General features: G+C 42.2%; 2 protein-coding genes and 2 long non-coding RNA genes across 7 annotated transcripts; 1 reads left to right on the top strand and 3 right to left on the bottom strand.

The window, feature by feature from the left end:
• Positions 1-2,720: 2,720 nt before the first annotated feature.
• Positions 2,721-12,472, top strand: LOC123729318 (uncharacterized). The gene is made up of 3 exons (XR_006761092.2): positions 2,721-2,919; positions 6,218-6,343; positions 11,789-12,472. It is a non-coding gene; the product is annotated as an uncharacterized LOC123729318 (long non-coding RNA).
• Positions 12,473-32,878: 20,406 nt separating this feature from the next.
• On the bottom strand, positions 32,879-42,231 carry LOC106580153 (aquaporin-3). Its single transcript, XM_014160893.3, has 6 exons — positions 42,043-42,231; positions 34,541-34,667; positions 34,217-34,354; positions 33,923-34,038; positions 33,599-33,816; positions 32,879-33,315 (listed from the first exon to the last, which is right to left on the bottom strand). Exons 1-6 carry the CDS (start codon positions 42,148-42,150, stop codon positions 33,126-33,128), a joined length of 897 nt encoding a protein of 298 aa, XP_014016368.1. The 5' UTR covers positions 42,151-42,231; the 3' UTR covers positions 32,879-33,125.
• Positions 42,232-46,242: 4,011 nt separating this feature from the next.
• On the bottom strand, positions 46,243-48,705 carry LOC106580240 (uncharacterized). Of its 2 annotated transcripts, XR_014381805.1 has the most exons (3): positions 47,296-48,705; positions 46,708-47,093; positions 46,243-46,636 (listed from the first exon to the last, which is right to left on the bottom strand). It is a non-coding gene; the product is annotated as an uncharacterized LOC106580240 (long non-coding RNA). The 2 variants fall into 2 exon arrangements; XR_014381804.1 differs by having other exon boundaries at positions 46,243-47,093.
• A 3,372-nt stretch (positions 48,706-52,077) lies between these two features.
• Positions 52,078-59,506, bottom strand: LOC123729327 (transposable element Tcb1 transposase). Of its 3 annotated transcripts, none has more exons than XM_082966188.1 (8): positions 59,319-59,506; positions 54,785-57,914; positions 54,525-54,690; positions 54,194-54,312; positions 53,393-53,985; positions 53,071-53,217; positions 52,760-52,845; positions 52,078-52,571 (listed from the first exon to the last, which is right to left on the bottom strand). In XM_082966188.1, the coding sequence occupies exon 2, from the start codon at positions 56,990-56,992 to the stop codon at positions 55,967-55,969; it is 1,026 nt and encodes a 341-aa protein (XP_082822314.1). In that variant the 5' UTR covers positions 56,993-57,914; positions 59,319-59,506; the 3' UTR covers positions 52,078-52,571; positions 52,760-52,845; positions 53,071-53,217; positions 53,393-53,985; positions 54,194-54,312; positions 54,525-54,690; positions 54,785-55,966. The 3 variants fall into 3 exon arrangements, with proteins under 3 accessions (XP_082822314.1, XP_082822315.1, XP_082822313.1); XM_082966189.1 differs by having other exon boundaries at positions 54,194-54,690; positions 54,785-54,953; positions 57,854-57,914; positions 59,319-59,477; XM_082966187.1 differs by having other exon boundaries at positions 54,194-54,690.
• Positions 59,507-72,089: the final 12,583 nt, after the last annotated feature.

Below are 72,089 nucleotides of genomic sequence, written 5' to 3'. Positions count from 1 at the left end.
TAGCAATAATCAGTCTTCTATTGTAGCTGCAGGTTTGTAATGTCATTGTTATCTAACCCACATAGCCTTAACTGCACAGCTAAACTGCCTGAGACTTGTCTTTGAATAATAATGCATCAATCCAAATCAGCCATTATGTGACGGCGGCAAATGAGAACAATAATCAGTGAAACTTGATGGATATATTGCATCTGTATGGCTTTAATATAATGATTATTATTGCTATTGGCCAAGTAAGGTGATTGTTCAGATCCAGCCTTCATCATCTGCACTGTTCAATAAATACCACCTATTTTTGGGCCTGATCCTCTGACTCCATCTTAACTGTTGCTGATCCAAGCCCAACTAACTATTGTACACCTACCTAATATTGCACACTGCCCTTACACATTCTCACTGAGCTCAGCTTTCACTTATTTCTGATTTAGGTATTATAAAGGAGTGCTATAGAAGCTGATACTCTGGGTAAAGTAGGCTAGCCTATGTGGGAGGGGTGCGAAAATAAAATCTGGGCCTGCCTGATAACAGTCTATCTAAATGATTTGCAGGGACGGATGCTGCCTCACACCTATGGCCTTCATGGCAGCTTGTGCCAAGTGGGCAATATGAGATTTTAGTTGGACTCTTGGTTAGATTTTATTTGGGTTAGTTCTATACGACCATACCTTACCTAGACCAGTGCTTGCTCCATACAGTAGCCCGAATGAATATAGAAAATCATCTTAGATTCTATATTCATTCGGCTACTGTATGGAGCAAGCACTGGTCTAGGTAAGGTATGGTCGTATAGAACTAACCCAAATAAAATCTAACCAAGAGTCTAACTAAAATCTCATATTGCACAGTATACTGGGTAACAGTACGGTCATTTAACACTAGGGGGCAGTAGAGTACCAGTCTTAACAAGATTCAACATGTACAGTCCCAAAACAATAATATTACTATATTTATGAGCAGGCTACACAGCGGAATTGCCTTTAGAAAAGTTTGAGTGAACTGTAATGCAGTCAAAAATGCCTTCAGTAAAATAGTTTAACTTGAGTTACGATGTAATTAATGAACATGATACATTTTCCAAAGGTGACTGTATACAGTGCTTTCAGAAAGTATTCACAATACCTTTTACTTTTTCCACATTTAGTTGTGTAACAGCCTGAATCTAAAATGGTTTAAATTGAGATTTTTTTCACTGGCCTACACACAATACCCCATAACGCCAAAGTGTAATTGTGTTTTTCAAAAGTTGACTAATTAAGTAAAAATTAAAAGCTGAAATGTCTCGAGTCAATAAGTATTCAACCCCTTTGTTATGGTAAGCCTAAATAAGTTCAGGTGTAAATATTTGCTTAACAAGTCACAAAATAAGTTGCATGGACTCACTCTGTGTGCAATAAAAGGATTTAACATGATTTTTGAATGACAACCTCATCTCTGTACCTCACACATACAATTATCTGTGAGGTCCCCCAGTCGAGCAGTGAATTTAAAACACAGATTCAAGTATAAAGACCAGGGAGGTTTTCCAATGCCTCGCAAAGAATGGCATCTATTGGTAGATAGGTAAAAAAAAAAGCAGACATTGAATATCTCTTTGAGCATGGTGGTTATTAATTACTCTTTGGACGCTGTAATAAAACACCCAGTCAGTCACTACAAAGATACAGGTGTCCTTCCTAACTCAGTTGCCGGAGAGGAAGGAAACCACAGGGATTTCACCACGAGGCCAATGGTGACTTTAAAAAAGTTGCAGAGTATAATGGCTGTGATAGGAGAAAACTGAGGATGGATCAACAACATTGTAGTTACTCCACAATACTAACATAATTGACAGAGTGAAAAGAATGAAGCCTGTAGAGAATAAAAATATTCCAAAACACGCTTAATATTTGTAACAAGGCACTAAAATAATACTGCAAAAAAATGTAGCAAAGCAATTCGCTTTTTGTCCTGAATACAAAGTGTTATGTTTGGGGAAAATCCAATGCAACACATTACAGAGTACCAGTCTCCATATTTTCAATCATAGTGGTGGCTGCATCATGTTATGGGTATGCTTGTCATCATTTATGGACTGGGAAGTTTTTCAGAATAAAAAATAAACAGAATGGAGCTAAGCACGGGCAACATGCTAGAGGATAACCTGGTTCAGTCTGCTTTCCAACCAGACACTGTGTCACGTCCTGACCAGTTAAGGGTTAGTTGTTGTTGGAGTTTGGTCAGGATGTGGCAGAGGGTATTTGTTTTATATGGTTCGGGGTGGTGGTGTAGGTAGTAGGTCGTTTTATTTATGTATTCCGGGGGTTTTGGGCACTGCTCTGTGTTTATGTATTTCTATGTTTAGTTAGTTGTGGGTATAGGTTCTAGGTTCGTTTTCTATGTATAGTTAATTGGGATGGGACTCCCAATTGAAGGCAGGTGTGTTGAGTTGCATTTTATTGGGAGTCCTATATAATAGGGTGTGTTTGTCTTTGTGTTTGTGGGTAGTTGTTTTTGCACTGCGTTTTGTGTGCCTGCAAAACTGTTGCTGTCGTGTTTATTGTTGGTTTTCCTGTGGATGCTTTACTTGAGTTTATTAAAAAACTATGAGTATCCACATACCCGCTGCGCCTTGGTCTTCTCTCCACTACGACAGCTGTGACACACTGGGAGATGAATTCAAACTTTCAGCAGGACAAATACCTAAAACACAAGTTAATTATACACTGGAGTTGCTTACCAAGATGACATTGAAGGTTCCTGAGCGGCCTAGTTACAGTTTTGACTTAAATCGTCTTGAAAATCCATGGCATGGCTTGAAAAGCAACTAGACAGAGTTTTAAGAATTTTTAAAAGAATAATGTGTAAATATTGTACAATCCAGGTGTGCAAAGATCTTAGAGACCTACCCAGAAAGACTCACAGCTGTAATCACTGCCAAAGGTAATTCTAACTTGACTCGGGGGTGTGAATACTTATGTTAATGTGATATCTGTATTTCATTTTCAATCAATATGCAAACATTTCCAAAAACATATTTTCACTTTGTCATTATGGGGTATTGCGTGTATATGGGTGACAAAAATTCTATCCATTTTTTATTCAGGCTGTAACAACTAAATGTTGAATAAATCAAGGCGTATGAATACTTTCTGAAGGCACTGTATGTAAGAGTGGTTGAGTGAGTGGGAGTAAGTGTAGGTGCAAAAGTCTCTTGAAAAGCAGGTGTGAAGAGTCAGTGAACAATCAATCAAGTCATGTCAGATCAGATCAGTGATTATTTCTTTATATATAGCCTATGACATTTCATCATCATGGATCTAATTAGGCCTATATTTATACAGAACAAAATTATAAACATATCATGCAATCATTTGAAAGATTTTACTTATTTAAAGTTCATATAACGAAATCAGTCAATTTAAATAATATGAATTAGACCCTAATCTATTGATTTCACATGACTGGGCACCGGCACAGCCATGGCATTGGCCCACCCACTGGGGAGCCAGGCCCAGCCAACCAAAATGAGTTTTGCCCGAGAAAAGGACTTTATTACAGACAGAAATACTCCTCAATTTCATCAGCTGTCCGGGTGACTTGTCTCAGATGATCCCGCAGGTGAAGAAGCTAGATGTGGAGGTTCTGGCCTGGCTTCATTACACGTGGTCTGCGGTTGTTAGGCCAGTTGGACATACAGCCCAAATCTCTAAAACAACATTGGTAGAGAAATCAACATTACATGATCTGCCAACAGCTCTGGGGGAGATTCCTGCAGTCAGCATGCCCATTGCTCTATCCCTCAAAACTTGAGACATCTGTGGCATTGTGTTGTGTGACTGCACCTTTTAGAGTGGCCTTTTATTGTCCCCAGCACAAGGTGCACCTGTGTAATGATCATGCTGTTTAATCATCTTCTTGATATACCACACGTGGATGGATTATCTTGGCAAAGGATAAATGCTCACTAACAGGGATGTAAACAAATGTGTGCACAGAATGTGCGAAAAATAAGGTTTTTGTGCGTATGGAACATTAATGGGATCTTTTATTTCAGCTCATGAAACATGGGACCTTTACATGTTGCATAATTTTTTTGCTTCAGTATATATAGATCAATGATTATTTTGAAAAAGGGAGAATCCCCCCATGAATACATTCAAACAGGCAGGAGGGATCCTCTTGAGTTGCCTCTGATTCCACAGACACATTTGCGTAAGATCCCTGCGTCATTCCTCCCGCAGTGGTTGGATAGGCTTATACTTTACTTGCCCAATAGAGTACTATTAGCCTACAGGTTGGGGTTTTCAATCTAGTCCCGCTAAAGATACTGCAAAATAGCGTTGTTGTAGCAAATTTGGGGAGCAGCTTGACATGGGAAACATACACACGCATAGCCCCTGATCTCCAGGATCCCAAGATAGCCTATGATCGTTAGGAGGATAGTTGTCATAGGGGGGATATACTATTCTCAGTAAAGCACTATGGTTAAAGTAATTCATTAATAGTTGTCATTATTCACAGATTTTTTGTTCCCTCATATTCTGAACATCCATATGCAGTAAGATTCTCTAACCTAATGTATGGCAGCTTTGCCGTCTCTATTCAGCTACTACATTACACTCGTTGCCACTCCTGTCATTTGTCAAAGACAGGAGTGGCAAGGAGCGGATTGTTAGCTAAAAGACTGGTACCCAGTGTATGTGGGCTATGCAAGGTGTTTGCCTACGCTACGCAGCAAAACATTGTAATGAATTCGGAGGGCAGACTGACAGGGATTCAACCTCAGGTCTCTTCAGAGTTAGTGAGAGTGCCAAGATAGTTTTTTTGTTTGCTCATAACGTACCATGGCCGTTGGAAGAGTGTTTGCCTGTAGTCGAAGTTGCCAGGGGGAAACTGTGTGTGTGTGTGTGTGTGCAATGAAACCTGTTTGAACAAGTTATTAGATTGATAAGCGTGCATGCGTGCCCAGTGACGCCTGTTTGAACGAGTGTATTAGATCATTAGATTGATGGCCGTTTGTTTTGTACCTACTTTTTACCTCCGACACACATACACACTCACACAACCCATTTGTCTCCACCTTCAGAAAGTAATCACACCCCTTGACCTTTTCCACATTTTGTTGTGTTACAGCCTGAATTTAAAATGGATTAAATTGAGATGTGTCACTGGCCTACACACAATATCCCATAATGTCAAAGTGGAATTCAATGTTTTTTTTTACAAATTAATTAAAAATGAAAAGCTGAAGTGTCTTGAGTTAATAAATATTCAACCCATGTTATGGCAAGCCTAAATCAGTTCAGTTGTAAAAAAACTATTTATATATATATATATATTCTCAAAAATGTACTTCAACTTTATTCTCGAAATATATATATTTTTTAAAGTACTATCCATGTGAAAAAAAATCCAAGTACTACCACCCATCACCGTTTATTTATTTTTTCCTCTTCACTTGGCCCTAATACTTTTCCACAGAAAAGTAGCTTTTTGGACCTAATGCCAAAACATTTAGGAGATAGAGGGGCTTAAAGTTGAGCCATTTTCCGTACCCCACCATACCATGAGATAGCCATGTCATCATCACTGGAAAATATAAAAGGTTGTGTTTGTTATCATTTAAAAGCTTACGAACAGGGGTTGTCAAACTATTACATCATTTAACATCAATTATCAAATCATTCATAATTTTTTTGCACATGATTTTTTGCATATGTTGTAGTTTAGGCCCTATTTTGCATAACGGAGGTGTTTGTGTTGTGCCTGCCATCAGTTAAGACACAACCAACACAGCATGCTCTTAAATGCAGGGTGGCTGTCATTTCAGTCATAGACATAAGGACTGGGGAGTTTTTCAGGATATTGTTCAGTATATTTTCATAGGGTCTGTGACAAAGGAAGGTGGGGCTGTAACAATGGTGAGTTGTGCTTCTACACCTGCATTGCTTGCTGTTTGGTGTTTTAGGCTGGGTTTCTGTACAGCACTTTGATATATCAGCTGATGTAAGAAGGGCTATATAAATACATTTGATTTGATTTGAGCGTCAGGATAATTACATGCCATGTTTCAGGCTGAACACATTGGCATTCTGAAAGTAATCGTGAAATGACAAATAGTTGACAAATAGATGATCCACTTCTCAAATACAGCCAATGATGGCAACGAGAGGTGTATTCTAAGGTGAGCGTGGCTTGAGCCTTGCTACTCTAATGCTGATGTGTTTCTCCCCTCCAGTTCCAGGGGATGGTGTGGCTGCCCCTAACACTACTGAAATGGACCCTGGGACAGAGCCCTCTCACCTGTCTCAAAGCGCCACGGACCCTGAGGACCCCTCAATGACATTCTTCACCGTGGACTATGGTGAGTTGGGAAATGTTACATTCCCAGCAAGAAAACCAAAAATGGCACTCAAACAGAAGCGGGAACTAACAAAGTCACTGACCAACAACCAAACGAAACAGGTGGGGTTTTAGGAGGGGTTCTGAAAGATACTCATGGGGGTGTCCACTTAAAGTTGACTAGAAAAAACAAGTGGAACCTAAAAGGTACCCACTATGAGCGCCCACAAAATTTGCCCAAGAAGAGGCAAACAAACGAAAAACCCTCACCAAGCTTAAAGACAGGAAGCGAACTAAAAAAGTGGCACAAAACAAAATCAGACAAAGGAAGGTTTTGACCCTCCACATCTCTCAAGACAACTGGAGTACTGGGCCAGCCACTGTTAAATATCACCTGGACCAGCACAGATGAATCACCTTCCCACAAATGAGATGGAAAACCAGCACAGGTAAAACACATACTGACTGATGAGGTGACACCAATCGGTGCGCCCTACGTGCTAAAGTGCTATACGTGTTGAAGTCCAACCTCAAAACATAAATGGAAAAAACAAAGCCTTTCCGGAAGGGTGTGGAAGGAAAACTATAACTCCCTGTTGAGACCATTTCACATGAAATAAAATCTTGAAAGTCAGATGTAACGTTTATGGGTTTGCATTGAGTATACCTTCAAATAAAAACAAAAGCAAACCAAGGAGCAATCTGCCCAGATTGGCTGTGGGGCATTCTACTATGTTACTTATCCACCATAGGGTGGCTCTAGAGAAGAGAATCACAGAGTTCGAACGACCTTTACACGAGGGTCCAGAGGTTTGCTAGAGTTGAAAAATGTTTGTTGAGTCTGAACTGTTGATTTTCTGAGAGTTTGTCCATCAGTGTGTGTGTTGTATAGAGTTTGGCTAGAAAGTGACCGTGCTGGTGCTGAGCTCCCTGGCTCTGGCGCTGGGGACTGTCATACTCATCCTCAACATCCACCACAACAGGTGAGAACCTGCACACTACTGTCTACTCCCCTGTACCACTACTGGTCCACTAACAAGGGGCCTAATGGAAATGTAGCTTGTCAGTAATACTATCCATAAACAGACATATTGGATCCAGTATTAGGCCTACTACATTCTGAATTCCATTCAGAATTGTCTAAGTTCCCCCTGAATGTGAATTATGCTCCAAAGATTGTTGATGACCCTGTAGTTAGTAAGATTTTTTTCTCAAATGACTTAAATAACCCAGAACTACAACTGCATCACAAACTACTTTTTAAGACTACTATAACCACAACTGCCCACACTCAGTTGCAAAATTACAAATGAGAACTAGATGGTAATTTTCCATGAAGAAAAAACAGTGTGACTTGTGTCTGTGTGTGTGTGTAACTACAAACACATGGTTTCCATCTCCCAGGAAGAAGAAGGTTGTGTGTGTGCTGAAGTTTTACACTCCTACGGGGGTGATGAGTCAGCCGGGTTCCCCTTTGCCTAGCGAGAGAGCCCCGCTAACGCAGCATCCCATGCAGCCGGCCCGCTCTCAATCCCTACATTGCGGAGAGATCCTGGTCGAGTGGAAGAACGGTACCCTCACCCCGCTGTTCGACCACAACTGTTACCTGGCTGACAGAAGGACAACTGTGTCCGTGTGTGTGTCTTTGTGCCCGTGTGAAAGAAAAGAGAAACAAAGGGAATCTGAGAATCTATTGTGGAATCTGAGAGGTGCACAGTGAGCGCACACATTTCAATGCATTGCATTTCAATATTCGATTCCACAAGAAGTTTATTGATGTGAGTCGGCATGGTGGTCATGTTACATGCTCAACACACACACCTCATGGAATGTCTGGAAAGCACTGAGTTCCCTCAGAAGTATCTGGCCAAACTGAGATGAAAGGTAGCAAAGAAGTCCTGCCAGAAGATATAGCTGGGCCTGGTTGAAGTATCGTTACGTTATATTACAAACCTCAGATGAACTGGACAAACAGCCTTTCCCTCTAACTGATACCCTTTTCAATATACAGTGCATTCTCAAAAGTATTCAGACCTCTTCACTTTTTACACGCTGTTACATTATAGCCTTGTTAAATAAATATTTTTCCTCATCGATCTACACCCAATACCCCATAATGACAACAGGTTTTTAGAAATGTTTGCAAATGTATTCAAAATAAAATAAAAAAATAAATAACTTTACGTAAGTATTCAGACCGGTTGCTACGAGACTCGAAATTGAGCTCAGGTTGCATCCTGTTTCCATTGATCATCCTTGAGATGTTTCTACAACTTGATTGGAGTCCATCTGTGATAAATTAAATTGATTGGACATGATTTGGAAAGGCACACACCTGTCTATATAAGGTCCAAGCCATGAGGTCAAAGGAATTGTCCATAAAGCTCCGAGACAGGATTGTGTCAAGGCACAGATCTGGGGAAGGGTACCAAAACATATCTGCATCATTGAAGGGCCCCAAGAACACAGTGGCCTCCATGAGCAATCGGGGCAGAAGGGCCTTGGTTAGGGATGTGACCCGATGGTCACTCTGATATGGCTCCAGAGTTCCTCTGTGGAGATGGGGGAATCTTCCAGAAGGACAACCATCTCTGCAGCACTCCACCAATCAGGCCTTTATGGTAGAGTGGCAAGACAGAAGCCACTCCTCAGTAAAAGGTATATGACAACCTGCTTGGAGTTTGACAAAAGCCACCTAAAGACTCTCAGACCATGAGAAACAGGGTTCTCGGGTCTGATGAAACTAAGATTGAACTCTTTGGCCTGAAAGCCAAGTGTCACGTCTGGAAGAAACCTGGCACCATCCCTACGGTGAAGCATGGTGGTGGCAGCGTCATGCTGTGGGGATGTTTTTCAGCGGCAGGGACTGGGAGACTAGTCAGGATAGAGGAAAAGATTAACGAAGCAAAGTATAGAGAGATCCTGCTTCGGAGTGCTCAGGACCTCAGACTGTGGCTTGGAAGGTTCACCTTCCAGCAGGACAACAACCCTAAGCACACATCCAAGACAACGCAGGAGTGGCTTCGGGACAAGTCTCTGAATGTCCTTGAGTGGCCAAACCAGAGCCCGGACTTGAACCCGATCTAACATCTCTGGAGAGACCTGAAAATAGCTGTGCAGCGATGCTCCCCATCCAACCTGACAGAGCTTGAGAGGATCTGCAGAGTGTATTTGGGTGAAACTCCCCAAATACAGGTGTGCTAAGCTTGTAGTGTCATACCCAAGAAGACTCGAAGGCTGTAATTGCTGTCAAAGGTGCTTCAACAAATTACTGAGTAAAGAGTCTGAATACTTACGTAAATGTAATATTTCCGGGTTTTTTTTTATACATTTGCTAACATTTCTAAAAACCTGTTTTTTCTTTGTCATTATGGGGTATTGTGTGTAGATTGATTGACAAAATGTGGAAAAAGTCAAAGGGTCTGAATACTTTCCATTGCACTGTATAAGACGTCGCTACAGTAACAGGTCGATAGCAACAATTAATAACCTTTCGGACAGTTAAAAAAAGTGGAGCTTCTGAAGCGTGGAATTGATGCTAAGTGAGCGGGTCATGTTTCGGGAGGGCGCATGACTCGATCTTCGTCTATCTCAATCCCGTTTGGGAGTTGCAGCGATGAGAGAAACATGCCACCCACTGAAGATATGGAGATGAAAATGGTTCCATTATTCGTTATTTTGCCTTTGTTTTCCCAATCTCAGTCTTTTTTTCTTTTAAGGCACAGAAGACGTGCATTCTTTAATACAAAGAGAACACAACTTTTTTTACTTATCTATTTTTTACTTTAATTTATACTTTTTCTTAAACAGCATTGTTGGTTAAGGGCATAAAAGTAAGCCTTACACTGTAAGGTCTACACATGTTGTATTCGGTTCATGTGACAAATAGCATTTGATTTCATACCTACAAGCTGAATTAGAGGAGGATGATAAATATGACTACATTAACCTGTGGTCTGACATTAGAAAGGTAATTTGAATACCTCGCATCCCAGTTTCGCCCCCTACATTGAAAAGCAGAACACCAGATGGAGAAATGCCTTTGGCTATTAGAAACACATAGCCGTTGTGTTGTGGTGGCTCGCAACTACTTGCGAATACCGGACCGTGGCAAATCTCTTTGGCATTGGCATATCAGCATTAGGTGGTCTAGTGCTCGAAGTCTGTAGGGTGGTAAATTATATTATGTACAAAACATACATCAATGGCCTCCCGAGTAGTGCAGCGGTCTAAGGCACTACATCCCAGTGTTGTGACCGGGAGTCCCATAAGGGCGGCGCACAATTGGCCCAGCATCATCCGAGTTAGGGGAGGGTTTGGCCGGGGGGGCTTTACTTGGCCCATTGCGCTCTAGCGACTCCTTGTGGCGGGCCGGGCACCTGCAGGCTGATTTCGGTCGTCAGGTCAACAGTATTTCAGGTTAAGTGAGCGGGTCATGTTTCGGGAGGGCGCATGACTCGATCTTCGTCTATCTCAAGCCCGTTTGGGAGTTGCAGCGATGAGACAAGATCGTAATCACGAAACTGGGGAGAAAAAGGGGGTACATTTAAAATATAAACATACATCAAATTGCCAACGGGTATCCAACTTGATAGAACCATAGTAGGATTCCAGAGAAGAGGCTTTCCTATGTGTGCCGGTACTATAGATGGCAAACACATACCAATTATTGCCCCTAAAGAAAACCCGGCTGATTATTACAACAAAAACGATGGCACTCAATCGTACTCACGCATATTGGTAAGCAACTATTATTCACTTGATACATAATAGGCCTGTCAGAATGTGATTACTGGTAATGTTAACAACCATATCAATCACACTCATTCATATTGAGTCACATTGGCAAAATGTCAATAGTCATATAGCAATCAAATTGCTTGAAAATAATGAAAGATTAATATATATGTTAAAAGATTTTGCAAGGCTAGCCTATGTTACAATGATACAACTGTAATTGTATACAATATATCACTTTCAAAGATACCTATGTTGGATGGCCTGGCAAGACCCATGATGCAACAGTGCTTCTTAACTCTGACTTGTACATTTTGGCAGAGGAACTTCGCCACAGTTACCTTTTCCCACAGGAGGTAGGGGATTATTACTGGGCTTTGTGCTTGCTGTGTAAGTTTGAAGTTTTAAGGTCACGTGCACAAGTACAATGCCACGTGCACAAGTAGTAGCCTAATTAGACTGCTGGTCTCTGATCCCACGTATCATCTTCTGCCTTTGCGCCCTTGAGCAAGACATTTAACCCATCATATCTAGGGGTGTTGGAAAAGGCAGAAGAAAAATTCCCGTTCTCACCAATGGACAGTATAGTATGCATTTTAATCTATTGACATAGTCAAAGAGCAGGGGAGGACTGGTAGCCTACCTGAAAATAACTTGTCACTAAGCAAAATTCATGGGGTAGCCAGCTTGATTATTACATTTTTTGTTTTGTTTCATGTGTTACTTATAGAAATCACAGATTGTTGGTGGGACTGAGGTTCACATGGTCATCATTGGCGATCCAGCTTGCCCACTGAAAAGGTGGCTTACCAAAGGATTCCCATCTAACAAATCGGAGAAGGACTTCAACCACGTGTGGTTGTAGAAAATTATTTTGGTTAGCTCAAAGGCAGGTGGCGACGCGTCATGAAGCAGGTAGATAGGAATGTTGCTCTGGTCTCTGAAATTGTTCACGCATGTTGTGTCTTCCAAAACATTTGTGAGATCCATGGGACGGATACCTTAATCCCTGAGTCTGTGGTCAGTCACATAACAAGAGATGCCAGTAAACACAGATGCTGGACATGCTCCACCCACCCTCTGCCTGCCCACACTGTAATAGTTTCCTTTTAATTATTTTAATTTTAAATGAACTGTCTTGTGTCTTGAACTACTCCAGGATTAAATATTCACATTGTCTCCTTTCATTCAGATAGTTGTATTAAATCTAGAAATATCTTGTAACATTAAACATTTTTAAAAAACAATTAATCAATTGACTAGTTGAACAGTAGAAGATTTACTTAAGTTGTAGCTATAAATTGAAGCTACTCGTACATGTCATGTTTTTATTGTTATTTTCAGACAGATTAAAAAATCTAGTTATATCTTGTAACATTAAACATTAAACATTAACAAAAAAAATATGAATCAATTGAACAGCAGTATAATTACTATTTAAGTACTAGTACATGTATTCCATGTTGTGTTTGATAAGTAATGAAAATACAGTTGTGCCGCCTCTTCCTCGCTCCCTGTGTGGTCATTTGGATGTGGAAATGGGTGGGTATGGGTGTTGGCAGAGTGAAGCGAGGGCCCTGGGGAGGTAAATGCCCCTTGTACATACAATTGAATTCGGAAGTTTACATACACATAGGTTGGAATAATTAAAACTTGTTTTTCAACCACTCCACAAATTTCTTGTTAACAAATTATAGTTTTGGCAAGTCGGTTAGGACATCTACTTTGTGCGTGACACAAGTCATTTTTGCAACAATTGTTTACAGACAGATTATTTCACTTATAATTCACGGTGTCACAATTCCAGTGGGTCAGAAGTTTACATACACTAAGTTGACTGTGCCTTTAAACAGCTTTGAAAATTCCCGAAAATTATGTCATGGCTTCAGAAGCTTCTGATAGGCTAATTGACATAATTTGAGTCAATTGGAGGTGTACCTGTGGATGCATTTCAAGGCCTATCTTCAAACTCAGTAACTCTTTGCTTGACATCATCGGAAAAATCTAAAGAAATCAGCCAAGACCTCCACAAGTCTGGTTCATCCTTGGGAGCAATTTCCAAATGCCTGAAGATACCACGTTCATCTGTACAAACAATAGTACACAAGTATAAACACCATGGGACCACGCATCCGTCATACCTCTCAGGAAGGAGACGCATTCTGTCTCCTAGAGATGAACGTACTTTGGTGTGAAAACTGCAAATCAATCTCAGGACAACAGCAAAGGACCTTGTGAAGATGCTGGAGGAAACAGGTACCAAAGTATCTATATCCACAGTAAAACGAGTCCTATATCGACATAACCTGAAAAGCCGCTCAGTAAGGAAGAAGACATTGCTCCAAAACCACCATAAGAAAGCCCAACTACGGTTTGCAACTGCACATCGGGACAAAGATTGTACTTTTTGGAGAAATTTCCTCTGGTCTGATGAAACAAAAATAGAACTGTTTGGCCATAATGACCATCGTTATGTTTGGAGGAAAAAGGGGGATGCTTGCAAGGCGAAGAACCCCATCCCAACCGTGAAGCAGGGGGTGGCAGCATCATGTTGTGGGGGTGCTTTGCTGCAGGAGGGACTGGTGCACTTCATAAAATAGATGGCATCATGAGGGGGGAAATTATGTGGATATATTGAAGCAACATCTCAAGACATCAGTCAGGAAGTTAAAGCTTGATCGCATTTTGGTCTTCCAAATGGACAATGACCCCAAGCATACTTCCAAAGTTGTGGCAAAATGGCTTAAGGACAACAAAGCCAAGGTATTGGAGTGGCAATCACAAAGCAATGACCTCAATCCTATAGAAAATGTGTGCGCAGAACTGAAAAAGCGTGTGCGAGCAAGGAGGCCTACAAACCTGACTCAGTTACACCAGCTCTGTCAGGAGGAACGGGCCAAAATTCACCCAACTTATTGTGGGAAGCTTGTGGAAGGCTACCCAGAACGTTTGACCCAAGTTAAACAATTTAAAGGCAATGCTACCAAATACTAATTAAGTGTATGTAAACTTCTGACCCACTGGGAATGTGATGAAAGAAATAAAAGCTGAAACAAAGCATTCTCTCTACTATTATTCTGACATTTCACATTCTTAAAATAATGTGGTGATCCTAACTGACCTAAGACGGGGCATTTTTACTAGGATTAAATGTCAGGAATTGTGAAAAACTGAGTTTAAATGTATTTGGCTAAGGTGTATGTAAACTTCTGACTTCAACTGTAGGTGGTTGAAGTTGTGCTGGTCGTTGAAAGATCCCTTTCAGCATCTCTAGCACCATGTTTGTTTGCATGGTGCCCATCTGCATTAGCATCTCCCTCTGTGAATACGGTAAGTCATTGTTATGTTTCTCTCCCATGGTTTTTGCTTAGCGTCCCTCATCAACTTTTCCTCAAAGAAGCGCCTCTCTGACTCCTCCAAGTGCATTGTGACCATGGACCACACCTCCCTCACTGCCATCTGGAGCTTCTTCTTTCTGGGGCCACCTGGGGAAAAAAATAAAGAAATGCATTAGTGGTTTACAAGACATAGACTCTCCATACTCAACTGGTGGACAGCGGACCCAGAACGAGATCAATACGTAACCCTTTCTGGAGGGGTCCGTATTGACTTGGTTGGGGGGGGGGGGGGGGTACCCATGTATTTCCATGGAAATATAACGTTTATTTGGAAAGTAATAAATATATAGATATTTTAAAAGCATTCATGATTTGCGTGAATGTAATATACTAACTATTACTCTTGTTAAAAATATGAAATGGTTTTACATTTGGTGAAGAGCACATTATGACTTGTTTAGGACTCGAAACTCAAAGTTAAAGACTTGAGACTTGACATGATACTTGATGGTCTTGACTTGAGACTTGACTCGGACTTGCCTGTCTTGACTTGGGACTTGACTTGGGACGTGAGTGCTAAGACTTGAGACTTACTTGTGACTTGTTAAACAATGACTTGGTCCCACCTCTGGTATCTAGCTAGGTATCTTTCATATAAACAAAATTCTGTCATCAGTTGTGAAGACAACATGGGATTCCCTATAGCTAACGTTAGTCTAGCTAATACCAAACGAGTGGGTCATGTCAACCAGGCTAGGGATTACCCTGCATTTAACGTCAACCTGGGACTACCTGCATCGTCATGATAGAGTTGGAGGGAATCCCCTGGGAGATTAGGGTAGTACAGTAACTAGCAAGCTACAGTATCTTCATTATTGTGTTAAATGTAGGGGATCCTATGTTTACTTTGATATAGACTTCCGGTTTGGAGCGAGCAGTCGCACTACGCTTCGCTCCACAGGTAATATTACACTTCACTACATTACAACGGCTTGATTTGTTTGATCTGAGCAATTCTTCTTAGCTAGCTACATAGCCGTCTTTGTATCAAAGATAATTGTGTAGTTTAGAGTAATTAGAGTAAATATCGAGGCTAGCTATCTTCGTCATCCTAACGTAGTCAACACTGCGAGCTGCTAGCTAGCTAGTCATCACTGCTAGCTAGCCAACTTCTACCGACTAGCAGCACTGCAGAAACTATTACATTACAACGTAACGACTTGATTAGTGTGGTGTTAGTGTTAGTTAGCCAGCTACATAGTTGTCTTTGCTGTCTCTGTATCTAAGATAATTGTGTAGTTTGAGTAATTATCGAGGTGAGCTAGCCAGCCGCGACGCGGCGCCAGACTTAGTCAATACACCTAGTCATCATTAACCCACTGCTAGCTAGCCAACCGTTACCGACTAGCAGCGCTGTAGATACTAATACTTTACAACGGAACGATTTGACTAGTGCAGTGTTAGCTAGCTAGCTACTTAGTTGTCTTTGTCATAGCTTGATAATTGTGTAGTTTAGTAATTACCGAGGTTAGCTAGCCAGCCATCGAGGTCAGCTAGCCAGCTATTTCCGTCCCCCGCGACGCCATTTTTCCTAACCCAGCCAACTATTACCGACGAGCAGCATTGTAGAAACTAAATACATTACAAGGAACGTCTTGATTAGTGTTATGGTAGCTAGCTAGCTACAAAGTTGCTCTGTATCATGACAAGGGGTAGTACTGAAACTATCGAGGTTACCTAGCCAGCGACACGTTCAAAGTCAACAACGCAGCCACTGCTAGCTAGCCTACTCCACCAGCCAGCAGTACTGTATCATTTTCGTCATTTTAGTCAATAAGATTTTTGCAACGTAAGTTTAACTTTCTGAACATTCGAGACGTGTAGTCCACTTGTCATTCCAATCTCCTTTGCATTAGCGTAGCCTCTTCTGTAGCTTGTCTACTATGTGTCTGTCTATCCCTGTTCTCTCCCCTCTGCACAGGCCATACAAACGCTCCACACCGCGTGGCCGCTGCCACTCTAACCTGGTGGTCCCAGCGCGCAGACCCACGTGGAGTTCCAGGTCTCCTGCAGCCTCTGGAACTGCCGGTCTGCGGCCAACAAGGCTGAGTTCATCTCAGCCTATGCTACCCTCCAGTCCCTAGACTTCCTGGCGCTGACGGAAACATGGATTACCACAGAGAACACTGCTACTCCTACTGCTCTCTCCTCGTCTGCCTACGTGTTCTCGCATACCCCTAGAGCATCGAGCCAGCGGGGTGGTGGCACTGGAATCCTTATCTCTCCCAAGTGGACATTCTCTCTTTCTCCCCTGACCCATCTGTCTATCTCCTCATTTGAATTCCATGCTGTCACAGTTACCAGCCCTTTCAAGCTTAACATCCTTATCATTTATCGCCCTCCAGGTTCCCTTGGAGAGTTCATCAATGAGCTTGATGCCTTGATAAGTTCCTTTCCTGAGGATGGCTCACCTCTCACAGTTCTGGGTGACTTTAACCTCCCCACGTCTACCTTTGACTCATTCCTCTCTGCCTCCTTCTTTCCACTCCTCTCCTCTTTTGACCTCACCCTCTCACCTTCCCCCCCTACTCACAAGGCAGGCAATACGCTTGACCTCATCTTTACTAGATGCTGTTCTTCCACTAATCTCATTGCAACTCCCCTCCAAGTCTCCGACCACTACCTTGTATCCTTTTCCCTCTCGCTCTCATCCAACACTTCTCACTCTGCCCCTACTCGGATGGTATTGCGCCGTCCCAACCTTCGCTCTCTCTCTCCCGCTACTCTCTCCTCTTCCATCCTATCATCTCTTCCCTCTGCTCAAACCTTCTCCAACCTATCTCCTGATTCTGCCTCCTCAACCCTCCTCTCCTCCCTCTCTGCATCCTTTGATTTCCTCTGTCCCCTATCCTCCAGGCCGGCTCGGTCCTCCCCTCCTGCTCCGTGGCTCGACGACTCACTGCGAGCTCACAGAACAGGGCTCCGGGCAGCCGAGCGGAAATGGAGGAAAATTCGCCTCCCTGCGGACCTGGCATCCTTTCACTCCCTCCTCTCTACATTTTCCTCTTCTGTCTCTGCTGCTAAAGCCACTTTCTACCACTCTAAACTCCAAGCATCTGCCTCTAACCCTAGGAAGCTCTTTGCTACCTTCTCCTCCCTCCTGAATCCTCCTCCCCCCCCCCTCCTCCCTCTCTGCGGATGACTTCGTCAACCATTTTGAAAAGAAGGTTGACGACATCCGATCCTCGTTTGCTAAGTCAAACGACACCGCTGGTCCTGCTCACACTGCCCTACCCTGTGCTTTGACCTCTTTCTCCCCTCTCTCTCCAGATGAAATCTCGCGTCTTGTGACGGCCGGCCGCCCAACAACCTGCCCACTTGACCCTATCCCCGCCTCTCTTCTCCAGACCATTTCCGGAGACCTTCTCCCCTACCTCACCTCGCTCATCAACTCATCCTTGACCGCTGGCTACGTCCCTTCCGTCTTCAAGAGAGCGAGAGTTGCACCCCTTCTGAAAAAACCTACACTCGATCCCTCCGATGTCAACAACTACAGACCAGTATCCCTTCTTTCCTTTCTCTCCAAAACTCTTGAACGTGCCGTCCTTGGCCAGCTCTCTTGCTATCTCTCTCAGAATGACCTTCTTGATCCTAATCAGTCAGGTTTCAAGACTGGGCATTCAACTGAGACTGCTCTTCTCTGTGTCACGGAGGCTCTCCGCACTGCTAAAGCTAACTCTCTCTCCTCTGCTCTCATCCTCCTAGACCTATCTGCTGCCTTTGATACTGTGAACCATCAGATCCTCCTCTCCACCCTCTCCGACCTGGGCATCTCCGGCGCGGCCCACGCTTGGATTGCGTCCTACCTGACAGGTCGCTCCTACCAGGTGGCGTGGCGAGAATCTGTCTCCGCACCACGTGCTCTCACCACTGGTGTCCCCCAGGGCTCTGTTCTAGGCCCTCTCCTATTCTCGCTATACACCAAGTCACTTGGCTCTGTCATATCCTCACATGGTCTCTCATATCATTGCTATGCAGATGACACACAATTAATCTTCTCCTTTCCCCCTTCTGACAACCAGGTGGTGAATCGCATCTCTGCATGTCTGGCAGACATATCAGTGTGGATGACGGATCACCACCTCAAGCTGAACCTCGAAAAGACGGAGCTGCTCTTCCTCCCGGGGAAGGACTGCCCGTTCCATGATCTCGCCATCACGGTTGACAACTCCCTTGTGTCCTCCTCCCAGAGTGCTAAGAGCCTCGGCGTGACCCTGGACAACACCCTGTCGTTCTCCACTAACATCAAGGCGGTGACCCGATCCTGTAGGTTCATGCTCTACAACATTCGCAGAGTACGATCCTGCCTCACACAGGAAGCGGCGCAGGTCCTAATCCAGGCACTTGTCATCTCCCGTCTGGATTACTGCAACTCGTTGTTGGCTGCAGCATAAATACTGGAGGCTGAGACAGGAGGGGTCAGGAGACACTGTGGCCCCATCCGATGATGCCCCCGGACAGGGCCAAACTGGCAGGATATAACCCCACCCACTTTGCCAAAGGACAGCCCACACACCACTAGAGGGATATCTTCAACCACCAACTTACTATCCTGAGACAAGGCCGAGTATAGCCCACAAAGATCTCCGCCACGGCACAACCCAAGAGGGGGCGCCAACCCAGACAGGAAGACCACGTCAGTGACTCAACCCACTCAAGTGACGCACCCCTCCTAGGGACGGCATGGAAGAACACCAAGTAAGCCAGTGACTCAGCCCCTGTAATAGGGTTCGAGGCTGTAAGGTGTAGACCTTCACAGTAAGGTCTACACCTGCGCATGTGACAAACAAAATGTGATTTGATTTGTGTGTGTGTATTTCCCTGTGGAATGTTTATACTGTAGATGTTACAGCTGGAATGTGTTTGTCCTTTCACACAGAAGTAGGTATCATCTCCACCTCCGATGTTTTCCTCCCCTGGTGCACTTTGACCTTGTGGTGGAGAAAGTGCAGTTATACCTTGGGAATGCCCAATGTTCCTTTTCTCTTCTGCTGTTTCAATATGGACTGAGTGTACAAAACATTTGGAACACCTTCTTAATATTGAGTTCAACCCCATTTTCACCGCCGAACTTCCTCAATTCTCGGAATGAGAGAGATTATGTATGTGTGTGTGTGTGTGTGTGTGTGTGTGTGTGTGGTGTGTGTGTGGTGTGTGGTGTGTGTGTGTGTGTGTGTGTGTGTGTGTGTGTATTTCCCCATGGCACGGAAGTTTCCAGGCTCCCAGCACGAGGAGTCAGTTTACTTCTCCATGTTGTTGTTTGTTGTTTTGGGAGAGGCAGGTGTCGAAGTTTAAGGTTATAATATTGAATAATTTGTGTTAATAATTAGCATTACTGAGGAATGAGGGACTGGCTTAAGCATGAATTAATTATAGGAATTTGGAAAATTATAACAGAAAGGAGGAGTTCTCTGAGCCCAACATGTAATATTATACTGTAGATGTTACAGCTGGAATGTGTTTGTCCTTTCCCACAGAAGTAGGTATCATCTCCATCATCACCACCTCTGATGTTTTACTCCCCTGGTGCACTTTGACCTGGTGGTGGAGAAAGTACAGTAACACATTGGGGATGCCCGCTGTCCCTTTTCTCTCCTGCTGTTTCAATATGCACTCAGTATATTGTCATAGGTTGCACACCCCCAGTTTTTTAGCATGTGTTTCCAGCTGGGGCAGAGAGGTGTGGAACGTATGTGTTTAAGAGGTGTGTGAGAAAGATTGAGTCTGAGGGTTGTTTTTTTTTCAACCATGAGGTATAATGAACAGCCTACTGAGTCAGACATTGTTGGGCACTTCCCAGTTTGTTAAAACTTCATTTATGCACAAAAAAAAACAAATCTGTTCACCGTACAACTTCTGTTCACACATAATTATCATGAAAATCACAGAAAATGTAAAGTCATTACAAGCCTTTATTGCTAATATGCGTTTACTGAAACTGGATCATTCCCCACTCACTGATTCAGTAGAAGTTTGCCAATGAACTGTAAACATCTCCTCCCAGAGAGTTTATGCTGAATGGCTATCTGATTGAGAAAAGCGTGGACAAGGCTGGTCATTGACGTCAGCCTGTTTCAGTACTTTCCAAGATGGCCTAACTAATTCAATATCCCAATTTAATTTCCCACTTCTCCTCAAACTTTCCTCTAGGAGCATGTCCAGTCCCCAGGCCAGGCAACAGTCAGTGTGATTACTTATTAGTTTTGACTGCTTCTAACCTGGGCTACTGAGTTTACTTCAGGTCTAGTCAGTGTGGACGTGACTGGAGGTGGATGGTGTCTCGTTTCCTCCTTCGTGCCCCCTGCATCACCCTCTTATCTTTCCCCGAGACCGTCTCTGTCTCTTTCCACAATCAGGGCCTCCCATCAAACACATAATGCAGTACGGTCTAGAGATGGTCACTAAGGGCCCGTTTCTGACCCAAGTTAAGAACACGTAAATGGAACGTAACTCCTTTTTTTATGCACTCTTCTCTCTCTCTCTCTGCGTATTCTGACCTTGAACTTAAGCATGGGAATAGCATGCTATTCACCCATAATTCATTTGGTGTGGAGATTTAATAAATTAAGGTGTGGCCGAGGTGTGTCTACAGATACGCTGTATTCTAACCTAGCCATATTTGTGTGCGAGGAAACCATGAATAAGGTCTCGTGAACCTTCCCGGGTTCCACATGAAAAAAGCATCTACTTTATTATTTTCAATAGAAATAACACACTTCTCCATGCACTGTAACTTCCAACTTGATACGAGTTATTGATAAGAGCTAGGTAAATGAGTAATCCATTTGGATAAGGAAGTGTAAATATGAATGACACTAATGGCAGCAAACTGAAGCATATCAGCATATCAACATAGTGCCCAACAATGTCTGACTCAAGGTTGAAATGCTGTGCCATTATTCAGAATTAAAACTGTACAGCCTTTTAACCTGTTGGGGGTAGGGGGCAGTATTGACACGGCCGGATAAAAAACGTACCCGATTTAATCTGGTTACTACTCCTGCCCAGTAACTAGAATATGCATATAATTATTGGCTTTTGATAGAAAACACCCTAAAGTTTCTAAAACTGTTTGAATGGTGTCTGTGAGTATAACAGAACTCATATGGCAGGCAAAAACCTGAGAAGATTCCTTACAGGAAGTGCCCTCTCTGACAAGATCTTGTTCTTCTTGTCTCTGTTTATTGAAGACTGAGGATCTTTGCTGTAACGTGACATTTCCTACAGCTCCCATAGGCTCTCAGAGCCCGGGAAAAAGCTGAATGATATCGAGGCAGCCCCAGGCTGAAACACATTATCGCTTTTGGCAAGTGGCCGATCAGAGGACAATGGGCTTAGGCGCGTGCACGAGTCGACCCCGTGCTTTATTTTCTTTCCTCTTTTTACCTAAACGCAGATTCCCGGTCGGAATATTATCGCTTTTTCACGAGAAAAAAGGCATAAAAATAGATTTTAAACAGCAGTTGACATGCTTCGAAGTACGGTAATGGAATATTTAGACATTTTTTGTCATGAAATGCACCGTGCTCGTCACCCTTCTTTACCCTTTCGGATAGTATCTTGAACGCACAAACAAAACGCCGCTGTTTGGATATAACAATGGATTATTTGGGACCAAACCAACATTTGTTATTGAAGTAGAAGTCCTGGGAGTGCATTCTGACGAAGAACACCAAAGGTAATAACATTTTTCTTATAGTAAATCTGACTTTGGTGAGTGCTAAACTTGCTGGGTGTCTAAATAGCTAGCCCTGTGATGCCGGGCTATCTACTGAGAATATTGCAAAATGTGCTTTCACCGAAAAGCTATTTTAAAATCGGACATATCGAGTGCATAGAGGAGTTCTGTATCTATAATTCTTAAAATAATTGTTATGCTTTTTGTGAACGTTTATCGTGAGTAATTTAGTACATTTTTTGTAAATTCACCGGAAGTTATGCTAGTTCTGAACGTCACATGCTAATGTAAAAAGCTGGTTTTTGATATAAATATGAACTTGATTGAACAAAACATGCATGTATTGTATAACATAATGTCCTAGGGTTGTCATCTGATGAAGATCATCAAAGGTTAGTGCTGCATTTAGCTGTCTTCTGGGTTTTTGTGACATTATATGCTAGCTTGAAAAATGGGTGTCTGATTATTTCTGGCTGGGTACTCTGCTGACATAATCTAATGTTTTGCTTTCGTTGTAAAGCCTTTTTGAAATCGGACAGTGTGGTTAGATTAACGAGAGTCTTGTCTTTAAAATGGTGTAAAATAGTCATATGTTTGAGAAATTGAAGTAATAGCATTTCTAAGGTATTTGAATAACGCGCCACGGGATTTCACTGGCTGTTACGTAGGTGGGACGAAATCGTCCCACTGGCCCTAGAGAAGTTAACTTGCAGGGACGGGCACTCTCGAATGTCTTAATTGTAGACTACCCTGACTTTCTCTGTTTCCTATTTCTGTCATGTTAATTATTAGCCACTATCAGTCTTGACCGTCAGTAGGCCTAATGACAACACATATTCAACTGCCAATTTACTGTTAGTTCCCTTCAGTTGGTAAAGTTTACATGATCATTACATTTAATTACATTGTTTAGTTTATCTTAATTTCCTTCCTCTGTAAACGCCGTCACGTCTGCGTGGTTGTTGCTGAGGATCATTAGTAATGGTTGATAATATAAAAACAAACAGCCTGGTTTGCTTGGTCTGTTTTGCCAGTGCTCCCGGAAGTCTCACGATGTTGCTCCTCTGGGTTTAGAAACTCTGTGGTATAGCCTACTATTGTACATTATTCTCCCTATTATAATTCTACTGTATGTAGACTCCTCTTTCCACATTACCATGGGTTGAACAACTGAATGAATCAAACTACCGTTTCCTTTATTTTGTGCGTAAAGGCTCTCCAAACCGTTTTTTTTGTTGTGATTCATAAATACTTCCCTAAACCTAAATAATCTACAAGATCAGAGTATTTTTGAAATCGACCTATTGGTGCTGAAACGGAGACGAATATGCATATATTTAGATGCCTTCCTTTCATTGATCCTTAATATTCTGAGACCGTTCTCTCGAGTCCGTCGACAAAATTCGAACTAAAAGGTAAACCATATTTAAAGGGATGGCTTAAGATAAATCTACTGAAAACCCTACTGAATGAAAACTCTACAAGAAAATCTGTTTTCAAGGTAGCCACAACTGCAGAGCGCGTTACACGACTCAATAAGCTAAGTCTGAATACCAAATACTGAGAAGTGCATGGGAAAGGCATGCGTAAGAAAGGCTTAAATTCCTATGTCGGAATCAGCCCCTAAGAGAATAAGGGTTTGGTCTCACAGGGTTTGGTCATTTCACTACTTCAGTGAGCAAGAAATGTAGCATTCAGCAAGATCTGTAGCTTGTGCAATGTTGTGTGGTACACAACGGAATTGTCAGGTGAGATTTTTTGTCAGAGAAATGCTAAAGGCAATGAACTGTTGCCCCTGTTCTTGGTGGTTTACCTCCATCTTATCTGTGTGACTTTTATCAATTTGACGACAAGACCCCACAAAAATGCTATGGGAAAGTATGTGCTTCTCAAAGGTCCCTCTCATAAGAACAATAATGGAAGGCACCATATTTGATACAGTGCGGAGGACACATCAGGCTTTCATATTGAGAGAGGATCGATCTCTCTGAGGGATTTAGGATTATAGTACACCACAGGGAGACAGTTCACTCAGTGAGCAGAGTTCTTCACATGGTAAAAAGGTGAAATTAGACTGCACTTGCGGACTACAGGAATTGCCCGGAATTCTCAGACAAACAAAACACCACACTCTATATATCAGTGAACACATGTGGGAAAGTATTTCCATGCTGCTTTCCAAAGTATTACTGTTCATGCTTGCATGCCAAACCCAAAGGCCAAACCCTTTTGTGTACAGGTACGCTGACTAGTTGACCTGTCAAATGGCCAAAGATGACTGCCTCTGTTTTCACTCATTCCCTGTTCTTTCCATTGGTTCTTGGATAGGGTTTTGATGTGTATTATAGCCCCAGAGTGCTGGTACAGAGGGATTTTGGGTCAGCACACATGGCCCGCACATGGCATCCTCCATCCCCCAGGTGTATGTTTGTGAGGCACTGGGCCCAGCACCAACTGGGCTTGAGAAGCTGCTTGGAGCAGAGACTGTGCGAGACAACCCACTTAAACGGGAGACAACCCACTTAAACAACACAAACATGTTTTTACAGGCCAAAACAGAAAGCAATATAATGACTGTAAGGTAGGGTGAAGCTGATTTTGAAATACTCTGTGTCAATTGGAAATTGTGGTCTGAGCTGCAAGTCGTTACTAGCTATGATAACAATTTAGTTTTGAAAGAAAACATTCACAAGTTATTAAAAGACACATACCGCTGTTACTGAATGGTATTGGATTCATTTCCTTTCTGAAGGGCACATGTAGCACCCCCCCCCCCCCCCCCCAAACACATTTCATAGAATTTGTCCAATGGCATGAGTTTACAGTTGCCAGGACAATGGCTTTGACATGAAAGGTTACAGTAAATCATTGAGACATTTATAGGAGAGGTTTGAGAACAAGGCATTCTCAGGTGGGAAAGCTTCTGTCTTCATGTATTTCTTCTGCTCTGATTGATGAAATAAAGCCACCTTGAAGAACATTAAAGAAATATACGTTTATCCCACAATCTCTTTGGCTTATAAACGTGTTGTACAATGCTGACATTAGGCCAGGTGCAAATACTTTGATCAGACAACCTCCTTGGCTGGCACAACCTGGCCTAAGGAAAATACAAGCCCAAGCTAAGGTTATTGTATTGCACTGGAGGTGAAAATAGGATCTGATCACTGTAAACTGAGGGTACATGAACAACAGAACTACTTAGTGCCAGCATTGGCCGTACACACCACCCTCCGTAGCGCCATGTGATCAGATGCCAAGCAGTTGCCATACCAAGCGGTGATCAGCGAGGCAAAATAGCCCCAATGGAGCAGCTGTATAACTTTTTGAGGTTCTGAGGGCTCAGGCCTACCTTCGTCATGTCGTCAGCAAACTTAATGATGGTGTTGGAGTCATGCATGGCCACACAGTCGTGGGTGAACAAGGAGTAAAGGAGGGGACTAAGCACGCACCCCTGAGGGGCCCCCGTCTTGATGGTCAGCGTGGCTGATGTGTTGTTGCCTACCCTCACCACCTGGGAGCAGCCCATCAGGAAGTCCAGGGTCCAGTTGCAGAGAGAGGTGTTCAGTCCCAGGGTCCTTAGCTTAGTGGAGCTTGGAGGGCACTATGGTGTTGACTACAGCTCAGCGTTCAATGAACAGCATTCTCACGTGGGTTTTCCTTTTGTCCAAGTGGGAAAGGGCAAGATAGCATTCGCTATAAATTATCGTTCAGTTTGGTCCCTAAAATGAGGTTCTAATCTCGTTCCTGGTACGGTATAGAACAGAACCATTAGCTCATGTTATCTGGAATGCTCTTTAGGCTTTATTACCCAAAGACATCGTAAATCTCCTCTGTCAGTGCTATCTCATAGAGGCCCTCCTCAGTAAAACACACACACAATAGTTAACAGAATACTCTATTCTGTCGAATAAAACAACCATTAGAATGCAATACAAGATTATAATATAATCTTGCAATTTTCCACGACAATGTACATACGGTCACTGTGGGGACGACGTCATCGATGCACTTATTAATAAAGCCGGTGACTGGTGTGGTAAACTCCTCAATGCCATCGGCTGAGTCCCGGAACATATTCCAGTCTGTGCTATCAAAACAGTCCTGTAGCTTAGCATCCACTTCATCGGACCACTTCTGTATTGAGCGCGTCACTGCTACATCCTGTTTGAGTTTTTGCTTGCAAGTAGGAATCAAGAGGATAGAGTTATGGTCAGATTTGCCAAATGGAGGGGGAGGGAGAGCTTTGTAGGAGTCTCTGCGTGTGGAGTAAAGGTGATCTGGAGTTTTTTAGCCTCTAGTTGCACAGGTGACATGCTGGTAGAAATGAGGTAAGATGGATTTCAGTTCTCCTGCATTAAAATCATCGGCCACAAGGAGCTCCACCTCTGGATAAGCATTTTCCACCTCTGGATGAGCATGTAACTTGCAGTCACACACAATTTGTTATGACTCCTATCGGATGTCTAGTCGGAGGTATGCATTACACTGTTATGAGTCCTATCTAGTCGGAGATGTGCATCCGAGGGAATGCTGCTTATGATGGAGAACACATCCCCACAACAGGCAGTCAGTTGCTGTAGCAGTCGGTTAGTGGATGAATCCAGGTTTGCTGGGCTTAGCTCACATCTCAGAGAGAGCGAGAGAATGAGGGAGAGAGACAGAGAGAGAGAGAGAGAGAGAACTGGTGGATACACTGTATTGAAAGGTGGCAGGCTACATTTACCAAAAGGAGAAGAGATCATAAATATAATATGGGGCACAGGAGGCTGCTGAGGGGAGGACGGCTCATAATAATGACTGGAATGGAGTGAATGGAATGGTATCAAGCATATGGAAACAATGTGTTTGATGCCATTACATTTATTCCATTACTTTGAGCCCGTCCTCCCCAATTAAGGTGCCACCAGTCACCTGTGATATGAGGTTAGTAAGAGAAGCTCAGCTGATATGCCTGTTTGAGACTTCCTGAAGGCATGCATGGCATGCAACACAATGAACTACTGTATCATACCCACAGTTTACTACACATTACCATCAAGTCATATGTTAGTGAACTTGTTAGTGAACAGCTAATTTGATACATGGCTCAGTCTAAATGCAGGCCACAAAGATAACAGACTTATAGACCCAAATACCCAAATATGTGTGTCTGTCATGTAAGAGAGATAGAGAATGAGAGAGATCGTGTGTGTGTGTGTGTGTGTTTGCTGCTCTACTCAAACAGCATTAACAGAGGAAGAAATACATCAGGCTTATTGTCCTTATTCCACACCTGTGCATCACACAGCAGGACCCAACAAACACAATAAAACAGATACGTGTAAGATGGAAATGTAAAACTGAATTTGATCATCTTTGTATTCGTTGTCTCATTAACCACTTACTTCCCCTTTCGTCTTATTCTATGTCATTTATTTACAGGTTGCTGTTTGTTTTAGTTACCGGATTTACCGACACTAAAATGTAACAGCACAGATCCCATTCTGCAATAACATACTTTGTCTTTGTAGGTCAGCAATAAGCAGGGGAGAAATCCAAAGATTGAGCAAGACTTTAAAGTGAATTTGATCTTTTGAGAGCAACACTTGTGGTATTGTAATGGTTAGGGTTCTCCAGAGGGTGCTGCGGTCATCCCAACGCGTCACCAGGGGCACACGGCCTGCTCTACAGGACATCTACAGCACCCTGTGTCACAGCAAGGAGAAGATCATCAAGGACCTCAGCCACCGAGCCACGGCCTGTTCACCCTGCTACCATCTAGAAGATCATCAAGGACCTCAGCCACCGAGCCACGGCCTGTTCACCCTGCTACCATCTAGAAGGCGGAGACAGTACAGATGCATCAAAGCTGGGAAAGAGAGACTGAAAAACAGCTTCTATCTCCAGGCCATCAGACTGTTAAATAGTCACCACTAGTCGGCCTCCGCCCAGTAGCCTGCCCTGAACTTAGTCACTGTTACTAGCCGGCTACCGCTTCTGCTCAGACTCTACCCTGCACCTTAGAGACTTGCTGCCCCATGTATTAAAGACTGGTCACTTTAATAATGTTTACAGAGTGTTTTACCCATTTCATATGTATATACTGTATTCTAGTCAAGGCTCATCCTATAGTATATCTACTGCTGTACACACCTTTTCTATTCATATAATGTACATTCTTACCATCATAAACATTCCGGACTCTAACATTGCTCATTCTGATATTTCGTAATTTCTTTACTTACATTTTTGGGATTTATGTGTATTGTTTGGTATTACTGCCCAGTTGGAGCTAGAAACATAAGCATTTCGCTGCATCTGCAATAACATCACCAGATGACCTGTGCGTATCTGCTTCTGCTCAGACCTGTCGCATTTTATGAGTTATACCATGATTCTGACCTGTTGCCAAGCCAAAACCTCAACCATGCAAATTCAGGGGGATTATATTCTTCTCCCCAGTACTTTACGTTATCCACCAAATAACCTCATCGAGGTATGCACAACATGGTGCATACTACGGTTTACTGCCACTTCTATGGAAAAATTGAGCTCAGTTGGAATGTAGTAAGGAGTTATTAGCAGGAAGCATGTCATCTTCTGTTGCCCTTTGGGAAAGGATATGTCTGTAATATCTGTATTCAGATCAGTTTAGGACAGATGATGGAAGTGCCTGTATGAATGAAGTGCAGGGTATAACCAGTCCCTTTACTGTTACGGATATTTGGGATAAAAAGTTGTGTTGCAGTAAGAAGGAACTGGTAGTTGACTTACTTGGTTTGACACAGCAAGCTACAGTTTTCACTCAATTGAAATTAAGATGAAATGAATGGATGTTCATAGAATAGTGTTATAATTTTAGACAATGAAGAAACACGGGATGTCGGGTGAGTTTAGACAAAAAGCAACAATCTTAATCTGCCAAGCAGCAGAGTGAGCAGACAGTCATGTGTGAGTACCCGGCGTCAGAAAGGAGAAGAAGAAGAGAACAGGACAAGACATGAAACCTCATCCCATTACCTACATTTACACATCATAAAAATCACTTCATTATAATGACAGTAAAAAAAATATCCCTGGCCCAACTAACAAAATACAAATGGCCTCACAGCACAGGCATTTAGCACCAAGGTACAGATTCTCCAGTTGAAAACCAAGAGCCAGATGAAGAGTTACAGGTCATGTGTTTTCTGCTTTCAGAGGACAGAAATCAGCAGTTGACTGTAAAACCAGTACACGTAAAGTTGACACATGGCAATGGTTTTATTGACATATCTTAATACTGCAAATATTCACGAGCAAGAAATGCTGGCAATCGAACCCAATGAACTCAATTGTATTCATATGTTGGGAAAGCCATCAGGTTTGGCTGATGAAGGAACGGAACAGAGTGGTAATCATCTCTCTGACCCATGAGATGTCAAAGGGCTGTGTCGCCATGAAACAATCAAAGGATGCTGCTTGAACGCTATATATATACACACACACACACACACACACACACACACACACACACACGGTTGGGTAGGTTACTTTCTAAATGTAATCCGTTCCAGTTACTAGTTACCTGTCCAAAATTCTAATCAGTAACGTAACTTTTGGGTTACCCAAACTCAGTAACTTAATCTGATTACATTCTGTTACTTTTAGATTACTTTCCCCTTAAGAGGCATTAGAAGAAGACAAAAATGTATGTTACCAATTGAACAACATCGATTGCAGGATAAATCAGTGTTAAAGTTTACTTAGCTGGCCATATATGGATGTTAAATGTTACTTTATGGGTTGGTTACGTAGGCTTCTTCTAACCCATCACTTTCTACTACATATAATAATACGATTAAATGATGACCAATAAATGTTATACCACTTGGAAATATGGAAGTATAGATTAGCCAAATTGTTTTACCTGAGCATGACCCCAAAACGAAGGATTTATTAGCCAACCCTACTCTATTGTCATGGAGGACTGATTGGGCTCATTGATTCAAGTTGAAAAATAAATGCTGCACTCATGGAATGACATGCTTTGAGCGCTACTGAAAAGTGCTATTTACATGTGAAAAATGAATGCCATATGCTGCATTTGCTATAGGTCTTTTGTTGACCTTTTGTTGGTGACACTTTGATATCTTGATAATATGCAGCTGTTTAAAGGGCAAATCCACAGATGAAACAATAACAAAATGGTCGCCCAGCCTCTCTTTTGGTAAAAAGATGAGGGATGGGCCTGGAGAAATATAACCACTCTCAGATGAATAGACAGAGCTATGGATGCAAGGACTGGCCATCGATTATATAAAAAGTATAGTTTTAACCATGTTATGAGGCTATACAGTGTTTGTTTACATTTACAATGTTTACAAATATTGGAGAAAAAAAACAGTTTATGTTTCGGGTTCTCATGGAGTATGACAGTTGAACTAAGCTTATGAGGCATTTACAAGTTATATTCTTCAAGAATCTATGGATATATATACAGTACCAGTCAAAAGTTTGGACACACCTACTCATTCCAGGATTCTTCTTTATTTCTACTATTTCTACATTGTAGAATAATAATAAGACATCAAAACTATGAGAAAACACATACGTAGGATCAGGAAGATACAGACAGCTCAGAAAAATAATTTGTTTAAATGTAATCTGGCACCTTATGATAATATTATGATATGTGTATTAATTATGATGCCATGATATATACCACATGTATTGATGATGTGTGTTGTGATTCCATGTACTGTGTTGCAATTTGGATGTAATATCCTAGCCATGTTAGTGCAGTACATTGAGATGTGTGATTTACAACAGTCAGAATGACACCCTCATTAAAAGGATAATTGGACAGGTAAAGAGGTATGCAGAAGAAAAACACATGTACACACACATATATATATATATATATATATATATATATATATATATATATATATATATATATATATATATATATATATATACGTACACACATATATATATATACATATATACGTACACACATATACATACATATATACATATATATATATACATATATATATATATACACATATATATATACACATATATATATATATATACACATATATATATACATACACACCTACTCATTCCAGGGTTTTTCTTTATTTTTACTATTTTCTACACTGTAGAATAATAGTGAAGACATCCAAACTATGAAATAACACATAGGGAATCATGTAGTAGCCAAAAAAGTGTTAAACAAAGAAATAGATATTTTATTTGTGAGATTATTCAAAGTAGCCACCCTTTGCCTTGATGACAGCTTTGCACACGCTTGGCATTCTCTCAACCAGCTTCACCTGGAATGCTTTTCCAACAGTCTTGAAGGAGTTCCCACATATGCTGAGCACTTGTTAGCTGCTTTTCCTTCACTCTGTGGTCCAACTCATCCCAAACCATCTCAATTGGGTTGAGGTCGAGTGATTGTTGAGACCCGGTCATTTGATGCAGCACTCCATCACTCTCCTTCTTGGATTAAATGTAATCCGTTACACCCCAACCCTGTATATATGCACATATACCTATTCCAGACTCCAACATTGCTCATCCTAAAATATATATATATATATATATATATATATATATATATTTCTTACTTCCGTTATTTTACTTTTAGAGTTGTGTGTATTATTAGATATTACTGCACTGTTAGAACTAGGAACACAAGCATTTCGCTACACCCACAATAACATCTGCTAAACAACATTTTCCAAACACCTCAAACAGCTTTTTCATGCAATCTAGAGCCATAATCATTATGCCTAATTCTATGTAAAAATATAATACAAAAAATATGTATATTGTTCTGCATAGGTTATCTAAGCATGCCTCTTTACCTGTTCAATTGCCATTTTAATGAATGATGCTCATTGAGTCCTTAAAAACTGTTATGCCTTAGGAGTTTAGTACAACTGCCACACTGGTATATAGTATTATAACCCTAAAGACTAGCAACCTTGTCGGCAGGCATGGCAGCTAATATAGACAAGCTACTCCAACATGATTGATAGTCTGAAATGGCTTGGTAGCTAGTTTATGGGGTTGGGAGATTGGGAACCTTTCCAGCTGGCTAGCTAAAGCAAGTTAATAAAATTGCTAGGTGGTTAGTATTATAGAGACACAACAAAACTGTTTTATTTATTCATCAGGAAGGAATCAATAGGCTACATAGCTTGATCAAATTCATTTACAATCATACCTCCTGCAAGTCCTACCCCTCACTGGCAGCTGAAATCAAATCTGTGTGTGTCACTCAGCATTCTCTCTCCTCCTCCACTGACGATACTGTCTGCAGACACTAGAGTATATAACATCCTGCCAAGCATATCTTTGCGCCATGGTGCACCTTGGAAGCAACCGCTTACTAGGGAGGAAACCACTGACAGATTTTTTTATAAATAATTCTGATAAAACGTGGGCTTAAAAATTAAGTTTAGTAATTAATAAAAAATAAAAAGTATAAAAATCTTAGGAAATGAGGCCTCTGGTTGACATTGAAATTCATGGACTCACTAAAACGTACACTTTTCATTTGATCTGGACACATGTACAATCTGTCTACAGCATATAAATACAACGGGATCATTAAAACGCTATGTTAGTATAAAACATAAAATACTGTCCAAACAGAAGAGCTAAAGACACTAGGCTATATACTTCCATTGTTTCCAAACATTTTGAATTAATATAATTCTGTGTTTGAGTCTTTACTTTCTCCCCTCTTACTTAAGGACACTATACAGCTACAATGTAAGACAAAGGACGCCTAGAGACAGATGTACTGTGACAACATTTTAGAGTAAGATTGATGTCCATAATGTGTGTGCGTACTGTAGTTGTCTCCTTACAGACTAACAGACACACAGCCGTCAGAGTTAAGAGTGAAAAGGGACCCACCGGCCCTCAAGGAGACCATACTGTACCCCACTGAGGCTGAGCTTAGGGGTATGGGATGCTGGTAGTGGTAGTGGTGGAGGTTTTGAGGCTCATAACATCTCTTCCTTTAGGGCATCTTTTGGGTTCATGTTGGCCAGTTTGACTCTCTCCTCCTGGCTCTTCCTGTCACGAACCTCTCCCTCCTGATGAAAGCCAACCATCAGCTGATAGACCACCACACCAATGATGGCTCCCAGGAATGGGGCGAAGATGGGCACCAGGAACCAGCACTTATTGGCACTGAGAGAAAGAGAGCGAGAGAGTGAGAGAGAGACGAATCCAAGAAGTTGTGCGAGAGAGATTTTTTTTTTAAATATTTGCCTCCTCTGCTTTTACCTGTTCGATCCATCATCACCATCTCCCATTTTGTTTAATCATTATATCAATAATGTACAAACCTCTAACCAGGAAATGGATACCGAGTGGTAGATGTATAGTGGTAGAATACATGTGAAGTGGGCAGAGAGGTGAAGAGAGAACCAGATGCATGCAGAGAGAGAAAGAGGATTGGGGGAGGACTCACGTGAAGACCTCGGTACCCCAGCCTGCCAGAGAGGTAAAGAGGCGTGGCCCCAGGTCCCTGGCAGGGTTGACAGCGTAGCCAGAGTTGAAGCCCATGGACAGGCCGATGACCAGCACCACGAAGCCCACCGTGAAGGCCTCCAGGCCCTGGGGAATGGGATTGTTATGGGGGTCCACGATGGCCAGGATACACACGATCAATGCTGCAGTGCCAATCGTCTGGGATAGAGATACCTCCATTAACGTGGAGAATTCCGAATATACTAGTAGTTCTAATTCCTGATCCAACCAGTTTGGGGGTTGTATGCGGAAGAAAGGGGCTTACCTGGTCGAAGAAGCCGTTGACCAATGTGAGATGTTTGCCAGGGTAGGTGGCGAAGATGCCAGCGGTGGCGTTGGGCCCGGTAACAATGAGTTCTCCAGCATAGTTCAACAGAGCGTCTGAGAGGAGAATACACACACACACACACACACACACACACACATTATGATATAACATCAACTGTAACGAGGTGTTACGTTGTACACAGATTCGACCTTATGTCTAAGTTAAGACTTTTCAAAGAGTTGACTCCAACAGATGCTTCCTGTCCATCCCTGGACAGTCCCGAGGACTCACCATAGTACAGACCAAAGATGATCCCGGAGCCCAGGAAAGCTCCCAGTGTCTGGAAGACGAAGTAGACTGGGAACTTTCTCCAGCGATCTCTCCCAAGCAGGCAGAGGGCAAAGGTCACTGCCGGATTGAGATGGCCTCCTAGGAAACACACATGTTGAGAGATTGTTAACATCAAAGCAGGACAGACATTTAGGATCAAGACTTAGAGACATGACTCAGCCTAGGAACAACTCATGGGAACAAATCTGCTCGAGGAGAACCTCTACACCTAAACATGTTGGTGAGGTAATTAATGCGCATATATTGCTAATATGAGGTTTGTACCTGATACCTGGCCACAGACCAGGATCCCTAGGGTGGCAGCGAAGCCGAAAGCAAAGTTGACGGTTAGGAACATGCCATGAGATCCTCCACTAAGCACCAGCTGAGCCACTGCACCACAACCAAACATCTGTCAAGAGAGGGAAGAGACAAAAAAAATAACATGGGTACCAACAAACAATGATCATCAACATTGTCTGTAAAAAAAAGATTGTAATGACTGCATATGAGGAGCACTAGATGTGTTTAAAGCCAGAGCAGAGGCAAACATTTACTCAATGCTATGTTAACACATTGCAATACAGTGCCTTGCAAAAGTATTCATCCCTCTTGGCGTTTTTCCTATTTTGTTTCATTACAACCTGTAATTTAAATGGATTTTATTTGGATTTCATGCAATGGACATTCACAAAACAGTCCCTATTGGTGAAGTAAAATTTTTTTTTTTTTTAAATAAAAAAAATAAAAATAAATGACAAACGGAAAAGTGGTGCGTGCATATGTATTCACCCATTTTGCTATGAATCCCTTAAGTAAAATCTGGTGCAACCAATTACCTTCAGAAGTCACATAATTAGTTAAATAAAGTCCACCTGTGTGCAATCTAAGTGTCACATGATCTGTCACATGATCTCAGTATATTAACACCTGTTCTGAAAGTCCCCAGAGTCTGCAACACCACTAAGCAAGCGGCACCATGAAGACCAAGGAGCTCTCCAAACAGGTCAGGTACAAAAAGTTGTGTAGAAATACAGATCAGGGTTGGGTTATAAAAATATCTGAAACTTTGAACATCCCATGGAGCACCATTAAACCGATTATTAAAAAATGGATAGAACATGGCACCACAACAAACCTGCCAAGATAGGGCAAAACTCAAGGACCAGGCAAGGAGGGCATTAATCAGAGAAGCAACAAAGAGACCAAAGACAACCCTGAAGAAGCTGCAAAGCTCCACAGCGGACATTGGAGTATCTGTCCATAGGACCACTTCAAGCCGTACACTCCACAGAGATGGGCTTTACGGAAGAGTGGCCAGAAAAAAGCCATTGCTTAAAGAAAAAAATAAGCAAACACGTTTGGTGTTCGCCAAAAGGCATGTGGGAGACTCCCCAAACATATGGAAGAAGGTACTCTGGTCAGATGAGACTAATATTGAGCTTTTTGGCCATCAAGGAAAATCCTATGTCTGGTGCAAACCCAACACCTCTCATCAACCCGAGAACACCATCCCCACAGTGAAGCATGGTGGTGGCAGCATCATGCTGTGGGGATGTTTTTCATCGGCAGGGACTGGGAAACTGGTCAGCATTGAAGAAATGATAGATAGCGCTAAATACAGGAAAGTTCTTGAGGGAAACCTGTTTCAGTCTTCCAGAGATTTGAGACTTGGACAGAGGTTCACCTTCCAGCAGGACAATGACCCTAAGCATCCTGCTAAAGCAACACTCGAGTGGTTTAAGGGGAAACATTTAAATGTCTTGGAATGGCCTAGTCAAAGCCCAGACCTCAATCCAATTGAGAATCTGTGGTATGACTAAAAGATTTCTGTACTTCAGCAGAACCCATCCAACTTGAAGGAGCTGCAGCAGTGTTGCCTCGAAGAATGGGCAAAAATCCCAGGGGCTAGTTGTCTCATTTCTTGTTTGTTTCACAATAAAAAAATATTTTGCATCTTCAAAGTGGTCGGCGTGTTGTGTAAATGAAATGATACAAACCCCCCCCAAAAAAAATCTATTTTAATTTCAGGTTGTAAGGCAACAAAATAGGAAAAATGCCAAGGGGGGTGAATACTTTCACAAGCCACTCTATATAAGTCACTCAAGAGGCTTTGTCAGTATACATGATACACAAATGGATATCCTAGATTTACTACTTTTCATCCCTGAAGGTATGTGCAGGTCAGAAAGGGAATACAATCATTATCAGTGAAACTGGTTGCCATGATGATTTAAATGGGCTCTATTGTGTATTAACAGGTATAAGGGGAGGAAATTGTGAAATTGTTGTCCGTGTTGACATTTCATTGTCCCAGTCCAAATTATGGTCATTTTTCAGACACCGATGTATCTGATTAAAAACAAGTGTACTACATATTTACACCCTGATATGTATATGCTGGCAGGAAACACCTTGTTTTATATGCTCTAGAATGGAAACAAGGATTGATGCAGTGAGAGGAAGTCAGTTTCGGGAGCTACTGTCATGGTCGTGAATTAGCTATAGAGTTGCCAAGGTGGTCATACCGCATAGTGTGTTTGCACGCCAACTTGTATATATGTATATATGTGTGTGTGTGTGTGTGTGTGTGTGTGTGTGTGTGTGTGTGTGTGTGTGTGTGTGTGCCATTACTATGGGGATAACAGTAGTGTGTGGCATGTGCTGAAACAGCCAGTCGCAAGGCCCCCTGAAGCAGATGAATTGCTCTCAGACCACAGGGCACATTCGTTGAGACGAGCTGCAAGGAACTGTCTCGACAGAGGGCTTGGCATCTAGTGGATGGTTTAACATCACTGGGGTCAGTGTAAACTCTGGCTCCTGATTAGCCCCGCGGGCCTCATGCTTCCGATTGGCTGGAAAAATACCACATCTTCAGAGGGGCCCATCTTTAGTTAGACATGAAGTTAAATGTCAAAGGGATCTTAATGTCAGAAGCATCTGATAACATGTCAGTATGGAGCCAAATGCCAACTGAATTAGCCTGATCAAATTCCACCAAAAGGTTATTCACTATGATTCATGATGCCGTAAGAAATGACTTAAAAGACAGCACCTAACAAGATAATGTCCTAAATTAAATCACAGCTCTCTAAGTGGCCTGGTGGTGATAGCGACAGCATGTCATGACAGCATTACGCCATGACATTACATGACTACATTGCACACTTACTCCCCCAGACTGTCAGGCAGTTCATGCTGTGTCCTCATTCTGAGTGTCTACCGATACACCTGGTCACTCATGCGTTCCCTTTTAGTGAACAGCAATGGAGGGAGGGAAGAAGTCACAGGGAGAGGACATTTCGGGGTAGCTTTTGTTGCCGTCAGTCTTTTCCAACATCCATATACATTAAAACTGTTATTGGGACAAAAGGAAATGTGAAGAGTGAAGTGTGTGAATAAAATACTGTGTGAAGAAGTCGTCAAACTTTTTTCCAGTGGAGCGTCACTCCTAGTAACATGGCATGGAAGTCATGATTTGGGGTGGTAAGCCATGGTTTCGTGTGGCAGCATGTGGTCTCTCATCCCTTCAATTTAAGCAGAGAATAGCACACAATGACTGTTTCATAGATGGAGCTGTAATATAAAGAGAAAGCTTATCGCTGTTGTTTTCTCCCACCCTAGCTCTTGGGTTTATGTAAGGACTGCATTGTTCTCTGGATGGTGCACATGCACACCATCGCTGGGGCCAGAAGGACATGTGTCCAACCACCTGTCACACAAAGGTGACACAGTTAGTCCACTGGGAACAGTCATCAGTTCAATGTTTAGTTTTGATTTACATTTGGTTAAGTTGTCAATTAAGGTGAATTCAACACTATGTCATTGGATTTAGGTTAAAAGTTGTGTGAAAAAGCAACTCAAAACATTTTTTTTAACATTACTTTTTGTAAATCCAATCAGTTTTCCATGTTCATTAAGCGTCATCACAATTTTCTTTGTTGAAATTACATGTATTCAATGTTGATTCAACCAGTTTTTGCCCAGTGGGAGATCTCAGGAAAGACCTGTCACCCCGCTGACCTTCAGGGACAAATAGTGCCTGTTGTCTCCCCTTCGACCACCTGGACAAGGAAATGTCCACAGAGACACCAGAGCCATTCAGCTGTGTCTAATCAACAACTGTCGTTTAGTTTGACTATTTTCCAAATCCTGCTATTGCTGAAATCTGTTCTCCATATGCATGGGTATAGCTCTGTGCATGACAAATGTAATACGCACACACACATTACCTGTCACATACACACACACGAAACACACATTTTACATTTTAGTCATTTAGCAGACGCTCTTATCCAGAGTGACTTACAGTAGTGAATGCATACATTTCATACATTTTTTTTCCCCCGTACTGGTCCCCCGTGGGAATCGAACTCACAACCCTGGCGTTGCAAACACCATGCTCTACCAACTGAGCCACACGGGACCACACCCTGCCCATCCTTCCTTCCTCCGCCTCCCTTTACCTGAGTATCAGTCAAAAGCGCCTGTCTGTTCACGCAGTCATTACATTAGTCAGTCATTAGTATATCTTGAAGACAGGTGACGTCTATATATGTCCTGGAGGGCGTGAATATATTTGGCATGTTCAGGTTTCACCCATTGCGCTGTTGCTGTCACTCCCAATACTGCAATCCACGTTTGACATAGCACTTATTAAATAGACATGCCACACCTGCTACTAGTGCCTTAGACAGTGACGTAACAGGTTTAATACACAGTGCTTTTCCATCCATGCTCCTGCTGGAGATTTACATAATTTTCTTATTAGCAGTGTAACACCTGTCTACGTCTATTTACTACCTTATAAGAAATAGTACTTTTACGACAACGCTTAACTGGTGCAACAAGTTTCTGGCGCTTGTGTTCCTTTTCTGACGCTGAAAGTTGGTCCTGTTTTAGCGAACCAATGCAAGGCTTTTCTAGATGGACATCGATTGTAGAGATCCTTTCGCGGCATGAGAAAATGTACTGCAATAACGTTAGGCAATGAAGAAACGCTTTGTAAAACAGGTGTGAGAGAGCCTGCGACCGTGAGTAAGACTGAGTCATCTCTCTAACAACTCTTTCTCTCAGAGCAAAGAAGTGAAACTTAACAGCCTAAAAAGCCTGCAGGTTGTAGGCCACACTGGCTGTATTATCTGGTAGGTGCTTAAAGTACTACTACCCATTTTCTTAAGTGGCCATTTACTGCTAGAGCAAGATAAAGAAACAAATTGCAGGGGTTGTTTAGTTTGTCTTGTTTGTTTATTTAACATGGCGGATGGCTAAGGTCTGTCAGTAACCGAGGGAAGATTTAATCTGTCAGTTCCATTAAAGCCAACTTAAAGCTCTACACACACACACACCAATCCAATTCACATTCCCGCTCCAACAGATCCACAGATGACACAATTTCCCACCTGGACAAGAGGAATACCTATGTGAGAATGCTGTTAATGGACTATAGCTCATCATTCAACATAATAGTCCCCTCCAAGCTACAAGTAGGCAACAACACCTCTGGTCACACTGACCCTCAACACGGGGGCCTCACAGGGGTGTGTGCTTAGCACGGTCCTGTACTCCCTTTTCACCCACGACTGCGTGGCCACGCATGACTCCAACACCATCACGATGACACGATGGTAGTAGGCCGACAGCGATGAAACAGCCTACAGGGAGGAGGTCAGAGACAACAATCTCTCCCTCAACGTCAGCAAGACCAATGAGCGGAACGTGGACTACAGGAAACAGTTGGGGGGGGGGCTCTGCCTCTTCCTCTAAGCAGTCAGACATATCTCAGTTCTTTCGGTTATTATCTCTCCCTAACAAACAAGGTTCTAATGTCCAAACAATGGGGCGTAGATAGCTAAAAGCGATGCAAGTAAAGACACTCCCCCTGGGGCAGGAAATAGACATGTATTGATTAACAGGTGTGAACAAAACTGAACAGTAAACATAGAAGGTATCAAACATTCGAAAATGTGACTTATTGCAGAAATAACTACATTCTCGAAGGGAATAAACATGGTCAGGTTCTATGTAAGTATTTGATAAAGTTTTGGCTTGCGGTGCAGCTTTGCTAACATCGATCTGTCTTATTACATTCATGAAATCTGACGATGCTAATATGCTAACTCCAGGTTGTAACCAGAAGTAAATAATGGATTATTGGGGATTCTGTCACCATGGGCCTTAAGACATAACTCAAGGGGAATTATGGGAAATGCTATCCAAATATAGATTTGGGATGAATTATCGCTTTAACATGGACCAAACAGTCTTGAAGAGGGCCCAACAGTGCCTCTTCCTCCTGAAGAGATTTGACATGGGACCTCAGATCCTCAAGAAGTTCTACAGCTGCACCATTGAGAGCATCTTGACTGGCTGCATCACCGCCTGGTATGGCGAACTGCACCACCCTCGACAGCAAGGCTCTACAAAGGGTGGTGCGGATGGCCCAATACATCACTAGGGCCGAGCTCTCTGCCATCCAGGACCTTTATACCAAGTGGTGTCTAAGAAAGGCCCAGAAAATTGCCAAAGACTTAATCATATCACAATCAACTTTTACCAGTTGAATGTAAATTATAGGAGACCGTCTGTGCTACTATACGGTCCTTTATACTAAATATTTTCAGTTCCAGGTGCGTAGGAATCAAAATGAGAATACCGGAAGAGATCGAGACCCGCACGGTGCAGGAATAATTAAAAAACTGAGGCTAAAAATAAATTAAAATAAAGATGTTTATTTGAACATCATGGTGCCAAAATGTTTATTGTGTAAGTCCAACACGCTCTGAGACAGCTTCTATCAATTAATTAGACTGCTGAATAGCTAATCAATGGCTACCTGTACTATCTGTATGGCCTATCTGCACTGACTACCTGTACTGGCCATATCCACAGAAAGGAGGTAAAAAGTTAAAGGAAAAATCCGGCATAATCTTCTGAAAACGTAACTTTTTTATAATTTTCTTTGACTTTGAAAATGTAGGTTGTGTATATCGGTAGATAAAATAAAATCTCATTTTTTCCCTTTTTAAATTTCCTTTTAAGGCAGAAAAATGTGAAAGACTATTTCATTAGCGACTGTAAACATGCACACACCTCAAATACGACAGCAGAAGAGCACGAGGTTGCAAGGTGAGTCCTGGATCATTATGCAGAGTAAAGATCATGTGTCCATGTTCTTGTCAACAAGAGCAATCATATTTTCATAAACACTCAAGGAGTTTAATTTATAGGTGCCTATATGAGGCTCACATTCCCGACCCCAGAGAATTTGAGGTCAAGTGCAAAGGCTAGCAAAAGCTGTAAAGCCATGCTGAACTTATCTAATGGAGTTAAGAACGTGGCGTAAGTTCACTCCACATCTAGCTTGAAATGTTGCCGATGGAGCAATCCAATTGGTACCTTTTGTATAGCTCAAATAGTTGTTACGTTGTCAAGGAAGATGGTCGCGTGTTTATGAGCAGAGGAACACTGGTTTGAGACCGGTATGGGGACATGGACAGTGGAGGAAGATCTATTGTGAGCAGCTCACTGACGTTGGTTTCACTTACCAGTGTCCATCACTCTCACATCTTGGCATAACAACAATAGTCGATACACAGGTTATTGTTAATCCAGTAGTATTTTGTCTCGAGGTTTGAATACGCACAAACTAATATTTCTTGTGGCAATGAATCATCACAGTAAAACATGCAATCTACTCTTCTGAGAAAGGCTTGAGTGAGGATAACTTGAACATCAATATGGTAAATTAGGACGTCAGTGAGGTGAAAAGATCGCAGAGCTCTTACCACCAGGATGAGGGTACCCAGACACTCTGCCATGGCCTGGCGCAGCAGCAAGTTACGGATCTGGAAAGTCTGTGCCAGCTTGTCCATGAATATCTTCTGTTTTCCCATGGTTCAGTGCTGATCAGCTAACTTCCTGTATTATGACTGGGTGACAGCAGGTAGGTAGGTCCTACTGTGTGTGTGTGTGATGGCTAATGCAGTGGCCTCCTCTTATAGGACCTGGACCTCCTGTGGTTCCTGCCAAAGCCAGCCCCCTTGAACCCTCCCTACTCTCTCGCTCTTACTCACTCTCGCTCTTCCTTCTCTCACTCCCTCCGTCTCACTCTTTCCCTCATAACTCTCACATCCTCTGATCTTTCTCACTGATTCAAACTCAAACACACCCTCTCCCTGTCTGTCTCTTCTGTTTCTCACTCTCTTCTCCTTTTCGTCCATCCTGTTTTATTCCTCTCTGCCTGAAACTTTATCACCATGTTTTTTTCTTGCTTTGTCTGGTTTGAATAGAGGAGTGAGTCATTTCCCCATAACTGCTCAAAAGGTTTGCTTCTAACATCAATAACGTTGTCTATTCTGTTGAGGCACTGGAGTACATTGCATTCCACTTGACTCCGACAGCATAGATTGCATTCACTTCTTGATCAAATATGATCTACCTTCAAGTTTTTTTCTGTTATCTGCTATATCCAACATTGTATTTTATATTGCAACCAGTGTTGGGGAAGCTACTCTGAAAATATAGTTTACCAAGCTATCAATGACTTCACACTGGAAGAAGTAAGCTTCACTAAAGTTACCTTTAAGAGGAATTATTAAGAAAAAGATAGTAACTTAAGTTAATTAAGCTTAGAAAAAGACGCACAAACTACTTTGTCAGAAATGATCATATCTAAATCTGAAATGTCATAGACTACAAATTGCAAGAACAGATCACTCTGGAGTCAGATGTTAACAGAATGTTAGTTTAGCCAATTAAAGACAAAAAGTGAGAATTAGGCACACAAAAAGTGTTTCATATGAGAATTAGGCAGGTCTGATATCGAAAAAGAAGACATTCAACTTTAACAGCTGTGGAGCTTTTGCATTGACAGTGTAAAACTATAGAGTTCCTCACCATGACTACACACAGACACATGCTAGACCAGCTCCTTCTAAGAGGATGGTTGGTGAACCTGAGATCAAGCGTGTGTCATTCCTCACATGACCATAAATCCAGTTATGGAAAAGGTGACATTTTTGTGAAATATGTTTTCTTAACGCAATCATTGACAGACTGATAGCCTCTTATGAGCTGGTTTATGCGGTACACTGCCCACCCTGATCAAGTCTTTCGGGACAACCCATTACTTCAGCAGGTCTCACATCTCATCACTACTTCAGCATCACATAGATGGGCTCATTTTCCCAAAGTATTTGTTCAATTAAGGGATACTCAGTGCAGATCTAACATTCTAAGTGTTTATGTCGACAAAACTACATAAATCACTGATGAATGGTGATAAAACATCCCAAACTGGAAAATATGCAACAGTCAAGTCAAAAGCAAGTTATTACTTTAAAACGAAGTTCAAACTTCAGTTACAGCCGGTTAGGCAAGCATTTGTGGGGACAGGATAAATAAAGTAAAAAAAGACAAATTGTTGAAAAGGTTGAACCAGGTAACCAGATAATTCCCAACGTGCGAGGAGTCACGATTTGAGCAGGAAATCCTGTAATAATTAGATAGGTAACAACATTGGGCGAGGACAAAATAAGTCCGGACAATTATCTGTCCATTGTGACATGATTATGTGGGAGATGGACACAATGGAGCTTGATTAGGTATAACACGTCGCCTCTCCTTGGAATTTCCTCAACATCTAGTCAGTATGTCAACACATTTTTTTACACACATTCATGGTGATTGTCGCTTTCCAATGTCTGTGTACAGTGTGATGACCAAATTAATATCCCCCGCGGGATAATGAAGTTGAGTGAGCTAAACATAGCACTAGCAGGAATCCCAATCACAAGGACTTTCTTCCAAAGAAAGTTTCAAGATGAAAATACATTTAGCAGGCATATATGGCGGGGAGTCACTGCCAGTTCAAAAATGCAATGCTTAAATGCTCAATTGAAATGTGAAAATGATGAACGCATTTATATTTTCATATTAGTGCACATGATTCATGCCACAATGAAATTTCCATGTTAAAATGAAAATTGATAATTGCAAATGGTAAATAAAAATGGCAAAAGGTTAATTGAAATGTGCAAAGTGAAATGGAGCATGTTTTTTTTATTTTCCAACCGCCCAATTTACCATTCTCTATTCATTTTCAAACTGTATGCAAATTGCTTCCTGGAGGCGTGAACCAGGAGAGCAACACGACACCACAATGCAGTGATATCCTAGCCATGTCACACACTATGCCCATTGATATTAGACTAGTGTAACTGATGGGGTTTGAACCTGGTGTCCTGTATACCAGAAGAACATCTTAGCCTGCTAAACCAACTCTTAGGTAATTTAGCCTGGGGAGCCAATGCAGTTTTTCTGGTCTCAGGCAGTTACTCAACACTAGGGAAAGTTACTCATCACATTTTTGTGGTCACCGAACCACTTCTGATTAGTTAGTCTCATAATGAGTAATCTTGCCTGATACCTAAAGAGTTGCTATGTCTGATACCTGAAGAGTTGCATTGGCTATGGCCAGTGGGCACAGTTCAATGTCTAGTTTTGATTTACATGCGGTTGAATTGTCAACGAGAGAGAGAACTCAACATGAAATAAATAAAAAAATGTCACCCTTTCATTGGATTTAGGTTAAAGTTGGGTGAAATACAAAATTCCTTTACATTGATGACTTTTTGCTAATCCAATCTGTTTCCCACATTGATTCAACATCACATTTTTATTTCAAATGAGGTGGAGAAAACATTGATTCAACCAGATTTTGCCCAGAGGGTAGGGTTTGGTTTAGCAGGCTTATGTGCTCTTCTGATGTGCAGAAGACCCTTGTTCGAACCGTCAGTCATATTTATGCTGTGGCTCAGATGGGTCAATGTGAAGAGGTCAAAGGATGGTGAATTGTAACAGAGGTGGTTCAGTTAACACACATGTATGAGTAGGCCTTACCTAAGACATGAAGAGTTGCATTGGCTCCCAGAGTCAATGCCTAGGCTTCAGTTTAGCAGGTCTATGCTTTTCTGGTGCGCAGGAGACCTGGGCTCGTACCATGTGTTGGTTACACTAGTCTAAAAATCTATGTACAGAGCACAGGTTGTTGGCACCTGAATTGGGGAGGTGGGCTCGTGGTAATAGCTAGAGCAGAATTGGTGGAATGGTATCAAATACATGGTTTCCATGCGTTTGATACCATTCGCTCTGTTCCAGCCATTGTTATGAGCCGTCCTCCCCTCAGCAGCCTCCACTGGTACAGAGAGCCTGGCATGGCTAGGATGTACTACTACATAGTGCTCCTCTCCTGGTTCGACAACAATGTATGTCAATAAGTCATTGTTTAGGTCAAAGTATGATATATTTGGACTTCATGCAAATCTGTGTAAATGCAGTGTCTTTTCCTATGATATACAAATGCTACCAAAAGGTTGCACCTGTGTCCACTACAATGTAGAAAAACACATATCAGCCATCTTTCAATAGTTATCCATCTTACTGGAGCGTATTCTTATCCGGAATCATCCATATTAATGTAGAAGTATTTAGAAACATATTCCATTCTTATTTACAGTAAAAAGTGACTCCAAAATGACAATACATGATTTACCATTAATTTCTATTGGGCACAAAATAATCTGAAACATAACCAAAATAAACAGCAAATGCAACCAAACAAAGTGTACAGTCACAAGCTTAATATAAATCATTGCGTGCTAGGAATATGGGAGCAAAAACTAAACTTCTGACTACTTTCATTCACAAGTGAATGTCCCAATAGTTTTGGTCCCTAAAATGGGGGGACTATGTATAAAAAGTGGTGTAGTTTCTAAACGATTCGCCCAATGCGGATGAAAATACCCTCAAATTAAAGCTGGCAGTCTGCACTTTAATGTCATAACCATTGTATCGTTTCAAATCCAAAGTGCTGGAGTTGAGACAAAACATGTGTCACTGTCCCAATACATACGGAGCACACTGTGCGTACAAAACAGTAACACAGACAGGGTTAAAGCACCAGCGAAAACAAAGACATCACATGATTGGTTTCTTACAATGTTTATTTTATCCAGTGAATGTGCATGGCTTGCGTTTAGCACACAATTGGATAGACAATGACTGTAAGTGTGTTACAACATGTTGATTTCATTTTCACAAAAAGGTGTCAACGAGTTGACATGTTTTCCTGGCTACGGGGGTAATCCATTTCAAAATGTGATTGTTTAAGTTAAAATACAATTACCGTACGTGTTTCTGTGTGCAAGCGTGTGTGCGTTTGCACACGTGCCCAGTCCACACCACCCATTCACCTGTCCTTGCCACCACTGACTTGACCAGGCCCATGACCCTGAAGTCCTCCAGGATGGCCTCCACGTTGGGGGCAGTGTGAGACTCCTCCCCACTCAACTCAACACGATGAGCCACCATCTGTGAGGTCTGGAAGAGGGTGAGACATGTATAAGCAGAAATGGAGAGAAAGACATTTTCTGCAATTTTTCTGTCTTTACCTTGAAAGGCAATGGGCTGAAGGCTTTGGGCTTCCATAGCACTGCAATCACAGTAACGCCGTAGGGGGTCACAGAAGAACAGAGCCAGGTCTCCAAATGCATCCTGGGAAAGATGGGAGGAGACACCGGTTTAAAAATGGAGCCAATGAAAATGGAAAACTGCATGTCAGGAGAAAACGCAGACATTGCCTTTTTGCTTCTATAGAAACCCATCTAGCCTGAGCCTAATTTACGTAGGCAAAAATGACGGGGCTGAAATTGATGACGGGTAGTGCCCCCGCTGAAGTTGGCATGAGGCGGTCCACTGTCTAGCTCAGTAAGGGCACCTCCTTGGGGCTCAGGTGGATCAGGACATCATAGGCATCAAAAGGAGGCCGCATGACCACCTGTACACATGCAAAACACACACACGGAGCGAGAGAACCAAGGAAGAGAAGGGAAAGTTAATGATGGAATGGCGTATTACAAAAAAGTAGTTCAGTTATTGGAAATGAAGAAAAACATTAACATGAATGTGAGTGTGCATGTAGTAGTTCTATGAGTGCGTGGGAATATATTGATAGAATGGTGGGTAAGTGTGTGACTAACCCGGACGTCCTGTATCCGGTTGGCGTCCATCAGCTGAGGTTCCAGGACCTTCAGGCTCTCTGCGGCCACCATCACCACACGCTGAAGCATCTGAGCACCCAGGGAGAAAAACACACACCATTTAATAACACACCCCCACACTAGCTATTATAGTAACCCTACAAAACCTGTTTGTTGTCTGTCATGACACACCGTTTAAACTCCTCATTCGGAACTCTCCTCATCTACCGTCACTAAAGATTGTTTCGGAGTTCCATTGAATCACCATGACTACGCTCTCTGTTGTCTTAACCCCCAGGTCAGATGACGACTTCATGATAAAAGATCTGGTACATTTTCAAAATGTGCACTGAGCACAATTAATAGCTGTTCCATTGATACGTGTGTCTGTGTGCTCGGCTCAATCCGCTTCTCATTTAATAAGTTGATTAAGTTGCTACCGTGCAGCCTTTGTGCATTTCAATCTATGTTTTGGTCTCATTCACTGTGGGTACACTGCAGTGCTCCAAAATTAAGTGCACATTTGCCATCAATGTGAAAGTGGCAGATGCCGCAAACGCACACGTTTTCCCCCAGGCAGATGAAAATGTTAGTTTATGACGCTTCTTCTGCACGTCACGCAGTAGGCCTATTGAATTCAAAGCTCTTTGACAGAAACACATAAAAAGATGCCAGGTCTGGAGAACAGCTAGTTTGAGCATTGTTATAGTGGTTGAGGGGAACTGGAAAGCTAAATGAGAAAGAGGGGAAGCTGCCGGCTTTATCTCCCCCATGTTGCTGTGTGCTGCCGTATTTCTCAACGTACTCTGTCAAACAGCGGACGTGAAAAAAAGATCTTCAACTAATTTCCTACCGGAAGTGGACAGGGACAAAAAGCAATTGGTGAGCATTAAAATTCACTTTTTATTTTCATATAAGCCATATCCATTGTATGTCTATAACGGCATAAATTGAGAAAAAATAAAAAAGTCCGGTAAAATGTTCTTAATGCCATTTTGAATGAATGTAATATTGTATTGGTGTTATAACATCACAAACGGAATGTGCATGGCATTACAGATGAGGGATTTATAAGAGATGCTTGAAAGGTTAAAAAGCAATAGGGGTCCGTATCATGAAAAGAAACAGTCAGTTGCCTATGGTGAGTGAGATGCATCATTTCTACCTTTACCATTTTTACTAAGTAGTAATAATGATATGAGTGGATCCTCTAACAGTGTGACGCAGGAGAGCAGTGTGCCTTGAGGAAGGGTCCAAGAATAGGGAAACTGACTGCCGACTAACAAGAACATGTAATTCATTTCTGCTCCGCTGTTTATGATGGCACCTCTACTTTAATATTTACTAGTTACAGCTCTAAATTAAAATTTTTCATTGGTAAAACTGGTGCTCCTAACTTTTAAAAGTTGGGAGCACCAGTTTTACCAATGAAAAATGTTAATTTAGAGCTGTAACTAGTAAATATTAAAGTAGAGGTGCCATCATAAACAACAAAATTTAGGAGCACCAGAAAATATTTGTAAATTATTATTATTTTATTTTTTTTTAAGTTGCTATAGCCTGTATTTGGCCTTCATGTATTCTAGCTACTTCTGAAGCACATGGTGTGCCCTAGAAACGAATATGTAACCCTGGAAATATATTTGTTAATTATGAAAAGTTAAAATTGCATTTGTAGAATATTAGGTTTCAGCATTGTATAAAAGCACAATTTTCTTGTCGAGATGCATTACATGGACAATTTTAGTTCACCCAAGGTTTCCTTACCCTGTAAGCGGTCTATGGACAAGGTATGACATCGTCCATGCTTTGGTTTAGTTTCCCTGGCACCGTTTCCACATGCTAACGGTTTAGCACTTGTGGCACAAATCCCATTCAAGTCATAGGAATGATACCAGCATGTTTCATGTTCAAATCATCTACTAGTTACTTTGTTGAGCTTCACAATCGATTTTAGATACTTTCGGTTGATTTGGACATGACACGCGAAAAATGTTCATATCGGTCTCATGACTTAAATGGGATTTGTGCCAGAAATGCTAAAACGCTAGGTTAAAACCTCTCTAGGGTCGGCGGGACAAAATCGTCCCACCTACGTAACAGCCAGTGGAATCCTGTGGCGCGTTATTCAAATACCTTAGAAATGCTATTACTTAAATTTTTCAAACATATGACTATTTTACACCATTTTAAAGACAAGACTCTCGTTAATCTAACCACACTGTCCGATTTCAAAAAGGCTTTACAACGAAAGCAAAACATTAGATTATGTCAGCAGAGTACCCAGCCAGAAATAATCAGACACCCATTTTTCAAGCTAGCATATAATGTCACATAAATCCAAACCACAGCTAAATGCAGCACTAACCTTTGATGATCTTGGTGTCTGGTTAGACTGTAAACTCTCCTTCCAGACTCACATCAATCATCTCCAATCCAAAGTGAAATCTCGAATTGGCTTCCTATTTCGCAACAAAGCATCCTTCACTCATGCTGCCAAACATACCCTCGTAAAACTGACCATCCTACCAATCCTCGACTTCGGCGATGTCATTTACAAAATAGCTTCCAATACCCTACTCAACAAGCTGGATGCAGTCTATCACAGTGCCATCCGTTTTGTCACCAAAGCCCCATATACTACCCACCACTGCGACCTGTACGCTCTCGTTGGCTGGCCTTCGCTTCATAATCGTCGCCAAACACATTGGCTCCAGGTCATCTACAAGACCCTGCTAGGTAAAGTCCCCCCTTATCTCCGCTCACTGGTCACCATAGCAGCACCCACCTGTAGCACGCGCTCCAGCAGGTATATCTCTCTGGTCACCCCTAAAGCCAACTCCTCCTTTGGTCGTCTCTCCTTCCAGTTCTCTGCTGCCAATGACTGGAACGAACTACAAAAATCTCTGAAACTGGAAACACTCATCTCCCTCACTAGCTTTAAGCACCAGCTGTCAGAGCAGCTCACAGATCACTGCACCTGTACATGGCCCATCTATAATTTAGCCCAAACTACTACCTCTTCCCCTACTGTATTTATTTATTTTATTTATTTTGCACCATATTATTTATATTTTATCTCTGAACTTTCTTCAAACTACAAATCTACCATTCCAGTGTTTTTCTTGCTATACTTTATTTACTTTGCCACCATGGCATTTTTTTGCCTTTACCTCCCTTATCTCACATCATTTGCTCACATTGTATATAGTCTTATTTTATTTATTTTTTCTACTGCATCATTGATTGTATGTTGTTTTACTCCATGTGTAACTCTGTGTTTTTGTATGTTGTCGAACTGCTTTGCTTTATCTTGGCCAGGTCGCAATTGTAAATGAGAACTTGTTCTCAACTTGCCTACCTGGTTAAATAAAGGTGAAATAAAATAAATAAAAAATCTTCATCAGATGACACACGTAGGACATTATGTTATACAATACATGCATGTTTTGTTCAATCAAGTTCATATTTATATCAAAAACCAGCTTTTTACATTAGCATGTGACGTTCAGAACTAGCATACCCCCTCAAACTTCCGGTGAATTTACAAAAAATGTACTAAATTACTCACGATAAACGTTCACAAAAAGCATAACAATTATTTTAAGAATTATAGATACAGAACTCCTCTATGCACTCGATATGTCCGATTTTAAAATAGCTTTTCGGTGAAAACACATTTTGCAATATTCTCAGTAGATAGCCCGGCATCACAGGGCTAGCTATTTAGACACCCAGCAAGTTTAGCACTCACCAAAGTCAGATTTACTATAAGAAAAATGTTATTACCTTTGGTGTTCTTCGTCAGAATGCACTCCCAGGACTTCAACTTCAATAACAAATGTTGGTTTGGTTCAAAATAATCCATAGTTATATCCAAATAGCGGCGTTTTGTTCGTGCGTTCAAGACACTATCCGAATGGTAAAGAAGGGTGACGAGCACGACGCATTTCGTGACAAAAAATGTCTAAATATTCCATTACCGTACTTCGAAGCATGTCAACCGCTGTTTAAAATCAATTTTTATCCCATTTTTCTCGTAAAAAAGCGATAATATTCCGACCGGGAATCTGCGTTTAGGTAAAAAGACTAAAGAAAATAAAGCATGGGGTCGACTCGTGCACGCGCCTAAGCCCATTGTCCTCTGATCGGCTACTTGCCAAAAGCGCAAATGTGTTCCAGCCTGGGGCTGCCTCGATATCATTCAGCTTTTTCCCGGGTTCTGAGAGCCTATGGGAGCCGTAGGAAGTGTCACGTTACAGCAAAGATCCTCAGTGTTCAATAAAAAGAGCCAAGATGAACAAGAACTTGTCAGACAGGCCACTTCCTGTTCAGAATCTTCTCAGGTTTTTGCCTGCCATATGAGTTCTGTTATACTCACAGACACCATTCAAACAGTTTTAGAAACTTTAGGGTGTTTTCTATCCAAAGCCAATAATTATATGCATATTCTAGTTTCTGGGCAGTTGTAATAACCAGATTAAATCGGGTACGTTTTTTATCCGGCCGTGTAAATACTACCCCCTACCCCCAACAGGATAAGGAAACCAATGATTCATTTTGCAATTTGAGTGAACTATCCCTTTAAAGAACATTGTGTGCAATGACATGCAAGAGATCAGTCATTCATTACTATGATAATTGATCTCCTGAAAAATATATCCCTTTTCCTTTCTTTCTGTGCCCCCAAATGTTTGAATATACTGGTAAAGTTAGCAGGTTGTTAGCTAGCTAATGAGGTACCATGACTGAACAAGGCGTAAATGAATGGCCCACGAGTAGTTTAAGAATGGCCCGAGACATGGTTTATTAAAGTAAAACGAGGACATCTCTTCCACTATAGGAAGTAAAAAAAATGTTACACGGGTAATATGGGTCATATCTTCTGAACTGTTAGGGCTAGAAACAATACAGTTTAGCTATAGTAATGGGTACAACCATGATGCTAACAAATATTCACTCAATCATTTCTCTAGGGCACTTGGAAACAACGGTAGAGTGAAGTATAATCATTACAACAACTATTATCTGAGTAATTTCTCTTGAAGGTCCACTGGTGCTCCAAAATTGCAAATGTAGGTAGCACAGCAAAATATTTTGATGCATATGCGACCAAAATGGTCGCACTTTAGAGCCTTGACTATACTATTTAATATACAGACGGGATTTTTTTTTTTACGGTCTTTGACAGTGTGAGAGTTAGGCGTGGCAATGAATATGACAGGCAGAAACTCTGGAGACGATGAAGTCATTCTTGATCTCAGTGTAGTCAGCAGCTACAGATGACAGGACAGAGGGTGGGAGAGAGAGAGAGAGAGAGGGGGAAAAATACATCTACATATGAAGCACATCAGCGAGTGAGAGAACACACCATTGGTTATTTTTTGTAATGCACGAATATGATAAGATACATATGTTAATAAGATACAATGTACATCCACATTGTGTGTGTGCGCGCGCTCACCGGTGAGCTGGTTGTTGAGGTCGACCACCGGGGGTTGTTTCTCCAGTCGAAGGAGGAGAAAGCGAAGGAAACCCACCTGAGGAGACCTGACAGAAAGAGACCGGAAGAGAAAGAGACATGGAGACAGAGAGAAAGAAAGCAAGAGAGCGAGTGAGACAAGAGTGCGCAAGAAACAGCGAGAACGAGAGAAAGAAGGGGTAGATGGACAAAGAGAAAAGAGGGAGAGGGGTTGTATCAGTCATGTGGTACATGAAGGTGACGAGAGAGAGGGAAAGGGTCAGCGATGGACTGCTATGCAGGTAGCTAGTTACCCTGGAGAGTGAAGGGGGCCAGCTGCAGGAAGAGGGACACCACCAGCAGGTCAGCAGTGTCCTCTGTTATGTCATCGCTGAAGAGCTCCCAGCCAGCGCTTGGCCAGGCGACACACCGCCCCAAAGTATGTGTGGAGTTGCTGGAGCCTAGAACACACAACCACAAACATTAAGATGCGTGTGTTCGTTTGAGTGAGAGCAAAAATGTGTAAAGCTACAGTGTTAGCTGAAAGGGAGTGATGTGGAGAGAGCGGGGGAGAGGATATGTAGAGCTAATGTTAGCTGATAGAAGGAGCGCTCCAGCGTAAAGGTAGTGCCTGACCCGTGCAGGTGAGTAGAGGCCGGTGCATGGTTGCCATCTCCAGGGCTTGAGTCTCCTCGTTCTCCCTGACGATGAGGAGTCCTTCTGTACACACACTCTCCCTCAGGACCTGAGGCTCCCGGTGGCAAGCTACCTGTATCCTTAACGCCAAGCCATCCTTGACACACACACACAGTTAGTCAAGGTGCCTGATAAGAGTGCTTCCCTATACTAGTCATGAATGAACATAGCCATATGGTTGAGAAATTTCACATGGCAAATGGACGGCCCCTTATGAGACGTCCACGGGTGCGCAAAAAAAAATAAAAAAATAAATAAATAGTTGACGGCCTCAGGTTGTTGCCCCACCCAAGGCCTGGTCTTCCGGGAAGCCAAATGTACTTTTAGCCCAGAAACAAGATGGGGAGCAGATGGCGCAGGGGCCCAAGCCTGGTCCAGTTCCCTCTGTCTGAGCCACACTTTGAGCAGGGCTACTCGCTCTGCAAAGGCAGTACACTGGGAGCTCACAGCAGTCAGGAACAGCAGATGGTTCCTGGGGAGCATGTCCCCCAGAACAGAGCTGTTGTAGTGGGGAGTGGGCGGCTCACTCGTATCTACACAAACACACAGAAAAGGAATCGGTGAGAATGTAGGCTTTAGTCTGATTTTAACGTGAAGTATCTCTCCAGTGCACGGCTTGTATAATTCAGGTCAGTGTACTCTCCATCCCGTAACCACCTGTGTACATTAACGTTCCAGATCAGAATGGAACTGTAACAGGAAACAATATATCGAAGCTGCCTGGCTTTGGGTAGTGCTCACCTGGCCGAGACCTCTCCAAGCCAGTGTATCAGTCAGTGCGGATGTTGTTCCTCTGCGGCTGGGCTTGAAGAAGCCCGGAGGACGGCAGGGTTAGAGCCTCAAGATGAAACTGGAGGAGTCTTTCCATGGAGAAATAGTCATATCATTGACACACAACCAATGAACTGAATAGGTACTTGCTAACAAACATATGGGTTGCATGCAAAAGCCAACAAACCTAGACTTTGAGTTAACGAAAACAGTGAAATAGACTACATGACTTGGCTCCATTCCGATACCACCCTTCTGTAACAGATGCTACAGTGTAGTACTACAGTATGTTGCTAGGAACCTGGAGGGGTAAGCAACAGGACGGGGCGGAGACGGTTGCCATGGAGACATGAATAGCGCATGGTCCCAATGTTGTGAGAGGCAAGATGCTGTGCCAGCCCTGCCAGGTAAAGTGCCCTCCTCCATGGGTACCTCTGGTTTAGGGCATCTTTAGGGTGCAGGACATCCTGGAAGGAAAACATGAATAGATGCATGTTATTATTGTTGTATGATCAAATTATGACTGCCATGTTTCAGAGTGAATAGAGTGGTGTTACGTACCGCAGGAATAGTGACTGCCAGATCGACTGAGGTATCTGGTTTGGTGCAAGTCCCCAGTGGTTAGATGCCCATGATGGTAATAGAGATGGGGGTGCCATGTGGAACTTGCCTTTGGCACCAGGAGAAAGGGGACCTTTACTCCTCCTGACAACTATGACAGGTCCCTCAACTGGAGAAAAAGAGAGACAATTGGCATTGAAACATTTATGGAGGTCACCGAGTTCAGACCAAATACAACAAGTTGCCATTAGTTCTAATCCCCTGGACACAGTTCCTCCAACTACAGGTATTGGCAAAGAGACAAGATGGTGATTAAAGAGCTACTGCCCCTAAAAAACGACTACTCATTTAGAAACATTTATTATAAGTGTAAATAGGATAATTTTGGTCATAAAGTCAGTCTCAGAGTTTTGTGGTCGTGACATTTGGAAAGGTTGGGTTCGTTTGAATCGTGCCCACAGCTGACAGCACACAAGTGATCATCAATTTGGAGTGCAGCGACCCAATCGCAATGCCCGTGGTAAAATTGGGTTGACTTTGGATATCCCTATGTGGCTAGTTAGGGATCATCAATAAATTACACAATATACATTGGACAATATGTAAAAATTCCAATAGCTCTAAATTTCAATGACTTAACCTCAAAACTATAAAAATTCAAATATAAATATTGAAAGCATTTAATGAGCAAACTAAAAATCTAATTTACATTGTGCAATTTATTGACGGTGCATAACTAGCCCGGAGATATGCTATCCAAAGTCAAACCAACTTTGCCACGGTCACTAGTCGGCTGAAGCTAATTGGCTAAATAATTTGGCCAACTCTTCCCACCTGTGAACACACACAATAGACACCCACATCAAACCACACACGTTTGAATTCAGTCATGTCAGCTAGAATTTCATAATGAACCAAATCTAAAATGAGGCCAAAACAGGAAGTGCAGTAGCCCTTTAACACATGTACAGTGGGGAGAACAAGTATTTGATAACCTGCAAAATCAGCAGTGTTTCCTACTTACAAAGCATGTAGAGGTCTGTAATTTTTATCATAGGTACACTTCAACTGTGAGAGACGGAATCTAAAACAAAAATCCAGAAAATCACATTGTATGATTTAAGTAAATAATTTGCATTTTATTGCATGACATAAGTATTTGATACATCAGAAAAGCAGAACTTAATATTTGGTACAGAAACCTTTGTTTGCAATTACAGAGATCATACGTTTCCTGTTGTTCTTGACCAGATTTACACACACTGCAGCAGGGATTTTGGCCCACTCCTCCATACAGACCTTCTCCAGATCCTTCAGGTTTCGGGGCTGTTGCTGGGCAATACGGACTTTCAGCTCCTTCCAAAGATTTTCTATTGGGTTCTGGTCTGGAGACTGGCTAGGCCACTCCAGGACCTTGAGATGCTTCTTACGGAGCCACTCCTTAGTTGCCCTGGCTGTGTGTTTCAGGTCGTTGTCATGCTGGAAGACCCAGCCATGACCCATCTTCAATGCTCTTACTGAGGGAAGGAGGTTGTTGGCCAAGATCTCACGATACATGGCCCCATCCATCCTCCCCTCAATACGGTGCAGTCGTCCAGTCCCCTTTGCAGAAAAGCATCCCCAAAGAATGATGTTTCCACCTCCATGCTTCACGGTTGGGATGGTGTTCTTGGGGTTGTACTCATCCTTCTTCTTCTTCCTCCAAACACGGCGAGTGGAGTTTAGACCAAAAAGCTCTATTTTTGTCTCATCAGACCACATGACCTTCTCCCATTCGTCCCCTGGATCATCCAGATGGTCATTGGCAAACTTCAGACGGGCCTGGACATGCGCTGGCTTGAGCAGGGGGACCTTGCGTGCGCTGCAGGATTTTAATCCATGACGGCGTAGTGTGTTACTAATGGTTTTCTTTGAGACTGTGCTCCCAGCTCTCTTCAGGTCATTGACCAGGTCCTGCCGTGTAGTTCTGGGCTGATCCCTCACCTTCCTCATGATCATTGATGCCACACGAGGTGAGATCTTGCATGGAGCCCCAGACCGAGAGTGATTGACCGTCATCTTTAACTTCTTCCATTTTCTAATAATTGCGCCAACAGTTGTTGCCTTCTCACCAAGCTGCTTTCCTATTGTCCTGTAGCCCATCCCAGCCTTGTGCAGGTCTACAATTTTATCCCTGATGTCCTTACACAGCTCTCTGGTCTTGGCCATTGTGGAGAGGTTGGAGTCTGTTTGATTGACTGTGTGGACAGGTGTCTTTTATACAGGTAACGAGTTCAAACAGGTGCAGTTAATACAGGTAATGAGCGGAGAACAGGAGGGCTTCTTAAAGAAAAACTAACAGGTCTGTCAGAGACGGAATTCTTACTGGTTGGTAGGTGATCAAATACTTATGTCATGCAATAAAATGCAAATTAATTACTTAAAAATCATACAATGTGATTTTCTGGATTTTTGTTTTAGATTCCGTCTCTCACAGTTGAAGTGTACCTATGATAAAAATTACAGACCTCTACATGCTTTGTAAGTAGGAAAACCTGCAAAATCAGCAGTGTATCAAATACTTGTTCTCCCCACTGTATATGCATAGAACCATTGAGGTAGCTATCATGTTTCAGTGACCCGAAAATTTGCTGCTGTGCGTAATTACAGGCATGGACAACTGTTTTCACTGACTCTCCATACATTCAACCCTTAGCGTTAACTGTGTGTGCTTGTGTCTATTGTTCTATTATATAATATTTATTCAACTGTTCGACCAAGACACTAACTTTATATTTGTAACAAAGTCATATTTGATATTGCATATTCATAATTTATACTGTGCATACCAACTTAATTTAATGACTTGTTATTTTTGATTGACATGGTACTGAAATGTTGAGGGAGCTAGCACGAAAGCATTTCACTGCACCTTTTATACCGTCTGTAAACTGTGTACATGACAGATAACATTTGATTTTGATCATGCATGCCTGAACACACACACAAAAAAAACATGACGGGAGGTTTGTACAGATCACTCCACAGGACGGAGGAACCAGTCCCCTTCCTGGACCACCTCGGGCTTACTCCTTTTGGCCCTGGTCGGGCCCTCATCTTCCTCACAATGGGAAGACTCAGATTGCTCCATCTTTAAAATGTGAGAAACATGATGTGTAAGATTAATACAACACACATATTGATTATGCTGTGATGGAAAATATAGCAAGCTAGCCAACTTTGCTCAACTTCACGGTTTACGGTGAGCCGGACTGGAGCTTCAACGTCCCATAACATGGAATTTATGAAAGACTACAGATTTCAGAAATTGCATGCTATTCTTTGGATGTTGAAATCCGTCGTTTTTGATTAATAAATAGTCATGTGAAGTCGGATCTCCAGTCTGCCCACACTAGTCGCTGCTCAACTTCATCGACGTCGACGTAACAATGTAAACGGGACACTCAAATTATTATGACATATACATTTGGTATGGTATAGTGATTGGGGGGGGGTCGATAGTTACTTATTGGGATAAAGAAAATATATCGTATAGTTTTGACAATATCGTAATATTATTTAAGGTTAGTATTTTTACTTTAAGTACTTTACACACCACTGAATATGGTCATAACTCAAATTTCAACAGCCTTTAAAATACTAAAGCTAGCTCATGTATTTAATATTCAGCAAACAGTTATATAGACTAGACTAGTTAGATAATGTTAACACCCGTTAATAAGTGTTTACAGTACACATTAATTAGGAACAAACATGGCGAAATTATGTAGACAACACCACACACATTTATGGCAACAAAAATCCAAACAGTCCCTTTACAAGTAATAGTGTAGAATACACTTCATTTGAACTTACTCTGCCGATTGTCCGTGATGTTGGTACTTCGTTGGTCGAAATTTGAGACAATATATTGCAATGAAACAGCAGGGAGCGGGTCTCGAACCCTCGACCTTCTAACCCGAAGTCCAGCGCGCTATCGACTGTGCCACAAAAGCATGCTCGTGCGGCAGTGTCGATTTCCGCGCTTATAAACCTAGGGTCGTTACACCATACACAGGAAAGTGTTATTAACCTGACTTCAAAGTGCTCGTCTCTGTGTGTGGCAGTCAAGAAGTGTTTGCTTGTGACCATAAGTACGTGCACAAGACGGAACGACATCGATGTAAACGAAGTCTGCAGGCGTTTACAAGGTTTTGCACATGTGATATACATTTGACTGGCAGTAACGGTGCTCGGGTAAACAAAATACTTTCCTATCGATATTTTGTCTCAAATGTCATACACTGAAAGACCAACCGCACAGACAACCGGCAAAGTAAGTTGAAATTTAATTGCGTTTAACATTCTGGCTTGATTTGCATTGATTTGCATTGCTATGTTTCAGACTATATATCAAGTATTGATATAAAAGTAATGTATTTCGCTAAGTATGTACAGGCAGCTAGCTATGTACCCGTTAGTTAGCCAACTAACGTTGCCACTAGCTGCCATTGCCCACATGCCAAAGAAGGAAAAAGTACACAAGGTGACTTACCTGCTCCTCAACTGTTCATTTCATTTTTCGTTCGTAATTGGTTGTTCAATCAATAAGACATGGTTTTAATTCAATGCATATGACAACTTTTGGTTGTGGGCACAATTATCCCATGTAGACAGGGCCAGTCAAAAACAGCGCATGACGACACGCAACACAGCTTTAACATTGGCTCGTTTCTGTGTAACTCCTCCCATAAACCTCAGAATGCGTTGCTTGAGCACGTTCGGGTTGATGCAGAGTTTTTAAAGCCAGAGGAGTAATATCGCGGGACTTCCGGGAACACTTGCGAAACAGACCAAACAGACCAGGTTGGGATTGACAAATATACAATTGTTCCTTAGTTGGTTTTCTCGAAATCTAAAAGCTCATTCTAGATTCGAGCCAATGGCTTAAGTAGTTGAATGTTATTACTGCAACCTCGTGAAAGTGACAAACTAACACGTTTTCATTTGTGTCAAAAAAAAAACTTTATATGGAAGGAGTGCCTTTTGATTTGAAGGCATGCACATTCGCATTTCGGTGGGATAGGACCGTTAGACCCGATTATGTGTTTCTACGCAGGAGTTTAGCTAACCAACGTCGCCATGACATGGCCTACAAGTGGGATCCTGGATTTCTATTGGGAGAAGCAGTTTTAGCTCATCTTCATACTGTACTGTCTTTGCAGAGATATTAGGAAAGGAGGAGATAAGAATCCCAAGGGGAAATGAATGGAGAAGCTATAACGCTCTGTCCAGCAGGCTATTGACCAATCACGCAGTTTATTCTATCTATTTTTATTTTACCTTTATTAACTAGGCAAGTCAGTTAAAAACAAATTCTTATTTACAATGACGGCCTAGTAACAGTGGGTTAACTGCCTTGTTCAGGGGCAGAACGACAGATTTTTACCATGTCAGTTCCTAAGCTATCCTCACGCAAACCCTTAAAATTCAGGGTATGAATCGAGAAACATCTATATTTCCCGAGAAAGTAGGTAATGTCAACATTTAAAAGCTATAATTAATTTGTACTCTGTAATAAAGTATCTAAGATTTTGGAAAATATTTGTTATGTTGAGCTTATTGTTCACATAATTCATGCACATGTTGGTTTTTTTGTGGTAACGTGTCTTGAGACACATGCATAGCTAGCAAGCTAGATAGACCAATAACCACCTTTTTGTAACAAGAAATGAACACTCTCTTTGAAGCTGTAATGATTGAACAGTACTCAGGCTTAGGCTAAGTGGACACAACACAATGCACCCACACATACATAAGAGGTTGCTTGCTAATCTAGATAAGAATGCTTACATTCAGTAAAGAGAGTCATTTGCACTTCCCTGTTTACGCAATTGAATTGATAAGATTCAAAGATGTACCACAAAGAGAGGAGCATCCAGATTAAAAACAGGGTGTCTGTGGAGCATGACCTACTTCAGTGGTACATGCCAATATGGTCAGTGCTTTCTGGGATAGACTCAACTCATCCCATCGCCAGCTGCATTCCAACGAGGCCAACATTACTACCAGCTCCTCATCATGCAAGTAGATTATTATCACTGGCCAAGAGGTGGATCATGCTATGCGTGTACTTTATTCATTATTGGCCATGTTAGATTTACATGAATGCATATGCAATCTTTTGTTGAAGGGGAAACTTGCTGTCTGGTGTGTCCTCTCTTGTGACATCCTGGTGCTCACCTCTCAGAAATGCATGCAGGTGTGTGTACGCATGTGAGGCAGTGGCCTTATACAGTGCCGTCCACTGCTGTTTCTGCCTGTTGCTCAGGTGTTCACAGTAGAGGTCGACCGATTAATCGGAATGGCCGATTAATTAGGGCCGATTTCAAGTTTTCATAACAATCGGTAATCGGCATGTTTGGACATCGATCATGGCCGATTATATTGCACTCCACGAGGAGACTGCGTGGCAGGCTGACTACCTGTTATGCGAGTGCAGCAAGGAGCCAAGGTAAGGTGCTAGCTAGCATTAAATGTATCTTATAAAAAAAACTATCTTAACATAATCACTAATTAACTACACATGGTTGATGATATTACTAGTTTTTCTAGCTTGTCCTGCGTTGCATATAATCGATGCAGTGAGGGGTTAATTTATCATTGAATCACAGCCTACTTCGCCAAACGGGTGATTTAACAAGCGCATTTGCGAAAAAAGCACTGTCGTTGCACCATTGTGTACCTAACCATAAACATCAACGCCTTTCTTAAAATCAATACACAAGTATATATTTTTTAAACCTGCATATTTCGTTAATATTGCCTGCTAACGTGAATTTCTTTTAACTAGGGAAATTGTGTCACTTCTCTTGCGTTCTGTGCAACAGAGTCAGGGTATATGCAGCAGTTTGGGCCGCCTGGCTCATTGCGAACTGTGTGAAGACTATTTCTTCCTAATAAAGACAGCCAACTTCGCCAAATGTGGGATGATTTAACAAAAGCGCATTTGCGAAAAAATCACAATCGTTGCACGAATGTACCTAACCATAAACATCAATGCCTTTCTTAAAATCAATACACAGAAGTACATATTTTTAAACCTGCATATTTAGTTAAAATAAATCCAGGTTAGCAGGCAATATTAAACTAGGGAAATTGTGTCACTTCTCTTGCGTTCATTGCATGCAGAGTCAGGGTATATGCAACAGTTTGGGCCGCCTGGCTCGTTGCGAACTAATTTGCCAGAATTTTACGTAATTATGACATAACATTGAAGGTTGTGCAATGTAACAGGAATATTTAGACTTATGGATGCCACCCGTTAGATAAAATACGGAACGGTTCCGTATTTCACTGAAAGAATAAACGTTTTGTTTTTCGAAATGATAGTTTCTGGATTTGACCATATTAATGACCTAAGGCTCGTATTTCTGTGTGTTATTATGTTGTAATTAAGTCTATGATTTGATCTTTGATAGAGCAGTCTGACTGAGCGGTGGTAGGCAGCAGCAGGCTCGTAAGCATTCATTCAAACAGCACTTTAGTGCGTTTGCCAGCAGCTCTTTGCTGTGCTTCAAGCATTGAGCTGTTTATGACTTTAAGGCTATCAACTCCCGAGATTAGGCTGGTGTAACCGATGTGAAATGGCTAGCTAGTTAGCGGGGTGCATGCTAATAGCGTTTCAATCGGTGACGTCACTCGCTCTGAGACCTTGAAGTAGTTGTTCTCCTTGCTCTGCAAGGGCCGCGGCTTTTGTGGAGCGATGGGTAACGATGCTTCGAGGGTGGCTGTTGTCGATGTGTTCCTGGTTCGAGCCCAGGTAGGGGCGAGGAGAGGGACGGAAGCTATACTGTTACTCTGGCAATACTAAAGTGCCTGTAAGAACATCCAATAGTCAAAGATATGTGAAATACAAATGGTATAGAGAGAAATAGTCCTATAATAACTACAACCTAAAACTTCTTACCTGGGAATATTGAAGACTCATGTTAAAAGGAACCACCAGCTTTCATATGTTCTCATGTTCTGAGCAAGGAACTTAAACGTTAGCTTTTTCACATGGCACATATTGCACTTTTACTTTCTTAATTAATTACAATAACAATAATCCATAGCGCCTGTTCTTTCTGGTTCAGACAGAGATGGATACACTTTTACGCCTGCTATGTTTGATACACAGACTGCATAGATCGGATGGAAGAGAAATGTACAGTTTGGGGAGCACAGAGAACATTCAATGTTCTGTCTGGCTAGCTGCTACTGCCTGAGCTGAGATGAGATGATGGCCTTCTGAGTGGCGCGGGGGTCTAAAGCACTGCATCACAGTGCTGAGGCGCCACTACAGCCTGGGGTATCACAGCCGGCCGGTGACCAGGAGCCCCCATTGGGCGGCGCACAATTTGCCAAGCGCCATCCGGGTTAGGGGAGTGTTTAGCCGGGGGGCTTTCCTTGGCTCATCGCCCTCTAGCGACTCCTTTTGCCAGGCTGGGCACCTGCAAGCTGTGTTCGTCAGTCCAGCGACACATTGGTGCGGCTGGCTTCCGGGTTAAGCGAGCAGTGTGATAAGAAGCAGCGCCGCTCGGCGTGTCATGTTTCGGAGGATGCATGTCTCGACCTTCGCCTCTCCCGAGCCAATTGTGGAGTTGCAGCGATGAGAGAATATGGGAACTACAAATTTGATATTACGAAATTGGGTGAAAAATAAATAAATAAATAGATGAGATGATGACGGAATGAAAAATGTCATAGTAATTTCCTATTTTTCTATTGATGTCTACCCAATGTGGATCTGATGGAGACGAAGGAATATTTTCTATATTTTGGCAATTGAATGTTCACAATTTTTGGCTTTGGAATTTCCATTAAAAAGCTCTAAAATAATTGTAATGTAATTATTTCCTAATGCATTTTAATGTAAATAAATAAAATAATCTAAATTTAAAACTGTAATATTTTAATAATCGCACCGTAACCGAACTGACCTCAAAAAGCATTAATGTCCAGAACTTCTTTCCCATGGACATTAACTTTGGTCCAGCGGTCAGATAGAAGAATATTGTCATAATCAAGTAGTTTCCTACATATACTGAACAAAGACATTTCTAAGACTTTACTGAGTTACAGTTCATATAAGGAAACATGTCTGGTGAGTAGGCAGGCCATTGAACAACTGGGACATTTTCAGCTTCCGGGAATTGTGCACAGATCCTTGTGTCATGGTGCCGTGCATTATCATGCTGAAACGTGGTGATGGAGGTGAACGAATGGCACGGCAATGGGCCTCAGGATCTCGTCACGGTATCTCTCTGCATTCAAATTGCCATCGATAAAATACAATTGTGTTCATTGTCCATAGCTTATGCCTGCCCATACCATAACCCCACTGCCACCATGGGGCACTCTTGACAACGTTGACATCAGCAAACCGCTCGCCCACACGACACTATACATGTGGTCTGCGGTTGTGAGGCCGGTTCGACGTACTGCCAAATTCTCTAAAATGACGTTGGAGGCGGCTTATAGTAGAGAAATTAACATTCAATTATCTGGTAACAGCTCTGGTGGACATTCCTGCAGTCAGCATGCCAATTGCACGCTCCTTAACTTGAGACATCTATGGCATTGTGTTGTGGGACAAAACTGCACATTTTAAAGTGGCCTTTTATTGTCCCCAGCACAAGGTGCACCTGTGTAATGATCATGCAATTTAATCAGCTTCTTGATATGTCGCACCTGTCAGGTGGGTGGATTATCTTGGCAAAACAGAAATGCTCATTAAGAGGGATATAAACAAATTTGTGCACAAAATATGAGAGAAATGAGCTTTTTGTGCGTATGGAACATTTCTGGGATCTTTTATTTCAGCACATGAAACACACACTTTTCATGTTGCGTTTATATTTTTTGTTCAATGTAGAATGTCTTTGTAGTCATCTATGTGCTAAAGAAAGGGTGAAACATCTAATGATATATGGTGAGAGAGGACTTTTTGTACGATTTTAGCTTGTATATTTTGACTGACCACACACTGGCACATGTTGAGGTGTGTGTGTGTGCACAAATGCAAGCAGTAACAGACCATGACACTACAGGATTAGTGTGTATAAATCTGTTTCATAGATAAAAGGGAGTTGAAAGCAGCTCAATAAATCAGGTGTCTCAGTATAGCATTGTTAAATGTGTATCTGTATTAGATGTTGTTTATGTTAATTTCCTTCAGCATTCAGTTTTAAAATGTAACATTCCATATTAAGTCTTAAATATTCTTATACAGCATCACTTTATAAATGTACACTAACTATGAATCAACTTGAATATGTGTTGTAGCTCTTTTTTGTGTGTGCTTGCTGTAAAAAATAAAGAAGAACAAAGGAGAAAAATACATAGCAGCAAAAGTGATGAAACTGCAATGACGCATGTACTGTACAATGCCCATTTGGATAGGCGATTTCGATTTTTGGCCTCAATACTCCAGCCAAATTCAAATTTGAGATCAAATAATCAAATTTGATGCTATTATGATTTAGAGTTATGACTCAATCAGGATGGAATATGAGCCGGAAGCTAGCTATACCTAAAGATGAGCACAAATACTTTTTCTTCAAAATAAACATATTGTTAAAAATCCACACGTGTGTGCTTGGTCAAAGGCACAAGTGACTGCTGCCTCACAGGCTGATGTTGGCAAAACTGCTGCTTCATAGTCTTTAATATTGCATTCACTACTATTGCAGTCCATAACTGTCACTATCACTACTATAACACGTTTTTTACCCCCCATAATTACCATAAAACTACTTCAAAACATGCAAGCACACACATTTTCTTCAGAAAATGTAATTTTCTAGTTTTAATTGACATTTGCCAATGCCTGCAATGGAACATCTGAGAATAGAAACTGCCATGTTGAGATACAGTACCTGTAAATGTTACTTTGTGATGAATTGCAGTTCACCAATATGCCAGTAGATGATGCTCCGCATCAGTTCTTGGCCAACATAGTGGGAATGAGTTGGATCCTTTTGTGGAATAGAGTAAATATTAAGCACTTGCAGGGCTTAGAGTTCACTTAACAGTGTTAATTCTCTCACCAAGTGTGCTCAGGGTGTTGTAGAGCGGTTTGGGATGAGGTCCAACTTTCAAACTAATGTCATCATCTGCTTGCTATATCAGTGGCTGTAACAAGTCCCCTTTATTCACAGCATTCTGAGCAGTGGTGCTGTGGAGACAACTTAGATTTATTGATTAGTTAATTATGAACAATCTACCACTGGAAACGTGGTGTAAATTCCTATACTCAACAACTGAGTTTGAGTCAATCTCCGGGATCTAGGTTGATCCCAAGCAGCTGCAATCCCTTATGACAAGATAACAACATTTAGGTCAGTGTGGAATATTACATTCCAGTGGTCTGTTATTGTGTCATTGTTGTCAGCGCTGCTTTTGGAATGTCAGCTGATGGGTTGTCGTAAGCCTCCACACCACAGCCAAGTCATGTAAACCTCTTAACTTTGGCAGGTAACCACTGAGTGACACAGTGTGCTAACGAATAATTGATGATGGGGTCAAATGACTACCAGAGAATCGATGGTGGTTGTTAGAATGGCCTGAGGAGTCTGGTTGGTCGGACAGTGGAGTCGATGAGATCCCCAATCACATGGGTGCTGTTAGAATTACAGAACTCTACTGGAGCAGAGAAAGAGCTCAGGGGGGAGCAACAGAGGTTATGGGGGACAGGGTATGTGAAAGACCGAGAGAGTGGGGGGGTGACGGGTAAGAGCATAGGATCATTCCATGTCATTTCAGCAAGCCATGACACCCACCATCTCACATCGCTCTGAAATTGTTTCTGTTAGAAACAGATCAAATTAGCTTTCCTGCAACATTATTTTGTTGAAAAATTATTTGAGAAATTAATCTGAGAAAGTAAGCTAATTGATTGCATCCAATTGGTCTTTTTGATTCATAGGATTCATATAATATTCAATGAATATAGTCTCCAACATCCAATTTGGATTAAACCTTTTTCTAACAATGAGTTACACATGAGGAATCCAAAGAACTGTTCAAAAGCCACCCATGGACCCTCCACACCAATCAGTTCTCTATGTCTGACAAGTAGTATGGTCATCCTAAGTAATGTATTCCCAGTGAATTTGGCGACGTTTTTTTTCCCCTGTTCAGAGAAATTAGTCATTCAAGTTTTTAGGTTTATTTATGTCCCATCCTACATCTAGATATTACCATGTTCTGACTAAATCCTCTCAAAATTCTCGTGCTTTTTGAGATGGAACAACCCCATAGGAAAACTCATGTATGACACTAGTGTGAGCAATAAGGATAGAAAGGGTATGAGGGAATTTTGGGATAGAAGCAACATAAAACGGCACTGGGCCACAGTGACAGGCTCAGCTGGGTGAGGCTCTGTGTTATTCTGGCCCCTGACATACTGTAGCCCCAGGCCCACTCATGCTGTGTACTGCCATCCACTTTAGCATAATACAATATACCAGTCAATACAGTGTACTTATGGGCGAGGAGATATGGGGACTAGCTTACATCTCTCAACCATGGTTTGGAATGTTTTGTTTGCCAGAAGTGGGACAAATTAGCTATGTTATGTACAGACAGGCATTTAATGTGTGTGTGTGTGCATGTGTGCTGTATGCAGCAGAGGTGGGATAGAAGTAATGACCCCATTCACTCTACCCAGCAGACACAGGTATATTTTATTCATGAGTGACAAGAATAGCAAAATATCTCCAACGCTTTATGTGGAAAAACAATGAACCAGTTCTGCAAAGGAGAGTCATTCCCCCTTTGAACTAGAGTTATTACGGAACCTACAAACAGTATGTGACTGGAAGAATTACCTTTTTATATCCAATCATAAGAGGGTTAGGAGCCGACCCTTGTTAGGCAGAGGTATCGACCAAGCCCTATGACACAGCCACAACACAAACCAAAAAGCTTCGGACATCAATCAGGTGTGAAATGTGGATGGCCCAGGTCTCATCGACAACATCCATGCCAGTCTTTCCTGGTTGAGGGTTGATGAGAGATTAACTGCATCAATTCTTGTTTTTGTGAGAAATGTAGTGTTCATTTCCAAATTGGGTGGGAGGAGCTATAGGAGGACGAGCTGATTGTAATGTCTGAAATGGAATGGCGTCAAACGTGTGTTTCCATATTTGATGTGTTTAAGCCACCAGGGGTCTCTTCAGTCCCAGAACAGGAAGACTAGCTGTCGCCATTGGTGTCGTCTAATGGGGATCCCAATAAAAATCTAAAATCATCCAGCCCACTGGCAGCTGCCTGGGCTACTACAGCAAAGCCTGTTGGGGAAAGAAGCGCACCAAGGGGATGAACAGTCTAAAGCTCCTCCAAGCTGGACGGCAAACAAACACACAGAAAAAGGAGAAACAGACAGACGCCACGCTGAGCAAATAGACTGCTATCAAAACACACCGAGAGTGAGAGACGAGAGAGAGGAATGAGACAGAAGGGGTTGGTGGAGTTTTAGTATAAGTGAGAACCATGTTTTTCATTCAATTCTCTGGCAATGATTCATTAGGTTTGTTTTCCTCTAGAGATTGGCGTGTTTGTTTAAGTGGGGGGTCTTGTCTTACTGAAGCGTGCACCTGTGATGTGTATCTGGCTGAATCTTTCCTCAGAATGAGATGAGTGATAGAAAACAGGCAATGACATGCAGAAATGCATACTATAAACTTTATTGTGGACATTTTTACACAGGAAGTCAATATTAAATGAAGCACTCTATTGTCAGCAAGATGGAGAGGTCACAGTCAAAATTCAATGCATAAGCACCGGTCTGAAGTGAGCTCCAAAAGGCCGTTCCTTACATACTGCTATCTAAACCTATATAAACATGATTCATTGGATCGGTTCCTACATGTGACTAAGAAAATGCACTTTATAACTTCAAAGACTGAGGTTAATAGCATTTTTCAACATAACGTGATTCACTCAGGTGGATGGTTGGCAAACCTCAGTCAACCCAGCCTAGCAGACTTGGTACATTGCTGTGCATTGCTGTACATGACACCAGAGGAGGCTGGTGGAAGGAGCTATAGGAGGGCGGGCTCATTGGAATGGATTAAATAGAATGGAGTCAAACATATGGAAACCACGTGTTTGACTCAGTTCCATTAATTCCATTCCAGACATGACAATGAGTCTGTCCTCCTATAGCTCCTCCCACCAGCCTCCTCTGTATGAGACCCACCCAAAGCTTGCCTGGAATTCTCATTAAGGGGAAATGCTGTCTCCCACACATCTGACTCACCAGATGGCTCCTGAACTACAACCCACATGAAAGGGCAAGAGAAAATGGCTGGAAAACAGCACAGAGGAAAACAGCTGGAGAAGATCAGTGAAAGCAGGGAGGTGCAGGGATACTCGAGTTACAGGAAAGAGAAAAGTCCAACACTGAGATTGGGACCAAGTGTCCCAATATGCATCAGCTACTTGTCTCCAACCTTAACCAAAGTCTGAGAGTCTTGATGCATGAAAGAAATATGGTGAAATCTGAAAAGCTATCCTGTTCTCCCACCTAACTACAATCAAGAGGGGATGGAGACAAGGAAGGGAAGATTATTGGGAAATAAAGTGAAAGATGACCATTGTCCCTTTTTTTAAGAGTTAACCTTTTAAAGTCAATGTTCCGCACCTTAAACCGCATGGAAACAACTTCGAATTTCATGCAGATCCACACTGATTTCAAACAAGCTTGCCACGCCACCAGACTGCCATATCTGCAAACCATACACACACACACACACACACACACACACACACACACACACACACACACACACACACACACACACACACACACACACACACTTCTTCATTTTGGATAGTCAGGATTTAATTCATACGGTTGGATGTCACAGTGCCATTTTCTGCTTCCTTGACTCTCCCCTTCACGTTACAGATGCTCCACATTAATATACCAGTGGCACCCCAATACGTACCCCTACTTAGGCCAATTCGCAGACATGGGGAGTCATCTGTGCTTAAGTGCATTAGAGTAAAATAAACATGATCAGCCATTGCCATCTGTGCTGGGATGGCATGGTTGCCTAGGGCCGGGTTCTGTTTGGATGGTCTGACGTGGGTGTTCTGAGGATTTTGTGTGTGTGTGTGTGTGTGTGTGTGTGTGTGATGGCAGCACTCACATGATGATGGATTCATTTTCCAGACTAAGGCTCCAGACAGGAGCCACGTCTCTCTGACTTAAGCAGCGCATGTGTCCGTCCCTTCTAAGTGTAAGGTTTTCAGAAAGCTATCCTCATAATCCCTGGTATGATCAAGTGTGATGTGTGAACCATCGAGTCCCAAAATAGAACCACAACAACTATATCCTGGCATCCATCTCCATTGACAGTGTTAACTAACTCAAATCCAGTACTTGAATACAACACTAACTAGTTGTCTTGAAGGCAGCTCATCAACAAGCACCAGCCGCTACATTGCTAATCAGCCTCCACTAACTAGTTGTCTTGAAGGCAGCTCATCAACAAGCACCAGCCGCTACATTGCTAATCAGCCTCCACACCTGTCCTCACTCTACTTTATCACCTCTGCCACCACTACTTAAACTTGACCAGACTAACATTCCTCCTTTCTGTTCTGCAGTGCGCATTGTGTTGCACGGCACTGTGCGTTACTAGCCTTATCAAGTTTAGCTGAGAGTGTTCTCCACTCAGCAAGTTAACTATAATATTTTGTTGCGTTTCGCACCTCATCCACTAACCTCTACTCTGTTCGTCTCTCAGCCACGCAGTTGAAATCAGTTGGTTCTTGACATTTTCATGCTTTAGAATTGTTTTAATTGCCGTCTTCAGGCTCTTTAAATCCCTCGTTTCTCTCATATCACGGACCAGCAAGCTACTTGCTTTCACAACATTTTCTCTCCACCAAGCCGGGCCAACTCCGTGGTACGTTCACAGCGTGCTCTACTGAGCGCATTTCCTGACTCTCCACGGCCCTGCTTCACCCGAACGCACCAGTGCACCTTCCGGCCACATGCCCCGCTCTTCGGTGGACCAGTGAGGCATTGCTGTCAACCATTATATCCGAGTCTCAACCATTGCCGGTACAGTAATTCCGTATTAACTTACATTCATGTTAAGGGTAATTGATAAAAGCTCTGCTTGGCCTTTTCATTATACCATTAATAATTAATGTCCAGGGTCACTTGCCACAATCCATGTGACGGTAGGCCACACGTATCAGTTTGTAGCAAAATTCAACCATATATTGGCCACATACTATCACCCTGCAGACTGGCCACATACTATCACCCTGCAGACTGGAAATCTTCATGTCATTGCATGGCGTCCATCAAGCCATGATTGTTCTCTCACTTGTTATTTTTCTCTCTCCTGTGTGCCCCTTTTTCTTACACTTAACTACTGGCTGCTCTTCCTTCCAGAACCACAACCTCATCCACCTCCACCCATGTTGCTGACTGCATGACAACACCAAGCACCTGAGGGACACAATGACGATATCCCCTGCTGCCTCCACTGCAGCATATTCATTCCAGCACCACCAACTTGGCCTCAAAGACTTAGACCCAGGCCCCCAAGCCAGCTCCGGCCCCGTCTTCTCTCCCACGGCTTGGTATCCATTTCCATCTGAGACAAATACTATCCCTGTCCGACTATTCCGCTGACCAATTCTCAGGACACTCCTTCTGGGGTCTAAGGATGGCAGGGATGAGCTGTATACCAGGTCTTCACTTCATATTGGCAGTAGCCCTGGCACACAGGCACGTGGTGGGTAGCCCTGATAGCGCCCAGGGTGGATTAACATGTTAAGTTGGTTGCTACGGAGGGGGCGAGGTTCTGAAGTTGTTTTAGAGCCATTCAATGTAATAGAGGTATTCCATACAATACAAAGTACAAAATAACACTGTTGGTCAGAGCAACTCTGTCAATTTTGGGAAAACCAATACTGAGTTGGAGGGGAAATCTGGAGCAGTCTTAAGGATCGGACCCTTTTTTTAAATGTTCTGCTAAAATTACATGCCCAAATCTTACTGCCTGTAGCTCAGCACCTGAAGCAAGGATATGCACATTCTTGATACCATTTGAAAGGAAGCATTTTGAAGTTTGTGGAAATGTGAAATGAATATAGGAGAATATAACATTAGATCTGGTAAAAGATAAGACATAGATTTATTTCATTTTTTTCCAACTTTGTAACGCAAGAGAAGGGTCATGACGTACTATTCCAGGTTAGGTGCAATTTTGGTTTTGACCACTAGATGGCAGCAGTGTATGTGACATGTTTT

This window comes from Salmo salar, chromosome 20 (genome assembly GCF_965601325.2).
Source record: "Salmo salar chromosome 20, fSalSal1, whole genome shotgun sequence".
In the NCBI taxonomy this organism is placed as follows: Eukaryota; Metazoa; Chordata; class Actinopteri; order Salmoniformes; family Salmonidae; genus Salmo; species Salmo salar.
This window is presented reverse-complemented; position numbering and strand designations above follow the sequence as displayed.

Coding starts and splice junctions, on each gene's coding strand:
- LOC106580153 (XM_014160893.3), bottom strand. CDS start 42,150: ATGGGAAAACAGAAGATATTCATGGACAAGCTGGCACAGACTTTCCAG. Junction 34,039..34,216: donor CATCTTTGGTCTGTACTATG/GTGAGTCCTCGG, acceptor TTCTCCTCTCAG/ACGCTCTGTTGAACTATGCT. Junction 33,817..33,922: donor TCAACGGCTTCTTCGACCAG/GTAAGCCCCTTT, acceptor TCTCTATCCCAG/ACGATTGGCACTGCAGCATT.
- LOC123729327 (XM_082966187.1), bottom strand. CDS start 56,992: ATGGCCAAGACCAGAGAGCTGTGTAAGGACATCAGGGATAAAATTGTA.